This window comes from Indicator indicator, chromosome 13 (genome assembly GCF_027791375.1).
Source record: "Indicator indicator isolate 239-I01 chromosome 13, UM_Iind_1.1, whole genome shotgun sequence".
Classification (NCBI taxonomy): domain Eukaryota; kingdom Metazoa; phylum Chordata; class Aves; order Piciformes; family Indicatoridae; genus Indicator; species Indicator indicator.
In genome coordinates this window covers 14,073,482-14,144,670 of record NC_072022.1, presented here as the reverse complement: position 1 = coordinate 14,144,670, position 71,189 = coordinate 14,073,482, and the positions used below count along the sequence as shown (strand labels likewise).

At 45.8% G+C, this 71,189-nt stretch overlaps 2 protein-coding genes across 2 annotated transcripts; one reads left to right on the top strand and one right to left on the bottom strand.

The window, feature by feature from the left end:
• The first annotated feature begins 18,823 nt into the window (after positions 1-18,823).
• On the top strand, positions 18,824-58,103 carry NGEF (neuronal guanine nucleotide exchange factor). Its single transcript, XM_054386178.1, has 15 exons — positions 18,824-19,082; positions 22,420-22,534; positions 31,529-31,717; positions 31,827-31,936; positions 36,590-36,864; positions 45,432-45,592; positions 45,796-45,948; positions 47,590-47,719; positions 48,486-48,560; positions 50,473-50,562; positions 52,902-53,065; positions 54,008-54,163; positions 56,632-56,711; positions 57,187-57,291; positions 57,931-58,103. The coding sequence occupies exons 1-15, from the start codon at positions 18,824-18,826 to the stop codon at positions 58,101-58,103; spliced, it is 2,235 nt and encodes a 744-aa protein (XP_054242153.1).
• A 3,053-nt stretch (positions 58,104-61,156) lies between these two features.
• SNORC (secondary ossification center associated regulator of chondrocyte maturation) lies at positions 61,157-70,501 on the bottom strand. Its single transcript, XM_054386261.1, has 3 exons — positions 70,417-70,501; positions 61,983-62,171; positions 61,157-61,266 (listed from the first exon to the last, which is right to left on the bottom strand). The coding sequence occupies exons 1-3, from the start codon at positions 70,487-70,489 to the stop codon at positions 61,157-61,159; spliced, it is 372 nt and encodes a 123-aa protein (XP_054242236.1). The 5' UTR covers positions 70,490-70,501.
• Positions 70,502-71,189: the final 688 nt, after the last annotated feature.

Here is a 71,189-nt window from a genome sequence, read left to right as displayed (position 1 = left end):
CAGCAGTATTTTTCTTAGCATATGTTTGGTGGAAGAATAATCAAACTGCACTCCTACTTTAACCTACAAAATGTGGCATTTCCATTTTTAGTTCACTGTTATGAGTAAGTTTGGGTTTTCTTTAAAAAAAAAAAAAAAGAAAAAAAATAAATACCTCTTTCACTCTGTGTCTCCTGGAAGCCACGACAAAGGGTGGGAAAAATAAAACCACCAAAATAAAATACACTCCTGTTGTTGGATTAGGTAAAAAGGAGGCTCTCCACGCTCTTACCAACTAGTCTCCAACCTACAAAATTATTTATATTGGCAGCAACGTCAGCTGTCTTGAATCCACAGGGAAAGCTAGCAGCTGACATGTATATGCTGACACTTAAATAGCAAACCTGCTTTGCCTACAAGGGGAGGTTCCGTGTGAGCCAGACAAGCACTAGAGAAAGACTTTCCAATTATCATAGTAATTAAACAACATATTTCTACCTGCATGAATTGACAGCACTGTGGAGCAGCTATTGTTTCTAATGGTTATAAAGTTCAGTGTGCTGTCTTCTTTCTTGGTCCACTTGTCCCATTGTGCTAAGGAGGAAAATGTTTCTCTGGTCTCAGAATGCAGACTCCCAGTGCTTCCTCTCAGAATGCTCCTGAGCTCTGGGCAAGTCTGCCAAAAGAACCCAAAAATTGGTTATAACCAGCAGGTGACAGTGGTGTGATAACCTGACATAGTCCTCTGCTGGCTCCATGCACCTCCAATCCATTAGCATTCCCTTTCTGGATGAAGAACTGGATTAATGCAAGAGTGACCAGGCAGTGGCACAGGAATGATGTGCTGCTGCATGCAGATGCAGCTCCTGGCAGCCTCTGTGGAGGTTTTATTGGGGCCAAATCATCTCAGAACCGGCAGTCAATGAGCTAATGGGGAGAGTAGAGCAGAGGAACAGAGGGGGAAGTGTGAGCCTAGAGTTCCATCTGAAGAAGGAGAGCATGGCATTTCCCCTTCCCCTAGCCATTCCCTAAGACCTTGGAAGCAGCACCAGCAGCTACTGGGAGGACTCAAAAAACTTATTTCAAGACAACCTTGTGCTGCTGCTGTCAGGGATGACCTCTCTTATCCCATTCCTTGCTGTTTCTCTTGCTTTCTCCTATTTTCTATTGTGTTTCCATTGTTGCTATTATTGTTTCTTGTCTTTGAAGTCATCTGAAAAAATGAAAATAAAAATCTTGCAAACAGACCTTGCTAGTAATGAAGAAGGAGGAAGAAAAGTCTCCTTAATTAACAGCAGTTGTGGTTGATCTCTGCAAGCCAAGCAGGGAGTTGCAAAGGTGTAGATTTACAACCAATAAACCAACCAACTAAATTATGTAAGGCTTCTGTATTAATATCTTTCCTCTTTCTTAAGCAATCCTTCTTGTGCCAGTACTGATGCTCATCTTGCCTTGGCAAGCCATCAGAGGATGTCAGTTTGGCAGAACACTAATCCATGGAAGAAAAAAGAAAGAAAGAAAATTAGGTTTTCTGTTAGGTCATTGTTAGCAAGAGTCAGACAAGCAGCAGGATCAGCAGCAGGAAAGGGAGTAGGAGCATAATGCTGTTGACAGGAGCAGCAGACTCACCTCTCTGGCAGGTAGCCACTAGATCATATTAGCTGTGTGGCAAAACCACACCCCATGTTTATGAACCTTGCCTAACTGCACAAGTAAAGGATTGCCTTAACTGAGACACACAAGAGAAGCCTGAGGGCATTTCTGTCTCACTGCTTACCTGGAATCAAACATAAGTCAGTGTGAGGAAAAGTCCCACCAGAGACAACAGCATTTGTAACCACCAGATAATAAACTTATCAGTGACTTTGGGAGAAAATCCAGAGTCAAGTAAAACAGAAGCAATTAAGTAAGTAAGACACTGTGCTAAGGCACAGTCTTGCCGGAAAGCCAGGCATGAATGACTGTTCTATGGATTTCTTCACCTTCTTTCTACTCCTTGGCTAACAGCATTGTTACTCAGGTGTAACTGAGTCACAGACTTGTCTTCTACAGCCAGACAACCCCTAAATGCTTGTTTGTTTAATAGAAATCACCTTGCCCTGCTTCAGCTTAAGACTGGTTGCCCATTTCTTCCTAGAGTGGGAAGGCCCAGTGTAGCTTGCAGTGGTGGCAGTGCTCCCCTGCTCTGTGTTGGTGGCATGCACATAGCAGAGTGGCCGTGCCTCTGTGACCTCCCATCTCCCCTTATCATCTCTTCCCTCCCAAGCAAGGTCCCACCTTCCTCTGCAACCAGCTGGGGTGCCCTGCCTTTGGCCCAGTCCCAGGGCAGGTATCAGACACAGCTGGGTACGGGATAACAGCCTAGTATGGCTAAAAACCACTCCCCAGATGAAGACTGCACGGCTTAGTCCTGTTGTGAGAGTAACCTGAGTGAACCCCAGTGCCTGTGGCATGTCACAGTCAACATGTGGGCACCTTGCCAGCATCCAGGCCTCCAGCACTGCTCTTCAGACATCAAGTCAGACCGGAGTCCTCTATCAGAAAAAAAGCCTCCTTCCCAGTAAAAGGACAAAGTGCTTTTTCCAAACAGCATATTGTGTGCTGCAACTATTTTACAAAACCATTCCTAGCTACCTGTCAAAAATGGATGTCTCAGTACAGATGTACTAGGTTAGATCCTCCCTCTTTCCTTTTAGTGTAAATCAAAATCAGTGTCACTGGTGAAGTTAAAAATGCTATAGGTGTGAGGAGAATCAAGCTCTACACTTCTATTGTTCCATGCTTACTTCATTGCCCTTATAACTGATTGTTGTGATGAAAACGTTTTTAAAAAAGGTTAAAAAATGCAAATGGAGTGTGTGGGTGCATTAATAAGAGGATACAAAAATAATGCAGAAGAGAATATAATGTCAGAATAATGAACAATGGAGCATTTCCATTTGGACAACCATGTTCAATTTCGGATGCCACCTCTTAGGAAAGACAGAGCAATAGCTGCAAACGAAGGCTAAGAAAAAGAATTCTAAAGCTAATGGGGAAAAAAATTAGCAGGAGAACAAGAGAGGTTTAGTGAGTGATACCTGGTCCATTAAAAATTACCAATGTGTATTTCCCTTGCAAAATGTGCAAATCTGAATCCATTAATTCCTCACACTATGAGAAAGCCAAGACCAGCTCAGGTCATTCAGTATTTTTGCTGTACTATACTCTAGTGCAGCTGTCATTAGGCAGCTATAGTTAAAACCAGGAGGTCTTGATAACAAGACCTCTGTGCCAAGTGCCTCTGTGGCCAAGGTGGCCAGCAATACTCTGGGGTGCATTAAGAATAGTGTAGCCAGCAGGTCAAGGGAGGTTCTCCACCTCTTCTGCTCTGCCCTGATGAGGCTCCACCTGGAGTACTGTGCCCAGTTCTGGGCTCCCCAGTTCAAGACAGACAGGTAGCTACTGGAGAGAGTCTACCACCACAAAGATGGTGAGGGGACCGGAGCATCTCTCTTGTGAGAAGAGGATGAGAGACCTGGGGCTGTTTAGTCTGGAAAAGAGCAAACTGAGAGGGGATCCTATCAATGCTGATCAATAGCGAAAGAGTGGAGGTCATGAGGATGGGGCTGGGCCATTTTCATGTGGCCAGTGACAGGACAGAGAGCAACAGGTACAAACTAGAACACAGGAGGTTCCACCTGAACATAAGGGAAAAAAATCTTTACTTCGAGGGTGCTGGGCACTGCCCAGAGAGGTTGTGGAGTTTCCTTCTCTGGAGACTTTCCAAACCCACCTGGATGCCATTTTTGTGCAACCTGCTCTAGGTGAACCTGCTCTAGCAGGGTAGTCAGACTGGATGATCTCCGGAGGTCCCTTCCAATCCATACCATTCTATGATTCTGTGTCTTCTATGGGATCAGGGCATGTGATACAGCAATTACAGAGCTTTGCAAATTTTCAGTTAAAACATTTTGGGGCACTCTTTAGACATTAGGAAGCACAGTATCATTTGTGCAGAACATAAATCCTATAGACTTGAGGTCTGACTGAAAGTCTGCTCTGTCAGGGTCAAAACCAAAAACCAACAAAACAAAACATAGAAAAAAACCAAAACCAAAACCAACCAACCAACAACAAAACAAAACAAAAAAATGCCACAAACAAACCCAAACATAAGAAAAAGCTAAAGTAGTAATAATAATAATAATAATAATAATAAATGTAACACACAAATACTAATGGCAAAGCTACTCTGGAAACAAGGTTCACAGGACACAGAAACATCTGCCATTTTATTTTAATTCATTTCTAATTAAGGACATGAGCCTTTGTGCACATGCAAAACCAGCACCTCACTATGGTTATCAGCTGTAAGAACAGGTATGAGGAGCAGGTACTCTTTGGGCTTGTACCATTTGACGCTCCATCAACTCCAGTTAACTTTTGATTTTGTGTTACTGGTGTTTCTTTCCCAGTAAATAATAGCCTTTTATGACTTACTTCCTCTCCCTGTGGAAAGAACTGGACAAAATTTAAAAAACAAAAATTCCTTCAATCCAAAGGCCCCATAGTGGACCTGTAAGCCTGACACTCCATGCTGAGTTGTGGGTTTGTCACAGGGAAGCTTCCATACTCCGTCAAAGACAGCACACAACGACCAGTCTGCCTGTGATACATTACACCATTTCCCCATTTACTTTGCCCACTTGGAAGAGAAAAAAATAAATAGTGTTTTGTAACAAAATGAATGACACCATCTATGGGAAGCAAAGGAAGAGGGTGGTGAGATTTATACACAAAAAGGGGATTGTAGAAGCAGGATTTGTTTAGCCTTTCAAAATAGCAACACTGGGAAGGAGTCACTGAAGCAATTTAATGACTGAAAAAATGCAATAAAAACAGAGTCCCTTGCTCCACATATCTGCCAGTGCTGGGACACTCAGATAAACAAGTCTGAAGCTGCCTAGGTTCACCACAGAGGTACTCTTGTGACAGAGAGAAACCCAAGTTCCAGTGCTTGCCTCATTCCCATGTGCACCAGGAGTGCACAGGTCTGATGGCAACCTTGATTAATCATTAAAAGATTAATTGCTGACAGCCCTCTATGCCCAGGCCAGGCCTTCAGCTGATGTAAAGGGACACTGACACTGGTGACCATGAAGCTATCGTGACTGACCTCAGATTTACCAAAGCTTTACTCAATTAATATTTGGCCTTCCACAGAGTAGATTTGGCATACGGCTGTGTTTTAAAAGGAATAGCATAGTGAACAATTGATTGGAGACTTTAAAAACCCTCCTTGACATGTTCCTGTGTGGTTTACTCTAGGAGATGCTGCTCTAGCAGGCAGATTGGACTAGGTGATCTCCAGAGGTTCCTTCTAACCCCCACTGTTCTGTGTCTGTGATTCTGTAATGAAAACATTTTGAGACAAACAAGGCATTTGGCAAGTTCATTAAACTTCAAAAAGAAAAAATAATAGAAGGACAGACTAGCATCAAACTCAGCAGGCAATAGGATACTTTTGGTAAGCTGCAAGCTGAGTTATCCAAAGATAAGGGAAAACTTCTCTCTTAAGCATAGCATGGCACAGGTATCTACAGGAATAACAGTCTTATTGGCATTCCTTTGAAGCATTAGGCCCTAAGCTGCCCACAGAAAAGGGACATTCAAATAATAATCAAGCAAGCCCAGTGGAGAGAACAGTAAATGTGAGCACCACCTGAATGAGAAATCAAAGTATTTCAAGGGAGAAAATTGTATCAGGCATTTAGATGAACAGATCCCAAAAGCCCTAAAATAAAAGCAGGCTGGCTCTGCTATATCCACCCAAGTGCCCAGGTATGTGAGCACACGTGAAATGTAAAAATGATTACCTAAAAATAGTCATAAACATTTAGGTCTTTTCATCTCAAATGGCTGTAAGTAATATAAAGCCAGAGAAGTTTCTCAGCCAGTTGGGCCTTAGAAGTATAAGCAAATACCATTTACTGTTTCCACTTATTTGAGTTTGCAGATTTGGACTGAAGTTTCACTCAGCTGTTAAAGATTTATATGGGAGGTTTAACAATGCCCTGTCATTGAGGCCTTGGCACAAGCAGTGCAAAGGACATTCAGGGCATATTTGTACTAACTTATCTGGGTAAAGGGAAAGCTGTTCCTTTAAATTATGTTTACTGTGACTCTGGAAACTGAGCAAACAAAGTCTGAGAGAAACTTTACTCTTAAGCAGAACTGACAGAAGGTACAAGGACTGAAGGACAGATATCTCCTGTAAGGACATACTTGCCTTTGGATTCACAACTGAATTGCAAATCTCTAACAACTCGGGGGAGTTTAGTCCAGACTTGTTGAGCATACCTCATCTTGATGGCAAATGAGAGACTGGTTCAGCCCCAGATTGTCAGGTGAGTAAAAGCCTATTCCTGGGGGGTGCTGGAAGATGAATGGTCTGAGGAAGAAATCTCAGGCCACAAACAAGGCACAAATCCAGTGCCCAAGAAAGAACTGGCTTGCTCTACAAGCAAAGTCGCACTGAAGGAGTCCTGTTCAACCCCGACAGAGCACAGCCATGACACTGTTGAAATATTGGCTGACAGATGGGGAGAGACACCACTGGCACAGCCTGACAGGCATAAAATCCACCACAGGGAGGAAGCCTAGTCAGAGAAGAGACCCAGCCTGCACAGAACAGGCATTAATGTGCCCAACCAAACAGCAAACATCCCCCAAACCAACCAACCAAACTGTTTTTTCCAGCAACAGGACAAGTTGTGATTTTTTTCCTGGCAAATCTTTATGTGTGAGCTTGCTTTAAAAAAGATATATAAATAAAGACAGGAAATTGAAAACCAGCTTGTTTTCTTCCCAATGCCAGGCTGATCCTTCCCCTTAGCTGATCTTCCCTTTCACTCTCAGGAGACCAATTGCTGTGTATGTAGTGTAGCTGTGAACTCTGTCCCAGCAATTATGTATATTTTTAAACGCACAAAGTAAACAAGGACTCAGATTTCATAAGAATAAGCTAGCTCTTGAGTTTTTAAACTATCTACAGAGTCAGTTCTTATAGTGGAGCTGCCACTTCCAGATCTACTTGAAAGGAGGAAATTGCACTAAAATAGCAAAATGTTTCAAACGTTGGCTGACATGCCATGTAAGACATGGACAGAAATCTCATTCAGGTCTGATTTTTTCTGAACTAAACTGAGACTGATAAATCTAATTCACTTTAAGACCAACTGTAAATATACAAATATGTGTGCAAGACCACAGTAGCTGCCAGAAAAGAAGAGCCCAGAGACAACCCATTGTCCCATACTGCTGTGATTTGGAAAGAACATTTGCAAGACAATGTAAAGTACTTAAATTATATAATTACCATTATCTTTCCCTGAGTATGTGGCCAATGCCTTGGGTTTTCAGTCAGATTCTCTTTTTGGAATTGCCTGTTCTATGTGTTCTAGAGGCAACTTCATTTTTCACACAGTAGTGCCTGGAAGCAGTATTTCATGTTTCCAAGCAGTACCCCATGGAAGCAGCTCCACTAGATCTAAAATAAGAAAAACTGTCAAGACTAAGTAAAATCTAAAACAATCTAGAAACCTCATCTTCTCACTGCCTTGTCTTTCCCAGCTAAAACCATCTTTGACACAGATGTCTATGAAAAAAACAGGTCTAGCAGGTTACTCAATCCGCAAAACTTGGACTTTGCTGTTCCAAAAGGGAGCAATTCCTGAAACAAGGATTCCCTCTCATGAGAAATTGCAGCCAGCTCGAATAAAACTTAAGAAGAGCAACAGGGACACTGAGGAACTAGAAATCTAGACAAAATACCTTCTTTTCACTTGGAGAAAGAAATGTAGGAAATATAAAATGAAAAAATAATTTTAAAAATAGAGAATATCCAAACCGGTTCATTTTTTCTTAACTATGGTATTGTCTAAACCTCTTTTGAACTTCTCAGGCTGTCTCATGCCATGCTTTTGTACTTATACTGCGTTCCTGCTCAAGTAACTCAGAAGAAAAAAGTCTATGCAATAAATATAGGAGTATTCATAAACTATAGTATACCACTCCCAGTCTAAAGATGGGAAACTAAGACCTAGGAAAATTCCTGATGTGCTCAAGATTGGCCAGGGAACTGCAGCAGAGCTGAGAAATTACATCTGCTCTCACAGGACCCAATTCAGTGCCTCAGCCATAAGATTCACTGCATTCATCCCCAACCTTCCTCTTTCTGTGCTTAAAAATAGGATGAAGAGGAGGGTAACAACTGTTAGAAGGAAAGGTACAAAAGGGAAAGGTTTGCCAGTCTTTCACAGCACTTGGGTAATGTGAGCAAGAGTTATGGTTGAGGAGACCAAGCCACTTGTTTGACAATAAAATGGAGACTTACTGCAGATGCAGCCAGAGAGCACTGTGCATGTTCCTGGTTCTCTATGCTCCCTAGTGCTGTAGCCAGCCAACTGGAGACAAGGAGTGGGGACTTACAGATATGATCATCTAAGCCCTGAGCTAGGTCAGAGGATGGAACAGACTACTCTGCACTGGGAGCTGCCGTCCTGCAAGCTTTCCTTGCTGCCAGGGTCCTCACCGGGGACTAAAAAGAGACATTTGCATGACTGCTTGCTGTCCAGTTTACAGAGGTGTCTAACGAGTATTTTTCCTGAGTTACTAAAGACTCCTGCTATGGGAGTAACAGGCTGTAAGAACAGTATGAATTATGTCAGATTTTAAATGAGCTGAAATTTTCTTGATGCAGTTGACAAGGATAGCCTGGCACAGCAGCACTCCAAATCTGACTGGCATTGCAAACCAGCAGAAACCAGTCAGACAAGACTCTGATGTCTTACTCTCTTTTAGCTCGCTTGCAGCTACAAATTTGCAAGGAGATTCACCATACAGGCACTCCTGGGCCCTCCACCCAATAACCACTGAGGGAGGAAAAACTGAGTGCTCTGCTATTCCTTGATCAACAAAACCAGTCGTCTTATTTCCCTGCTTTGGTAGAGAAGATTTCAAATAAAAACCTCTTTGAGTTCTTACCTCTCTGAAGTTCAAATAACCACCCAAGTTCATTTCTTCCATAACAAGTGTCTCATACGCAACCCACAAATATAGAAGTGGGTATCATCCTATTTTTCCTCAAGGGCAGCACAGGTGTTGTCTGCCCTGGGGACACTGAGCCTGCCCGCTTGCTAAGCACTCTGTCTTGAAAAGCTTCAACTAAGACATCTGCTAAACTCCTCTTCTAAGTATCCTGGCATTACTAAACTTCTCTGCTTCCAGCACGGCATTATGCCCAGGACATTATTTCTTGTACCATGTTCCTGACTAAGCTACTCCATAGAATCACAGAATTGTTTTGATTGGAAAAGACCTTTCAGATCATTGAGTCCAACTGTTATCTAACTCTACCAAGACTGGTGCTATATCATGTCCCTCAGCACCACATCTCTGCTTCTCTGAAACACCTCTAGGGTTGGAGATTCAAGCATTTCCCAGGGTAGCCTGTTTCAGTCTTTGAGAATCTTTTCAGGAAAGCAGTTTCTTCTAATATCCAACCCGAATCTCCCTTGGTGCAACCTGAGGCCATTTCCTTTCATCCTATCACTTGTCACTAGGGAGAAGAGACCAACACCCACCTCACTCCAACCTCCTTTCAGGGAGTTGTAGAGAGAAAGAAGGTCTCCCCTCAGCCTCCTCTTCTCCACATTAAACAGCCCCTGTTTCCCCAGATGCTCCGCACAAGACCTGTTCTGCAGCTTTATTGCCCTTCTCTGAGCTCCTTCTAGCACCTCAGTGTCTCATATTGCAGTGCCCAAAACTGAACCCAGTACTCAAGGTGTGGCCTCACCAATGCTGAGTACAGGAGGGCAATCACTTCCCTGGTCCTGCTGGCCACACTATTGCAAATACAGGCCAGGATGCTGTTTGCCGCCTTGGCCATCTGGGTGTGAAATGGCTCGTGTTCAGCCAGCTGTCCACCCACACCCCCAGGTCTTTCTCTGTTGGGCAGCTTTCCAGCCATTCTGTCCCAAACCTGGAGCTTTTCATGGGGTTATGACTCAAGTTCAAGACGCAGCACTTGACCTTGTTGAATCTCATCCCATTGGCCTCAGTCCATTGATCCAGCATGGCCAGGTCTCTGTAGAGCCTTCCTACCCTGAAGCAGATCAACACTCCCTTCCAACTTAGTGTCATCTGCAGACTTACTGAGGATGCCTCAATCCCCTCATCCAGAGCACTGATAAAGACATCAAAGAGAACTGATCCCAGTACTGAGCCCTGGGGAACACCACTTGTGACTGGCTGCCAACTGGTTTAACTCCATCACAGACTAAACTTTCTATATCAGAGTCCTTACATTTTGTGTTAGCTTTATATTGTTGTATATTCTTTCCATGGCTAGAAGGCTTCACATGGTCCAAACAGAAGACAACAAACAAAAATGAACAAGAGCTCACAACTCCCATGTGAAGCCCTGTTAAACAACAGGGATCACCAAGGCAGACTGCTGTGGGCCTTCTTGGGTACCTGTATAGTGGTATTTGGATCTATGCTTTGAGGCTGTGTCCTCTGGTTTGCACCCAGCCCTGAGCTGATAGTCATGTACTTCCCCCAGCCCAAGGAGTTGCAATGATTTGGTTTTTAATATTCACTTACCTTCCAGGGATAAGCCTGGAAAACCTCATGAGTTTCAGACCACAGCTACTTACCAACAGTTTTGCTAGTAAATTCTAAGCAGAAATAAAGACAGGGATGTCATCAGGGCCCATTTCATAATCAGCAGAAAAAAAAGGAAAGAACAAGAAAAAGGAAATTGGAAAGAGTTCCTCTAGAGGCAGGAGTTAAGTATAGAGAGATAAGTCAGTGATGTCAGAGGAATAGGATGAGTTTATACATTTTATTCCTCAAGATTCTCTTATAACCTTCAAGCAAGGATGTACCTTCACCATTGCATATGAACTAATTTAAGGAAAGGAATAAAAATAAGATCATTTTTTCTTTAACTTGTTTTAACAGCTTACAATGAAAATCAGAAGGGCTTGTACATTTCTACTTCTACTCTTCTGTACACTTCAAAAACTTCAAAAATTAGGTTGACTCTCCCTACACAGCTGGAGAGGATGTTTGTGTTTACATAAGCATACTCAGCTCTGATGAGGCCACACCTTGAGTATTGTGTCCAGTTTTGGGCACCTCAATACAGGAGAGATGTGGAGGTGCTGGAGTGAGTGCAGAGGAGGGCAACAAAGCTGGGGAAGGGCCTGGAGAATAAATCTTATGAAGAGCAACTGAAGGAGCTGGGGCTGATTAGTTTGGAAAAGAGGAGGCTGAGGGGAGACCTCATTGCTGTCTACAACTACCTGAAAGGATGTTGTAGAGAGGTTGGTGCTGGTTTCTTCTCACAGGTAATTAGCGATAGAACAAGAGGGAATGGCCTCAAGATACAACTAGGTAGGTTTAGACTGGACATTAGGAAATTTTTTTTCACAGCAAGTAGTGGTGAGGCATTGGAATGTGCTGCCCAGGGAGGTGGTTGAGTCGCCAACCCTGGATGTGTTTAAAGGTCATTTGGATGTGGCGCTTGGGGATATGGTTTAGGGGTGAACTTTGTAGAGTAGGGTTATCAGCTGGACTTGGTCATCCTGAGGGTCTTTCCCAACATGAAGGTTTCTGTGATTCTGTGATATGTGTGCATATACACATATGTAGAATAGCTCCAGAGGGAGCTTTAACATCTTAGCAATAACCCATAGCCTGCTACTCCAAACGCAGAGGAGGAAGCAGAATGGAGGGGGATAGGGCTGAACAACTTTGAGATTTGTGGCTTGAGCAGAGATGACAATTCTCACTGATGCAGAAGAAAGCACTGATTTAGTGTTACTCATTAAGTATATATTGATGCATTAGTTAAATAACACAAAGCAGCTGCTAAAACCACTCCATGTTTGATGCAGAGGAAACTGTGCGAAGGCATGTATCCTTTCTGCTAGATATAAGTAGCCATTTATAGGATGCACTCATTTCGTGTCTGTATTTACACATGTATGCTTACCTCTACCCATAGAAGATCCCACAACATCAGACTTAATTCTAGAAATATTTTTAGACCTAGCAAAGTTTTGGAGTAATTTTTAGCCATTTAATCGTGCTGGTTTTTCTCTCCAAGCCCCATTCACTTGGTGTCTAAAGCACACGGCTCTGGAGGCTATATTAAACAAATCCAATGTATTTATTTTTAGTTTCTGAAATCCTTCTAAAACAGGTTCTCTGTAACATATGTGCAAGACATAAAGGCTTTATTGTCATAAGCCTGTAATGAACTGCAAAGTTCTCTCTTTGCTTGGTATAAATGAGGTACCATCACTAAACCATGGCAATAAAACCATCCTGCTACCTTTCTCACCTGAAAGACTCTCTCAAAACTGGAGCAGTTGCAGTTTGATTCTGTTAGGACTACTGATAGAACTCACTCTTATTTACAAAATAAGTACAAAATGTTTGTTTTCTGGAAACCTGTGGGGTCAAACAATTTGATATTCTTTCAGCCAGTACCTCCAAATGTATTGCCTATTTTTCTCTGGCTTTTGCTGTGAAACTCTTTGGACTGTATCTAACTTTTTGGTCAGTCTGTTCTCATGCTCCTCCTGTTTTTCTCCACCCCTGTGCCTTAATCAAATAACACCTTGCCCTTGCACCTGAATGGTTCAAATTCCTTTGTGAAATGTCACTTACCTTGCTTTGGACAGAGACATGTGCTTAACTGTCTCTTGTCACCACCTAAAAGAAAGGGTCAGGATTGTTGTTAAGGCTTCCACAGAGGGTTATCTCAACCAGTAATATTGAAACACGGATATACATCAGGCAGCTCATGGTCCTGAGTGCTTTAAGGTGTTACTATGCTCAGTTGCTAGTGCATCCTTCTGCTGGAAGTTAGTTCCCCTGTGACAAGGGTGGCCCAACAGGATACAGGAGTGACACTACCTTGAAGTCTGCATCCTAGCTTAAACAACCAATCAGGCTAAATGAATTCATAGCTACATCTGCTGAGAGCTAAATCTGCCAGAGCCTAGGGCTGAGTCTGTGGGTGTTACTATTCCCCTGACTCAGACAGAAATATCTCCCAATGCAAACACAGGCTTGAGCCTGTGCAGAGCCAAGAGCCTTCAGCAGGGCCCACCCATGCGTGGCACTCCTCGAGGGATCGGCACCTGCATGAGCAAGAATAAGCACAAGCAGCTGATGAGTAAAGACTGCTGCTGGATTTTGGACTGTGCCCCATTCCAGCAGGGCTGGTTTCACCTTGTTATGATGCAGAGTGAAATAGTTTAGAGATGACATTCCACTCCGCTTAGGACTGAGAAAGAGGAGGAAAAAATAATCAATGCCTGATATATGAGCAGGGACGTCATGGGGGGCTGATGGCAGCGGGAGGCAGAGGTTTGTTTTCAATTTGCACAAGACCTTGCAAATAATTTAAGCATTTTAGAAAGAAAAAGCAAAGCACAATCAAAATCAGTGATGGCATGTACATTCAGATTGTATTTAAAGAAGTATCAAAGGAGCCATGTTAACTATGGGCTCCTGAAGGCAAAATATCTTAAATGAGCTCCATCTGGTTCATCAAATATACATGAAAGGTACACATTCAGTGTGCAAAACTTACCAGATGAGTCATTAATAGGACTCATATTAGGAACACACACACACACACAAAAGGGAAGAGAAGATTATACGACCTTATACATTTCTACAGCATCAAAATCCTACAGACATCAATTTCTGCATTGAGCCCCAAAAGTTTTCATTGAGATATGTACAATTTAAAGGGGCATCCAGTCATAGATGAATTTAAGGTGATGGAAAAACTAAAACACCACTAGGTGACTCAGGGGAGGAGTTCATTGTCTTCTGTGCTGAAAGCACCTGCCTGCCTTCTTTTGTATTTTGTGTGGCCACTTAAGGCACATCAATACTGTTGTCTTGTCTCTGCTGGTGGTAGGGACACGTTTCACAATCAGACAAGGGCAATTCCTCTCCTGTGACTGCATGTCCCTATATAGAACAACCACATGGTCAGGTCATATTCATACCTGTTACTTTCTGCTTTGAAACATCCCTGAGCTGCCTAGCTGGAGATTTCAGCCTGTCTTTAATATTAAGCAATCTTCATCACCCTTCCACGCTAAGCAACAGCATTGTGTAACATTGGCAAACAGAGCATTTTTCATTTCAAAATCATGAGGCATTTTTAAGTACAGACTTTCTTACTGCAGCACTTGACACTTCATAGGCTAACACGCTTCCCCATTTTAAAGGAGGATTAGGAAGTTAATGAAGCACTGCATCCAGCTGCAAGCAGAGCCACTAATCTCACCCTACCTCACCCCTTCCATTGTGAGGGAGGCTGTGTGCAGGGAGCCATCTAATTCCCAAGGGGGACAATTGTCTTGTGGTGGTGGAGGACAGCATGTGGAAGAAATCCTCCCAGAGACAGAGACTGTTAGCTCAGGGCAGAACAAAACAGCCCAACCAGGTAAATTGTTAGGGGCAGCAAAGCAGCCTGCTCTGCTGTGCTGGAAAACTGTTGCTTGAGAGAGGGGTCAGGGCATGTGAAGCATCAAGTCTGGTGGGGAAAGGAGGTGGCTCTTCCCAGCAGCTAAGGCACCACTTGCACTTCTCCTGTTTCAGTAACAGCTGAGGCAGCCAGCATGATTTTTCAGGGCTGCCAGCTCCCAGCAGCTTCCTCTACTGCCACTGCCCACCAGGGCTCCCACAAGTGCCACACCACACAGTCTGCCTCTGCAGTGGTCCTGCAGCTGTATCCACCTGGCATATCTCAAAATGAGAAGAGAGACATGATCAACTGGTGATAGGATATACCTCCTGCTCCACATCAGACTCTGCCCAGACTAAACCCATTTCAAATACCTGCAGGCCTACATAGCTGCAAACATGGCTTTCAGGCTGTAGCTTCCACTACTAGAAATGTTCTTATCCTTGATTAGATCTAATGAAAAGGAGTTGTTCTCGTGATACACCTCATACCCTCTGAATCCCTATCAGCCCACTCTTTTTGTACAGCAGGGACTGGCAGTTGTTGACATCCACAGCCAGCCCATGCTTTGTGAATACATCCAGTCCCAGCCTCCCAGCAGCGGTTCCTGTTGCCCACACACATCCATATGCCCAGGTCCACACAGCTCTGGGATCCTCAGTCCCTTTTACAGTTTTAATAGCATTTTACCTAATGTCCCTGCATTCAGCTGCTCTTGTACAAATTCATGGCATTTGCTGGTAAATGCCATTTTTTTACATTGGCAAGTAAAATTTCTATACAGCCAAATTCCTGGAGGCTGAATTATGTATGAATCAAAACACGTATCTCTAATGTTGCTGTATGTGCATCATTTGCTGGTTTCACTGTTGTCGTCTTTCTCTTTTTCCCTGCAGACTGCTACTTTGGTCTTCTTGAATGACAGGGAAGTATGTTTGCCTGCAAAGCACATTCAGGTATGTGTGGTGCTGCAGCAAGACATGTCATCTCAAGACGGCCTGTGAATATACTTGGGATGGGTTACTCCTGACGCAAGGCCTGACAGTCACCTACCTCTGACTATAGGAGGTGAACACCTTCTTCAAGAATTTGCTACCAACACTCAGACAGGGTTAGTTATGGTCCACACCTGTCTGAATCATTCATTCTCTGTCACTGAATAGTTTGACTGCTACCAGAATAATGTAATACTGAATTTTAATGTATCCAAGAGTCACGGAATGTTAGAGGTTGGAAGGGACCCCTGGAGATCATCTAGTCCAACCCTCCTGCTAAGAGCAGGTTCACCTAGAGCAGGTTGCACAGGAACGTGTCCAGGTGGCCTTTGACAGTCTCCAGAGAAGGAAACTCCACAATCTCTCTGGGCAGCCTGCTCCAGTGCTGCAGCACCCTCACATGAAAGAAGTTTTTTTTCTTATGCTTAAATGAAACCTCATGCGTTCTACTTTGTGCTTGTTGCCCTTTGTTCTATCACTGGGCCCCACTGGAAAGAGCCCAGCTCCCCCTCAGCATCTTTGTTGTCCTTTGTTGGACTCTCTTCAGTAGTTCCCTGTCTCTCTTGAACTAGGGAGCTCAGAACTGGACACAATACTCTAGGTAAGGCCTCACCAGGGCAGGGTAGAGGGGGAGAAGAACCTCCCTCAACCTACTGACTGCACTCTTCTTAACAAAACCCAGAATACCATTAGCCTCTTGGCCACAAAGGCACATTGCTGGTTCATGGTCAATCCCTCCTCTGTGCTGGTGCAGGGGGTTATTTCTCTCCAGGTGCAGGACTCTATACTTGCTCTTGTTGAACTTTATGAGGTTCTCCTCTGTCCAGTTCTCCAGCCTGTCCAGGTCACACTGAATGGCACCACAGCCTGACAGGGTGTCAGCCAATCCTCCCAGTATCATCAGCAAACTTGTTGAGAGTATGCTCCATCCTTTCATCCAGGACACTGATGAAGATACTGAACAAGACTGGACCCAGTACTGACCCCTGGGGAACACCACTAGCTACTTGTCTCCAACCAGACACTGCACCATTGATCACAACCCTCTGAGCTCTGTATTCTTTAAACTCATCCTTAATTTTTGACACAGCTAAAGCATTTGCAAAAGCCAAGACTATCTGATTGACATATCAGTAAATGGTTTCTCAGTAACAGTCTTCTCCATGCATGCATGCACTCCCCCCACACACACGTGTGTGCATCTATTTGCTTAATAATCCTTTGGAGATTTATGGGGTTTTGAAATTGCTCCTGACTGGTGAGTAGCTCCTGTGGAAACTTTAACTCATTTTTCAAGAAAACACCATCAGCAATCTGCTAAGCATAGCAAACTATGTTGGCATGGCAAAGGCCACCAAAGAGAGGCAGGTCACTACCCCAGTCTGAGTAATATGGACAAAGGGTGGCCACTTGAATCATGTAGGAACTTTGATATAGAGGAGATTGTTACAATTTCATTTCCTCGAGCAGCAAGACATCAAACAGGTTATAGAAGAGAAATAAATATAAAATAAACAATTGTTAGAATTTAGGTTTAGGAAGTCTATAGGTGTAATATTTTGGTCCATCACGATTGCAAGGAGCAAGCCTTTGGGACTTTAGTCATGGGACAGCAAAAAGGGCACAAAAAAAAGAAATAAACTCTTCTTTCCTCTCAAGCTATCTCCAACAGCAGCCGTTTTAATTTCTATGTTCCACTGAGCCACAGAAACAGGCTTACTGAATCTTTACACCTCAGAGTAATTTATAAATCAAACTTAGCACCACAACCAACAAATGGGTCCTTCATACACTTCCAGTAACACTGGAAACAGTCCCAGACCAGCCACTAGTTCCAAACAGTCCAAAAGTCTTGGCAGAACTGAAGTCAGGATCCAAATTTAGCAGCTAAGAGCTGTATTCAGCTGTGTGGTTCAGGTTATGAAAGGAGAAAGCAGACTTGCTCCTCTGTAGAGCCAGGGTGCAGAAATACTCAGGCCCCATGCATGACTTCCCTCTGTAAGGATAAAACACAGGGCCCTCAAAAATTTTCGAAAGCGGAGGATTCACGGAAGATGTCCCAGCTGTCCCTGATTCCCAGGATCAGCTGGAGTGACCCTGGGATCAAGCAGTAAAAATGTTTGTGGGTTCACAGAGATTGCAGAAGACCCAGAACCAAAATTGAGACACCTTCTAGTGTATCTTTTATACTGGATATACTGCAATGTAACAAACCAGCGATACGGAAAACTTCAAACAGTGTCTAGTGACTAATCCACAGCACTATTTTATGCCCTTTTCTCAGCAAGCTGTCAATTTCACATTCACATTTCCCATGCAGCATCTCTTTCTATTCCTCATGATAGCCCCATCAGTCACAAAATCACATTACGTACTTAGAAATTCTCTGACAGCTCCAGAACTCAACAAGACAAAGCTAGCAGTGAGCACTTAAGTCATCAGCCCTTGTTTTATCCAGCCTTGCAAAGGCTGAAGGATCAATTGCTGGTTTGCTGTTGTAGTGATTTGCCTCCTAAAAATGTTTAGGATTACTGCCACAGTCCATCCACAAACATGCAGCATGGTGGGACACCCTGTGCTGCAGTCCCCTGCCACTGAGGGGGCACATTGGCACTTGAGGACAATTCTAGGAAATGAAATCTGCACTCTCCACTGCTAGATACTCTTGTCTCTTACTTTCACTTCTCGATAGTTACAGATTTTTCTTCACTTACCTGCGCTGCAGGAGTGCATGTTTAGTAAGTGTTAGAAGGCACCCAGCCCTGTAAAAGGCATTAACTCTTCTAGTGCAGGGAGAAGTGCGCAGATAACAGACAGATTAACTGCTTTCTCTTCAGCCTTTACTTTCTATTCCATAACATTTCCTCCCTCCAAAACAAGGCCAAGGCCTGTATCCACTCTAATCCAACCAGTAATCTACTAATCAGAAGTGACAGAAAGGAGTGGTCATCAACTGAACAAATACAACATTTATCCAGTAACATCTGTAGCACTAAAATGTGTCATGACAGGACAACCATGAGCAAGTTAAAGTAATATTCAGGATGTCGGAATAAGGCTTGTAAGGTGCTGAATTATCTCAGACAAAAGTCTGGAAAGTCCCCATTATCCTAAACAGATGATGCACTACAGCCTCTGAACTAACCAAAACTTTGTTCTCTCTTTTCCTATTTTGTTGTGTTTTGTTTGTCTGTCTCCAGCTCTAATTCAGATAAAGCTGATGGAGTTGTGGAGGCTATCTGTCTTCTGCTGCTCTGCTACTGATCCATCATCTCAGTTGCCATAGAGACAAAATCTGGAAGCCATGGATGGGCATGGGAGAGAAGATGCCTGCAGGCTCTCTGCTGATGGGCTCCATTCTCAGCAGGTATTGAGAGAGTCAGGTTCAGTCTCTGAAGGTGAGGAAGAGTCAGAAGGTGCTAATCCAGAGACCCACGGGATGGACTCACACGCACAATACATTGCCATTCAAAGAAATTCAAGGTACTACCGGTCAATGAGGCTGCCGAATAGAGGGAAGAGGAAGACTTCAAGAGAGGCAACACATGTGGGGCATGCCACAGGTGAGTGCTGACCACAGCATCATGCTTCCTTTTCCAATGGGACTAGAGGAACCATAGGAGCCAATGAGATTAGAAAAGGGACAGAAAAGGTAGAAAGCAGCTCAGAGGTCAGCACACTAGAGAAGTTCTCTGCCCTATGGCACAACCGGCAGAGGGGTGTCATCCTTGTCTGCTCAGCCTGGAAATGCAAAATGGTTAGATGTTTAAACATGCTTCATGATAGAGAATCTAAACAAATATGGGACTCAGCTCTGCCACCTCCCTGCTTTCTAAGAGAAAAAGAATTTAAACAGGGAAAGCCATGAAGCTGTCAACAAAGTAAGACCTTCTTTAGCATACAGAAAAGACACGTTTAAAAGCAGTGAGATCTATACAAGCAACTGTATGGCAAGATGAACAGTATATAGAGGAAACAGCAAAGCAGAGCAGTACAAATGTATGGACAAAGCCTGTGGAAACTGCAATGGGCCATTATGAGAGGGGAGTAAGACTTCTCTGAAAATGTAGTTCCTGCCACTTTGCATTGACGACAGCTGTAAGAAATACCTATGCTCCCTTTGAACTAGAAATAACAGGTACCCCATCCCCATCCAGAATCTGCACGCCCTCAGCCATGGCTTCAACAGAAATGGAACAAGCTGACTTTCAGCATGAACAGAGCCACACTGCAAGGCCAGACTTTCACTGAGCTGGCACCTTGTCTGAGCAGCTATCTGTGAAAGGTGCAAGAAAAAGACAGGAGAAGCTGAGAAGAGAGCTAGGAAAGGAGGTATAGCAACACACTCAGAAGCACTGGAAATAGAAAAAAAAAAAGGAAGTATTTTTAATCTAAATGCTGATAGGCACCTGAAACTGTGAACGCAGAAAATGCCCTTTGATTCATCTCCCAGGTGCTCAGTAACTTATTTTATAATTTCTTGTAAATAAAAGGAATTGTAGTGAAGATATCTATCCTATCTTCTGATTATAATCTAACAGAAACAGGGCACTGGACTCTGAACTTTGGCTATCTGTGTCTTAAAATGATACTATGCTACTGACGTTTGAGTGCTCTGCAAGTCACTGACAGCCAGTGCTTTGTTACACAGTATTAAGTACACTGCTTCAGTCCCTGAAAGCAGATTCAGTTCTCTAAGAAAACAAAGTGCAGACATGCTCCATCTCAAAATAAGAGATCTGGGAAATGTCCCCAGGAAAATAGGTGTCTCCTGCCTGTCCGGCCAAGGGAGCCATGCTAGTTCAGCAGTATAAAGGCCCATTCAACCTTGTGCCATGGACAGAAGGAAAGTTCCCTCCCTTCTCCAAGTTTCCAAGCAGACAGCAGCAGAGCAAACAGCTCCTGTTTAATATTCTGCTACAGTTGCAGTGAGGTTTGTGGATAAACTGAGCCTCACCCCTGCCAAAGCTGAGCTGCTCTCCACCCTGCCAGTGCAGCAGCAGGACCAGAGCAGAGCCATCCTCTCACCTCCTTCCCAGAGGACTGCTGCAGAGCAAACACGGATGGGACTCGTCCTCTCTCCTGCTCCCAGAGTGTCACTGCATACAGACTGCTGCTGAGGAAGCCCTGTCACCTGCTGGTGCCACTGCAGCAGGAGCAGCAAAGAAGGACGCAGCTTTTTCATACATCTGCAGCATCACAGCATCAGGACAGTGGCACAGGAGGACATCCCTCCTGTCTAGCCAGTGTCATTGAGGAAGGACAAGCTGAAAGAAGGGCTTCTCTCTTAGCATCTCATTAGAGCATCCACAGAAGCTGACCTACACTTCTCTCCCTCTCCTTCCTGTTTGTGTGGCCACTGCTGTGAAACAGGATCTCTTCCAAACAGGGTTTTTTCTTCCATATCTGCAGTTGTTCAGCAGGACACAGTGGGAACGTTTCTTTTCTCCAGTCTGTACAGGAAGATCTTGGGCTAGGAGCAATATCTGTGACTGTAGCAAGTCCACCTCAGTGATACAGCTTTAAAATTCAGCTAGGGCTGTATAAGCAGCTCTTCTATCCTCTCCCTGCACTCCACTGATCCCATCCCCTCTCCCTGAAACTGGACAGCGGGTGCTTCTACACCAGCCTCATTTGTAGCAGGAACTTCTGACAGCATTTGCTGACGTGCATGGAAGCAAGGGATGGGTGAGCTCTTTTATGTTGACTTCAAACCCATTTCAACAGCAGCTATCCAAGAGTCTGACTCAAGCTCAAATAGTAAACTGTTCTTATTTTGCTTAGGGAATGACTCGGGAATGACTCGGGGTGAGGAAAGGGGAAGGAAAGAATAAAGGAAGGGAGAGAAAAATACAGAGGGAAATAGAGAATAGGATCCAAAATGGGAAAAATAAAAAAACCAAGAAATGATAACAAGGAAATAATGTAAAATTATGTAGGTCCAGCAAAGACTTTTATATAGACACCCTTTGCCCAGTTTTGACTCACAGCCTAGGAGCTGTAAAACATAATACATGCTTTCCTTTAACTGGAAAGAGTTATCAGTCTTCTCTGATAGAAGGATAAAATGTTAAAACTATTCAAAAGGGAAAGAGAACAGCTGAGACTAGTATTTCATAAGCTCTTGGCACTATTTTAGGGAGGTTTACAAGTCTAGTTTTCACCCTTTCCCTGTGAAAATCAGTAGCCTTGATTAAAAAGGGTGCATCAGAAACTGGCTTCAGTCCGAGCATTGACCCACCTGTGCTGTCACCAGTTTGAAATGCAAACAGAATTATGACTTAGACCAAAACATTTCTAATAAAAACCAACAAGGCCATTTATCAACAGGCCTCAAACAATAGGAGGTTTCATTTGAAAAGTGAGATGCATTCTCTCCTGCCAAGCACTGCTGCAGTAAGCCATGGACTTAATACAACTTTGGTTCTCTGTGAAAGGATCAGAGGTTCACCTGAGGGAAACTGGAGAAGCAATTAAAAGTAAACTGAACATCTACTGTATGCTTGAAAGCAGAGAGCAATGAAGCCCTGACTTGGGAAACAAGATACTGGCATGCACAGGCACACAGAGCCGAACCTTTTCTCCTTAAAGAATAGTATTGAAAATCACTAATGTTGGGACCCAGATTTCAGTGGTGAGACTACTACACATAAGTAAGGACTGATGTCATATATTCGCCTTCTATGAAATGCATTTACAGCTATGACAAAGGCTGTGCAGATTTGCACTACACAAGCTGGTGGCACTTCAGTCTTGTTTGAAAATCCAAGCTAAACTCCAGCCATCTTTGTGTCTGTGGTCTTCCTGTTGCCTATGGTATGAGCAAGCCACAGTAAAAGGAAAGCTGACCTTCAAAAAACTGAGTGTTTTAACCCCTCCTGGCTTTCTCTTATATCGCAGGTTCACTCAAAAACAATGAGACTGTCAAAGAGCCTCTGAACGTTTTATCTCCTAAGGGATCACCATCTCCAGTAAACTCTGACAAGACAACCTTAGATGAACTATGGATTCAAAGGTAAGGAAGTGCACACACAGGGTGGCATCAGAGCAAGAGTGCTTGCTTTGGGAAGGATAGCTGGACTAAGATATAGCATAGTCTTAATAATATACATTGTATAGTACTAGCATCGCGGTAAAAAGGGTCTTAACGGGGTGAGTTTGGAGAGAACAGTGAAAGCAAAAGGGGGCACAAGATGTGAGTGGGGAAGACAGAAAAAGAGGAACACGATATGGGATCACCCAGTGGTGTAAGCAAACGGGGCAGACTGCCTTAAGCAGCTTGTTGAGAGAGTAAGGAGGGCCTGTGGACATTTCCTTATGGAACATCTCAATGTAAGGGTGATCCCATTTTCAGCCTTCCCTGAGTGGTCATACAACCCCACACCAAAACCAGAATTTTATAGCTGAAGAAGTAGCTACAAAGATGCTTTCTAAAGTATTCTGACTTTCTGATTGATGTTCGCTTTGAAGAACTGATAGGCAGAGGGTTTCAGTGGCATAGCCCTTTTTGGCTTAAATCCATCAACAACCTAGATCTAGCAAAAGGCCCTGATCCCCCAACCCATAAATTTGCATATATCCCATAAATTTAACCTTGCCCCTAATCCCTTGCCACCGCAGCCAGGCAGATTGAGGAGCAGCTACCTAGCCTTACATTTTCAAATATATGCGTGAGGTGTTCTCCCAAACTCCCTCTTCAGCTTCTTATCTTTTGTGTGCACAACTATGAGATAGTTTCTGCTTGTACTGTAGAAGTTCAAACTGAAGGCAATAAGCACTTGCCCTCTAAAAGTACATCAATTATACTGCTGGTCCCAATTGCTGAGCCCAGCTGTGCTGGTGTAATGCATAGTCCCTTTCCAGGCTCCTCCTGTTATGGAGAGGACTCTAGTAGAAAAAAATTTTAGTCAAGCTGGATTTAAATAAATTAATTGCTCTGGCTAAATCTGGAGCATCTCTCTTATGAGGAGAGGCTGAAAGATTTGGGGCTTTTTAGCCTGGAGAAGAGCAGACTGAGAGGGGATCTTCTCAGTGCTGATCAGTATCAAAAGGGTGGAGGTAAAGAGGATGAGGCTGGGCTCTTTTCAGTGGTGCCCAGTGTTATGACAAGGGGCAACAGGCACAAACTAGAACACAGGAGGTTTCACTTAATCATAAGGAAAAGCTTCTTTCCCTTGAGGGTGCTGGAGCAGGCTGCCCAGAGAGGTTGTGCAGCGTCCTTCTCTAAGACTTTCAAAACCCACCTGGACATTGCTTTCCCATACAACCTGCTCTAGATAACACTGATTTAGCAGATGGATTGGACTTGATCTCCAGAGGTCCCTTCCCACTCCTGCCATTCTGTGATTCAAACATATTCCTAGTGTTCCAAAATCTGCCATATGCCTTCCACAAGGTATTTCTCAATAGTGCTTTTATGCCTGACTGTTCTCAAATTACTTTTTTTATCATGGCTTTTCTCAGCTGCCTCTAAGCACTCTAGAATCCTCCATCAGATCCCATGGCTCACTCCCAGTCTTCCGCCTTGTACAAAGATCCAAACCTCTCACATGACAAGTTACTTCCCAAAGAACTCAGCTGGCTTGCCCTGAACATTTCAGGGTTGAGCTTCTAGCACAACTATTTTTCAGAATAACCAGAGTCAAAGACCTGGAAGAAAGTGAACAGAACAAAAGCTGCTCTTTCCCACTGTGATCAGTCCTTCCAGCTCCATAGTGGCAGCAGTTGTGCAGACTGAGATCATAAAAAACCCACCACAGGAAAACATCCATGCAGGGTGTCCATCCACAACTGTCAGCCTCAGCTGAAAGCAGCTCCCACAGAGACTAGAAAATCACTCATTTCAAACCTTAGAAAGGAGATTCACTAATCAGTGACTAACCTACATTACCAGCTAATAGGATGTTGACTTCTCTTCATTTCTAATACAATGGAGATGTTTCAGCAGCATGATCCTATTATTTACCTACAATTACCCAGTGAGTCAGATTCCAAAAATTATATGTCTTTATTATGGGCCACTAGATACAGTGGAAGAGAAACTCAGTGGGAAATTTCTCATTGCAAAGCTCACTGCGAGGTCAGTGCTCTACCAATGTGGAGCAAACTATTTCTTTAGGCTAGCAATGAAACCTCCAACTCATCTAAAAATCACTTAATTATATTTGATCTAAGCTCAAAGGAAAGTACTACAACAGTGAATACAAATAGCCACCTTCAGCAGCGAGAATGAGTCTGCCTTGTTTGAATTCATCCAAATATGCATATTAGAAAAAATAAAAAACAACAGTATGCATGTAAAAGCATCACACTCTGAAAGGTGCCTGGGTGTCTTTGGCTTAGCATCCTGTGGCACAGTACTGTTTGTCCCGGGCAGTAGAGGGCACTGCTTCTATAGCCTGATTTAACCAGAAAAGCAGGGAAAGCCTCTAGAGAGGCTGGAACCTGCATTGAAAAAGCTCTCACGCCATACTTGAGCAGCTTCTTTCTACTTATGAAATAAATTTCTCACAGGCACCTCTTCTCTATGCTGCCAACGGTACTTCTTCACTTTGCAAGCAGTGAAGTCAGAAATAGTTGGTGCAAACACATGTTGACCAGACCTTTATGTTTTATCACACTACAATGTTTTTACTCTTCTAGAAATAGAGAAATATTTTTCTGTATCCCTCTTTCTGTACAATCTGAATCTCAAAAACAGTCTAAAAGGAACAGTATTTGTAGGGAGAAGAATCTTAAAAACTGCTAAGCTTTCAGTAAAATATCCCAACAACAACCAAAACAATAACAACACAACACTGTGGATATTAAAATGTTACTACTGATGAAATCTTGTATGTGACAGGATCACACAGAATAGCAAGCAATAGCATACCCAGTTATAATTAAATATCTTTCCAGCATGCAGCCAGTGGAGCTCCCTATCCCAGTCTGCCTACCTATTTACGCAGCTGCTGCTCCTGAGGTTTTTCAGCCTAGTCATGGCTTGATTACCCAGCAAGTTTTGCCCTCCATCTCTCCAAGTCTGTTTCATCTGGACACACTCTAACCCTCAGGTCTTCCTCTAATCTCTTTGTTTCGCTCCTTTTCTAGCAGCTTCAACTTGTGATTCTTCTCACCCCTTCCTCAGCCTACTGTTTCCCAGGCACGTGATTCCTCCCCCTCTTCCCTCCTGTGGCTCATATCTCACTGTCCTGCCATTTCCAGGCTCTTCACCCTTTGGCATCTCATACAATCTCAGTTTCCCTCCCCTCCTCCTAGCTCCCATCTTTTCCTCAAACACCCAGCTGTGGACAAGTTCCTCTCTTCAGAGCAGTCTCCCAGTTCAGTAGACTTCTTTGCTCTCCGTGCTTGAGTATTGTTGCCTTTGTTTTTCAGTCACACACTTTTCTCACCAAGCTGCCTGGACTCAGCACAGGGAACGCTGAGCATACAGCAGCAATGGTCTTTCTTCACAGTGCCTAGAAATAGGACCAGGCAGTTTGTGTGTATTGCAGAAAGTGGAAAAGGGCCTGTAATTTCCATGGATTTTCTTAAGTATGCCAAAGATGAAGCATTAACAAACCCAAAATATCAACTTCTATTTCAACAGAACCCAAAGCGTTTCAAAGGACAGAATGACATGTTTTCTGTTTTCCTTTCACAGGGATCCAAGAATCTTTTCCCAAGCCTAAAAAAATGCTAATTTAAAAAAATATATATTAAAAATCCTCTCCGTGACAGATAGTCAGTAGTTTAAATTTAACCCTGATAATTATGAGCATCAAAAGGTAAAGGTCTCAATATAGGAAGCTCTGAATATTTTTAGTTATTGGTAAAGCTGCCAGCCCCAACAGTTATAATTAAGGTATTTTGATAAAAACTTAAGGAGGTTCAGGAGAACAGATGTGCTCTTGGCCTTTAGGATCTAAAAATGTTAGGGATAAGGATTTCCATTTATCATTTATCTCCCACTAAAATGTCAAAAAAAAAAAAAAAGCAATAGAAATTGAGCAAACACACTCACTGTCAAAAACAGTGCTAAAACCCACATGTGAACAGAAAGAACCTGAATGAACCTGAAATATGAAAATATGCTTGACTGGGTCTAATATTATTCAAATCTATTACTAACTTCACACTTCTCCACAAAATAAGTTAGCTCAATTGAAACAGTGCTTCTTACCTCATCTTTTGGCCTTTCTTAGTGTAAAACTCCCACTGACAAGAAGGGCTTGGGGAATTTTTCATTAATAAGATCTGCTGGACTGCATCTTCTCTTTTTAGTTTCTGGAACGGTAGGTCTAATTTCTAAAAACTGCTATAAGAGAACATGTCAAAAAAAGCATTTTGTGTCCTTTCAAAACAAGCTCTTTGCATAGCTGTATTCTGAAGATTGCTTTTGAGTTCAGATGTACATAAGAAATCTTAATTCAAACGATTAAACATTTTTAAAATTACTAGTGTCTGAAAATATGAGCCAATATTGGAAATTCACCCCCCAAAACATAATTTAAAATGAGATAATTAAAATAAACTAATTATAAACTCACATCAATTATCACATTTTTAATGCAAGCATGGACCAGATCAACACCAACAATTAAAATCTTTTCTAACAGCTAGGAACAGGCTGCAGGCACAGGAACTCCTCTTTGCAGATCACACGATCAAACTCTCTCCATTGCCCACAGGGAGCTGAACTGTGGTCATGCTCCATGTCACCAGAGCAAGGCCATTGTAGGATGGCCATGAGAATCCTTTCCATCATTTCTAGTGCCTGTGTGCTTGAAGATCCTAAGAATTCCTGAGACAAAACAGGGTTTCAGTCTGTCAGAGCACTGTATGACTTCTGTCACCAACAAGAGCACAGGTTCCTTCACCTATGTTGTTCTAATAGTCAGATGCTTTCTTTCCCCCTACGACTAGACACAGAATTTTAGGATGAAATGCAGGGATTTCAGTCAGGAAACTAATCTGTCATTATGAGATTTTACTTATTTTGATTATATGGGGAAAAGATTTTTGGGCTTTGGATCAAATTCATTATTGATACATTGAGAGGGAAAAGAAAACCTCCTCCAAACTCCCAACCAGATGGTTAAGATTAGATGGAGTGGGAACTTCTGCCTGAATCTTCAGTTCCACAGCAGCATAAAATAACCCAAGATGGCACTGCCAGAGGCCTGCCACCCATCTGCATGTCTGCCACCTCTGTTATGCTGTCATTCACATTGATCTCACCCTGTAGCAAGATACTCCAGACACACACAAAGCTAGTTCTTAAAAAAAATTAAAAAAAAAAGAAAGAATAATTTTGTACTGCTATAGCTGCCCAAACCTGCTCACGAAGGATGAGACAAACGTAAGCGCTGGCATAAAAATGGAGGTAGAAATCTTCCACAGATAGTTGAGTGAAAAGTGGAATTGAGCGTCTAGGTCAGCTTAAACTGCACACAAAGTCCTAGCAGCTGTGGTAGTAGGGAGAAAGAAAGAAGCTATGCCGAAGTTACTCTACTTAGCAGTAATTGTCCAGTACTGACTGACCTAAAGTGGTAAATGGTGAATAAGGTTTTCACCCACTTCAAGCATGTTTCCCAGCGACCAGAAAAAGCAGAGCAATTCAGGGAAGAGAGATGGATCCACCCTGGAACAAGCAGTAACATGTGGAATGTGAGGCAATGACACAGCCACGACTCCAATCTGAATCCCCCACACTCAGCCACCAGACTGCTGAGAAAGAATCACTTGTTTGCCTGCCTTCATTTTTAATGACAAACTTGGAAAGCTTTCTTATTTGTCCCCAAGCAGAAAAGCAAGAATTAGAAAATCCTAACCATTTTTGTAGGACAAAAATATCTTTATCTTGCTAAATATCATTTCTTTACTTTAGTCCCAGAGTGATGGGAACACTCTGTCACTTCACTTGGGAGAAAAAGTATTTCTCAGGCACTTGTTCTGTTTATGAACTTTCTCTGTACATCAACATGCAGTATGAGAATAAGCCTGGAAAGGAGGAAAGAGTAACATTTTTGAAAGACCAAATTGCAGTTAAATTTTTTTTTAAATTTCTAAAGGAAGGAATTATATTAGTCATTGCTACACAGTAGAACAGATCTCTACAAAATATAAACTGTGGCCTCCCACGGTCAGAGAGGGCACTTCACTCTTAGCTGGTGTTCTCACCTCTTCAGAGCTTCTAGCATTTTTATTATCATTATTACTTTCAGTGATGTTTTTGGATTTTCATTTCAGGCCAAAAGTGAAATTCTTTAGGAAAATTTGAAGGGAAAAGGAAGACAGGCAGGATCAAATTACCAAACAGTTACAGGATCCTTAAAAGATGCTTTCTATTTTGCAATGTTTTTTATACCATGACTGAGACACTTATTCTAAAAAGAAATTTGAATTTGTGACAGAGTTTAACCTTTGGGAGTGAAGCAATGTGAGGGGTTAGAATCTGTTAAACTCTTAAAGCATACTTCTGAAAAATTTATTCTGTGTTTTTAAAACATACACCCCAAAGTTCTATTTAGATATATATTCATTCTAGCAGTATCAGTAAGAGCATATGCACTGATTTACCTTTGGGAGAACTCCCCACTGCTTTTGATCCTTCCCTTTAGAAAATAGCAAACAACATCTCTGCTTTTCCAGAATTCAAGATAACGAAGAGGTTCAGTACAGTTAATGTCCTCCCTCCCCTTTTCTAAGAAAGAAGCTTTTCAGCACACCACCCACTTACTAGAACCCTTGACAATATTCTTGCCCTGGCAGCAAGCCACCAAAATGTCAGTCATTAGGTATAGTTTCAGATAGTCTCTGCTGCTTTGTCCCTCCTCCAAGGATAGGACTGCCTCCATGCTCACCTGTTTCCCCAAGCCCCTGAGCCCCAGTGTTTAATGACTGATAACCCACTTTCATCCCACACTGACCATCTACCCTGTGACAATCTGCCTTTGTACATCCATGGCTGCCGTTGTCCTCCTCTTTGTTAAGTGCAAAACAGGCTCCAGCTCTCACCCTCAGCCTAATTTTTCCTATTGCTTGTCTGGTCCTTTTTATCTCCCAGTTGAGGACTGGACTTGGCTAACAGTCTTCTCTGAGTCCTCAACGATATTTCCAGCTGTTTTTCTCTCCATTCTGCCTCTTAATGACTTAAGGACTGAGCTCTCCGGTGTACCAGATTGCAATCTAGTTCATATAAGCTGAAGGAGTTTTTCTGAATGTGCTGACAAGAAGTTGTCCTAATATATCATTTAGCAAATACAATATAAAAATGATAAGCAGGAAACCACTTTAAACATACAGACCAATGCATGGATTTTTTGCTGTTGCATAAATTACATTATGATATACAGAAAAAGAAACCCAAACAACCCATAGTTATTTGTACAACAGAGAGAAAGCGAACGAGGCATTGCTGAGTATTTTCTGACTGTTAGCTCCTCAGGTGCAATGTGGTGCAGATGACAGGGCTGGTTTTCTTTCGGGTTTGGTTTGGTTTTGTTTTTTTTGTTTGTGCGGTGTTGGTTGTGGGGGTTTTGAGTTTTGTTTGTTTGTTTTCTGGGGGTTACTAATGTGTAGGAAAGAGCTGCACCCAACTTGTCCACAAGCATTCAACATCCAAGGTTGTAAATAAACTCTGCTCTGGAGCTCAAGAGGATTTACCCCTGAGATGAAAAAAACAGTTATCTGCAAGAAGACAGATAGAGATCATTGAGTACTGCGATACTGCCTAAACGAGACAATATATCCTTATAGAAGTAGCAACACTAAGGAAGGAAAGGGGAGGGAGATGAGCCAGCGGGCGCAAAGCCCTGCCGGAGGAGGAGAGCGGTGAATTCTGTGGGCTAACCAGGAGTACAGTAACCGGCAGGAAGGATTAAGCTGAGTTTCCCAGTTACATTCCTCCATCTCAGGGTTTCGTTCCGGGAGAAGAAACGCACCATATGCACCAGATCTGGAAGCAGTTCAGGAGAGCCCCTCTTCTCCCTCAAAGCCGACGCCAGCCGCACATAGGCAGAGAGAAGAAAGGGATGGGGGGCAGCGCTGTGCCCTGGGTTTGAGGGAGGAGAGAGAGGTCAGTGCCAGGGCAGGACCCCCTCCCGCTAGGAAGAGGGGGGGTGTGCATGGAGGAGAGGGGCTGTGGGCCAGGCTGCTGCGTGGGATGGGGTGTGAGGGTGCTTGCCGGGGGAGGGTGTCTTGCTGAAGAGGGAGGAAGGAATGGCGAAGGGGCTTCCCTGCACCTGAGAATGGAGCTTCTCTGCAGGAGAGCAGGGGGCATGGAGGTAGGGGTTCCTGTGAAGGTGGGGGGAAGAGGGGCTGGGGCAGGTATTGCTGTCTTTTGAGGGGGCCTTGGGGAGGAGGGAGTCAGCCTCCCGGTGGAGGAGGGACCTGCGCTGGAGCGGAGCTGGGGGACTGAGGAGGTCTTTGCGGGCAGGGGTGCCGGGCACCAGGTGGGCGCTGCAAGGGGTTGGGGACTGCGAGAGGAGAATTTGGGGGGAGGGGAGCTCAGAAAGAATTTTTGAGGCTCTGAGAAGGTCTGTCGGGGGGCTCCACGGGCTGTTGGGTGACACAGGGGTCCGGTGGAAGCTCTAAGAGCTGAGTTTGGGGGTCTCCAAGTGGTTTGGAGGGTGCGGGATTGTGGAACTCAAACGGACTCTGAGGGGTCTCGCGAGGGATTTGGGGAAGGCTGAGGGGGCCCCTGGGGATTTGGATGAGCTTTGTGGGGCCTCGGAGCAGATGTGGGAACACAGAGAGGGGCTGCAAGGAGCCACGGGGCTCTGAGTGGGTTGTGGGTGCTCAAGGAGAAGCTCTGAGGCAATTTGGAGAGGTCTCTGAGACGGGTCTGAGGGAAGGCTTTGAGGGGTTCTCTAGAGATTTGAGGGGAAGAGTGCATGAGGGTGCCTGGGGAATGGGGGGAGCGTGTGTCTGAAGAGAGACTCTTAGGGGGCTTGGGGGCTCAGAGTCTCGGGGGCTGCGAGGGCGCCTCAGGGGCGACCGCAGCTACCCTCTCCCTCCCTCGCAGGCTGCTACCTTCCTACCCCCGTTACCGTGGCAACCGCCCGGGCTCCCCCAACTCCGCGCCGCTGCCGCCGGAGCTGCCGCCGGAGCTGCTCGGCAGCCGCCTGCCGCCGCCGGCCATGGAGCTACTGGCTGCGGCTCTCAGCGCCGCCTGCGCCCTCGACCAAGACGGCTCGGCGGGACATCCCAGCAGGTGAGCGGGGGGACACCGAGGGTGGGTGCGAGGGGCCGTGTCCGGGGCGGAGGGGGCCGGCTCGGCGCCAGCCTTCTACCGCGGCTGAGGGTGCCCCCGCCTCCCACAGGGAGCCCCCGGCTGCTGCTGAGGAGAACCCCACCACCGCCACCACCGAGGCACCGCCGCCAGCCCACCCCATGACAGCTGACTCCTGGAGGAATCTCATCGAGCACATCGGTAAGGAGCCGTGCCCAGCCTCGTTACGTCCTGGCGAGAGGGTCCGCCGGGCTGTCCGGCGGCTGCGGCTCCCCACAACTCCGCTTTGCCACTGCCGGCGCTGGCAGCAGCACGGCAGCTCCCAGGTGTGCGGGACGGGCCCCTCAACCCGGGAGGGGCAGCCGTCTGCCGGCCTCCCAAACTCCCAAACCCGCAGCATTTAGCGAATGAAACCCAGGTCTCAACTAAGCGGTACCTGGCAGGAGAGAGCCTCGGGCAGGGGTAAGGCGGTTGTGCTGTCATTTCTGGGAAAACTTCTCGCTGGCGGTGTAAAACTCCCTGGCCTTAGCGGTGGGGTTTGCTGTCCTTAAGGGCGTCAGGCTTGCACGCTGCCGGGCAGGAGATTTAACGCCGTCAGTGAGCAGCTTTATCTTCATCCATAAAGAACGATTAATCCTTGTAGTTAAAAAGAAATTAACCTTTAAGGCTACAGCAAACTTTCTGCAGAAATCTGATTTTGAATACTCAAAAAGGCGTAAGACTAAAGCACTGGTCTACTCCCCTGTTGGACGTCAGGTGCATGCACCAGAGTCAGCATGTGTGCACGACAACTTGCTTCTCCATTGCAAATGCAACACCAGTGGCTATTTTATCATTTGTGGTCTCTTTGCGAAGGCAGAGTTGAGGTTATCTGGGTGGCTGTAGAGGACAGAGCCTGTTGTGCTTTTGCTCTTGTAGTATTTAATTTTTTAATGTGTGTGGGTGGCATGTGAAGAGGCCTTGGTTTCTTGGTTTCCCCACATCTGAATTGTAACATTCCTCAGAGAGATTTTGGCAACTGCAGAGTTAAATCCTATCCTGAGGTTGTTTTGGGTTTTGGTTGGTTGGTTGGATTTGGTTGGGGTTTTTTTTGGTGGTTTGTTGTTTTTTTTGGGGGGTGGTGGTGAAGAGATAAGCTTACTTTTTCAATAGTTCTGTTCAATTGCAGGAAATGAAACTGCAACGTATTTCAGTCTAGAGAACAGGAATACTGCACTTGGCATGGGAAAAATCAGATAAATAACTCTCAGGAGCAGCAAGGTGAACATCTTACCTGGCAGGAATGAGGAGGCTTCTCATGCTGTCTCTTGGAGAGTGGCTGCAATTTGATGTCAGGTTGTGGCAGGCAGGGCTGATTCTTGGAGCATATGATGACACTGGGACAGCACAGGGGAAAGAGGCCAGTGGGAAACCAGGAGCCTGCCAGCATCTGTCAGACAAAACAGCTGAGTTCAGGGCCTTCTGGAAGAAAGTGGTGAACGACTTGCTTGGATATTGCCAGATCTGCTACTTGCTTTTGGCTGTGTAGGTACTAATCTCCCAAGGCAGATGTGTCAATACATTGTCAGTTAACTGGCATTGCGCTGCTAGGAGGCCTGATAAAAATGCTCAACCATCAGGACTTCAGAGCAACCCAGTGGCTATATTAATATATATTTTTATATGCTGTATATCAGAGGGAAGCCATGCACTAGCTCTGCATGTGTCAGTGCAACTGCAAGAAGGGCTGTTGAACCTTGATGGAAGAGACAGGGTTTTGACAAGCAGAGATGCTTTGCTAATCCTCAACAGAAGAGGTCATTTCAAATGGCTGGAACACACTTTCTCCCTTCCATCCCTTCTGCTGTTGAGGTATTAATGATTTTTTTTGCCTGAAACTGGAGCAGAGAATTTCACGGAAACTGTTTCTGGACCTCCAGAGATTTTAGATAGCTTTCATTGTAATAACATTTGCTTTTAAGGCACTGTGAACTCTCTAAGGCAAGTATTTGCCACAATTAGTAACTAGTTTTTCAATTCTCCTCCTAGCTCTTGAGAGGGAGGGGAGGGGAGAAACACTTGAGCTGGAAAGGAAAACTATGACAGCAAATTAAATGGAATAAACACAAAGGGAAAAATCTATTATGTACTATACAAACAATGTATATACCCCTTAGGAAGATAAGTCTTAACCACTGAAGTCAACATACAACACCAAACCCATACTCTGCCCACACAATTAACCTTTAGCCAGGTCACAGTAAGGATAGTTGGGACATAAAGCAATGAATGGAGCTCATACTTCTCACTTTCTAAATGTTAGCATTTACTAAATCATCATATCTTCTGGGTCACACCTGAATACCGATCTCAGCTTCTTTCTACACATCCAGTCAGTTCCCAGCTGTATCACTCTTCTTTCTCCTGTCAAAACTCTGTCCGCCAACCTTGCATCTGTTACGCTACTTGACCTGCATCATGGCCATATCCTGCCTCAGCTGGAGCAGGCTTTTTCATGGCTTCTCTCCCTCTTTCTCATCCACACCTTTCCTCTACCAACTGTAACCTCGTTACTGACATACGGATGGACCTTATACACCAAGATAGGAAGGTCATCTTTTGTCACTGCTATCACAGCCTTCTCTGTTTTCTCCTGCCCTGCTTCTGCCTAAACATCTACCTGTCTTTTTTCTATCTTCTGATACCAGCTTTCTGCTTCTTCCCCAAACTGCTATCTGTGGTAGAGCTTCAACTGGTCTCTCTTCATCCCACTTCTTCAAAATGAGTTACCTTGTCATTTCGAAGTGAATTCTGATGGTGATACCTTTAGTCAGTCAGACCTCTCCATGTCCATATTTGCCTTTGCGTGTCATGGAAGGCTCCATAGGTTTTGTCTATTTGGTTGAAAACAAAATCTAGTTGCATCACCTGGATTTTATTTCCTTAAACCAAGGGAGAAGCTTGCCCTGAGGACCTTTTTAAAAGGGACGCTCTCCTAATCTGCACAAGGGATGCTAAACCCCCATGCATAAAATACCTTTAACTGCCTCTGATTTGCAGGGCAGACTCACCAGCACAACACAGTTGTACAATCAGACACTGCAAGTATAATTATCTCCAACACAAGTAAAAGAGAGAGGTTATGCTTCAGTTTCCCAGCATGTTTTTCCTCAAGTGCCGTTCATATTGGTGCAGGGTGTTAATTCCCAGTCTGTCCTGCCCGCCAGTGCCCTACTGCACCAGAGCCTTCAGGCACAGGCTGAGCTTTCAGTACCACAGAAAGCAGCTCCCATCTAGCAGGCCCTCTGCACCGTTCCTGAAGAAGTCTTCTCACCCCACTACATCCTCAGCACCCTCACTAATGCTGAAGAACAGCCTGAAATGCTTAGGAAAGCCATGCAAGCCTAGTTGACGCAGAGAGAGGTTATGTAAGTAGCAGCAGCATGTAGAACTTCAAGGGAAGTCTCCTCTCTTTGGTGGTTGTGTAGGAAGCTAACAGGAGACTGTATGGTTTCCTAGGCACAGCTACCCTCATTGCTATTTTAATCTGCTGCTGAACATCTTTCCAGGGAGAACAGGATACACTTGCAGCCTGTGGTAGCACTGTCCTTGTGCCTGCACTTCTCCCCAGCATATTTCTGATACAGTTTTGACAGTGGCTAGTACAGAACCTCATGAAAACTGTAGTGGAGATTTCATAGACAGTAACATCTCCATTTTTGCCCTCCCTAGACAAATGCCTGACCCAGTTGTCTCACCTTATTACACACAGAATATGCTTCTGAGATACAATATAGTGAATGCATGTGACAAGATTTTAACCTCTAATAATTCTGACAAAATAAATTGTGTAGAGGTTTTTTTTAACTTTCAAGACTTTTCATTCATTAATGTTACACTTTACAATTCAAGCACAAACCAAGGGAGATAATGCGAATTGTGCTCCTTCAATTTGAGTAAGTGACTCAGATCAGGCTCATGCTCTCTTGTCTTTTCTAAATTATATTTTACATTCGAGCAATTAATATTCTGGGTCCTACAGATGTTTCAGAAAGAGAAATGGGACAGTTAGAAAGCCCTAGGAGAAAAAAAGAATCTTCTAAAGATTGCCAAAGAATTTCAGGATTCCTGCTTTTTTTGTGTGCTGTCATTTGAAATCAGGGGTGGGGGTAAATCCTATGCAATTTTGCCTGCTCCCAAAGTTAGTGATTAAAACTGGGGAAACAGTTCGTGTGATTGATGTGCTGCAAAATGGTGGGAATTGAGAGCCTTTTCCTGTGGCATTCAGATACCTCTTAAATGTTAATTTTATCTGTTCAGTCATCATAGAAACAGAAGGAAATTAAGCAGTGAGGCTAACCACAAAGTCAATACCAAAACTAGCAACCTCAGGTTGTTGTCCAAGTGCTTCACCTGGCCAGTCAGTGCCTTAATAGCAGCTCACCATTTCCTCCTTCACAATTTTCATGGCCATCAAACTGCAGTTTCAACACTCTTACACATACCTACCAATCTATACATATTAATATTGCAGAGAAAATCAAGGTTTAAACGAAACATTGAAAAGCCTGGCAGATATATCAAACCACTTCTTTTACATCTTCCAATCAATCACAGATTCATCTGACTGTGTTATTAAATGTTTTGTGAGAGCAGATTGTTGACAACACTTGGGATTTAGAAATGGCCTTCCATATATAGTTTCCATTTCTGGTTGAAATAGGAATGCCATAATTAGCTTTTTTGCTCAGCACAAAAGGGATCTCTCTCACCTTTGCTGAGGTAAACCACAGCAAAACAAATATCCTCTCCCACAGTACATTTCTACTTTTTTGGTAAGCTGTAACCTCTCAGACCTGTTGTGTTGCCTCCTAGGGCTCTTGTACCAGGAATATCGAGACAAATCTACACGCCAGGAGATTGAAACCAGACGACTGCAGGATTCACAGACAGACCCTGAAGAGAGCTCACCCAGCGAGGAAACCCCAACTGAAGTAGAACCTACAAGTACACCTGAAAGCAAAGGTCCACCACAGATCAGTTTGCTGAGAAACTCCAACTCCAGGTTCAATTTATGGCAAGATCTTCCTGAGATCCGGAGCAGCGGGGTCCTCAGCATCCTCCAGCCAGATGAGATCAAGCTGCAAGAGGTAAAGCGGGAAAGTGGAATGTTTCTTAACTGAGTTGTTGCTTAAATGAGTGAGAGTGAATTAAGTAAAATTGAAGATTTAAAAATGAAAAGCTTCATAGCAATCATAGCCTTGCTCTGTGAAGTACTTTCGTGTGTTGCACTGGTTAACACCACTCACTTTTTTTTGAAACTACAGATGGTGTTCTATATGCTACAGCTGCTGGACATTTCTGTAGCAGAAAAGAACTTCTTTGCCCTTTTCTGATTCAGTGGTAGGAGTGATTTACAAAGGAACAGGGATGGTGAAGAGGCTCTTGCAGCAGAGCTTTTGGTCCCCAGCGCACATAAACCTCTTCTGCAGTTACTAGCAGGATATATAATTTCTAACAGAAATCTTAGAAGAATTCAGTTGTTGACTGCGATCTGTTTTAAATGTGAGGGGTTTAATGGAAAGAGATGAAGATTGGTAAACTTCCTTATTTTTAATAGTTATTACTTGGAGTCTTATGTAAAACAGTAAAAAATAATCATAGAATCATAGAATTAACCAGGTTGGAAGAGACCTTCAAGATCATCCAGTCCAACCGATCACCCAGCCCAAATGATAGCTATAATTGCATTTTAGCTGTACAGTGCAGTGACATCACTGTTTAAGAGTCACATTCCATTAATTTATAGGGATGTATCAAAGAGCGAAAGGAGTAGGTGGAGACAGCTGCTGCAATTAATGAAAATTTCAGTCACACAACAATTTACAACTTGTTGCTATTCTGGATAGCATGGGGAGCATGAGCACTCTGTCACCAGCCAGCTGTGGAGATGGACAAGCCTTGTTTAGCATGTGGTTTGTGTTGCAATGTGAGCAATGGGGCTTTCAAAGGCTCCAGGCTGTGAATCCTACAATAGTCCTATGCCAGGATTCCTTCAGGTGAGACCTCATGAAGTTCAATAAGGCCAGGTGTAGAGTCCTGCACCTGGGGAGGAATGATTCCACATACAAGTAAAGGTGAGCGGGTGACGTGCTGGAAAGCTCTGTGGAGAAGGACCTGGGAGTGCTCGTGGACAACTTCATCACAAGCCAGCAATGTGCCCTTGTGGCCAAGAAGGCTGACAGTACTCTGAAGTGCATTAAGAAGAATGTGGCCAGCAGGTTCAGGGATCTTCTCCTCGCCTTTGACTCTGCCCTGATGAGGTGGCACCTGGAGTGTGTGGCCAGTTCTGGGCTCCCCAGTTCAAGAGAGGCAGGGAACAACTGAAGACAAAGGGCCACAAAGATGCTGAAGGGACTGGAGAACTGGAGCATCTGTCTTTGAGGAGAGGATGAAAGAACTAGGGCTCTTTAGCCTGGAGAAGAGCAGACTAAGAGGGGATCTTCTCAATGCTGATCAATATCAAAAGGGTGGAAGTAAAGAGGATGAGGCTGGGCTCTTTTCAGTGGTGCACAGTGATAGGACAAGGGGCAACAGGCACAAACTAGAACACAGGAGGCTTCACTTAAACGTAAGGAGAAATGTCTTCCCTTTGGGGGTGCCAGAGCACTGGACTGGGTTGCCCAGAGTAGTTGTGGTATCTCTTTTTCTGGAGGCTTTCAAAACCTGCCTGAATGTGTTCCTGTGCAACCTGCTCTAGGTGACCCTGCTTTAGCAGGGCTCTTGGACTAGGTGATCTCCCAGAGGGCCTTTCCAGCCCCTATCATTCTGCGATTCTGTAAGACCATTGTGGCAATGTATCTGTTGAGCCTGGGCTCATGAGATTGTACCCAAAGTGCTGAAGAACACCTTGGGGTGTGAGCAGCTGCCCCTAAGTTTACCTGGATTTGTACAGTCAACATTGGTGAATCGCAGTGCCAGCTGCATCCTGGTCAAGGCTGTAACTTCTCTGTGACACCAGAAAGGCTCACCTTGTGAACTGCAGGGGTGTGGGGGGTTGTGCTGTGTTCCTTACACCCTGGGTGTTTATACAGGGTGGCTGGGCTGGCAGCACAAATTGGTAGTGTGTCAGGGAAACGGTTGAAGGTGTCCAATGTGATTTGTTGCTTTTCCATGTTTTTCTGCACTGTTTTTTTCCATATCGGTTTTGTTCTGTTTACCTGGCAAAATATGGTCCTTCCAACCTCCAGCGTTACAAACACAATCTGGCATCTGAAAAAACACAAGCTTTTCTTCTTTCTGCTTCAAAATGAGTGTCTTTTACAGAGAAACATTGGCTTAGAAGTTTGCATTGTAGATTTCAAAAGCTGCCATTTCTGTTGTGTTCACTAGCTGTAGGTGTTCTAAGGAAAAAATATCTGTGCTGCTAAACCCCAACATTAAGCATGCTGAATTTTCTTCTCTCTGCTTAAATAGCAACAGAAATTAAGCAGATGGAGATAGGACAGAGCTGCCTTAAAGAAGTGTTGTGCTTTCCCCTGATGTTAGTTTATCAGAGCTGAGATTTTCTTCCTGTTCGTTCTGGGATTAGCAGAATAAGAGATTATAAAATTGCTCAAAGCCAGAAAGCTGTGAAATTGGATGAACATTGAATAGATAAAGTGGAGAATTTGCTTTATGAGGAAAGTCAAGGACAGAAAGCAAGAAGGGTTGGAGAAATCACTGAGGCAATTAAAGGAATGATGTTGAATTCAGCCTTGCTATAAGCAAGTGGTCCCTACCCTGCAGTGCGGGAACTGTGATCACATTGGAAATATGAGCTGTACATAAGAGCTAGATGAAGTGTATGTAAAGCATTCAGCTTCAGGAAGGAGGACTGGATGAATTTACCTGCAGTACAGGGCAGCAGATATTTGGGAGTAAATGTCCTAAGAAAATCATACCATTCTGACTGATTTTATCCTCAAAGCTGCCGTAAGCACAGGGACTAGAGGATCTTGCAGGTCTTCAGCCTGAAAGGAAGATCAGGAGTGTGATTTACACCACAGAAAGGAATTCTAGTACCCAAATGTAAAGAAAGTTGAAGCAACACCCTTGTTCACACCAGAGGAAGGTAATACCACCATAGCTGTGATGGAGCAAGGCTTAACAGCCAGAGGAAAAGTTGCTCATCTGCAGTAATCTGCAGAATGAAAGAGACATGAACAAGAGGAAGAATTTGGTCTTTATTATCGGTGATGACAGATAAGACTAAGAGGGTTGTCAGTACAATATAAAAACCAAGACACTGGTCTTTTCAAGCCTCAAAACAAGAAGCTTGACTGGAAGAGCAATAGATGCTTGACAAGTGTCATGGAAGGCAATTTGTCATTGCCCTCATTGAAGAAATTAGTCAGAGAATAGAATTTCAGGAAGGGGAGAAAGACCAAACCAAAACAACCAACCAACCCCAAGCAAACAAAACAAAGAAACAAACTCACATCCGCTCCCTAGAAACTGCAACCAAAAAATGTTACAGCATGGCCCATTAGCCTCAGGAACCCCAAGAGAATTCAGACTGTGGTGGCCTGAGCTGCAGCAGCCTTTTTTCTTCTGAAATGAATGTGGGAGTAGCAAAGATGTAAAGCAGCAACTGAAAGTGGCGGGTACGTGCAAATGCAGAAAAAGAAAGAACAAAAGGAAAAGCAAAAAGCCATGTTACAGATCACAAAGGTTAAGGAAATATGAAATTTATGTGCTACTGGAATAATGATCAGAAATTACTATGTTATTAATAGGGTAGTTTTAACTATCCAGACATCTGCTGAGTGTCAAACAGAGGAAATCGTGAATCACCAAGGGCTTTCTTTTAACTGCATAGAATGCATAATGATGTAAGAAGAACAAGCCAAGAGAAATGCAGTTTGGGTTTTGACATGGAGTCAGCGTGGAAGAAAGGAGAGGCTGGAGGAATACAGCTGGAGGAACAAGTGACTAGAGAGAAAACACACCCTCTATTACATGTGATTTAGATTAAACCAGATTCTGTCACCTAGGTACTAGGTGCTGAAGAGGAAGTCATCCAGAGATCAGACAAAACAACATTTAATAAGTGAAACTTCTTTCAGTATAAACCTTAGCGTAGGGTATGGGCTTTCTGTGGAGTGACTCCAGTTTATCCCTCATTCCCAAGTTGTGTTCTCTACTTTTCAGTTTGTCCTTGTTTTATTTATTGTATAATTTCTTTGTTTTACAGAATTGTTTGGGTTGGAAAAGACCTTTAAGATCATCAAGTTCAACCGTTTAACCTAGCACTACCAAGTTCACCACTAAGCCATGTTCCTCAGCATCACATCTACATAGTTTAAATGCCCACAATGATGGGGACTTCACTGCTGCCCAGGGCAGCCTATTTCAGGGCTTGACAATCCTTTTGGGGAAGAAATTGTTCCTACTGTCCAAGCTAAACACTCCCTGGCACAAGTTGAGGCCACTTCCTCTTTTCCTGTCACTTGCTAGTTGTGACAAAAGACTGACCTCCACCTCTCTCCAGTCTCCTTTCAGATAGTTGTAGAGAGCAAGGTCTCTGAATCTCTTTTTCCCGAGTTCCCTTAACTGTGAGCATCATAAGAAGTGCTCTCCAGACCTTTCACCAGCTTTGTTGCTCTTCTTTGGACCCACTCCAGCACCTCAATGTCTTTCTTGCCGTCAGGGTTCCAAAACTGAATGCAGTATTTGAGGTGTGGCCTTGCCAGTGCTGACTACAGGGAGCAGTCGCTTCCCTGGTGGCCACACTGTTGCTAATACAAGCCTTTTGCTATTTTCTGCTTGCTAACTGTAGTGATTTTCCTGCACCACGCTCATCTTCCATGTTTTAGGAGATTCCAAACAGAGTAGAACTTGCCAAAACCAATTTACCAATACAAACAGTTTAGCAAAGTATTCTCAGTCTTTGCACTGAACCCTTTTTGCCGAGATGTATGATCCTTGATAAAGTTTGTGCCAGGGATTATTAGGATTTCGGTCACTACGCTGTTAGAAAAAGGGGCAGAGGCTAATCTGCACAGTGGGTCATGGCATGAATTTACATTAGACAGTTGCTGCTCTGAAAATTTTCTTTGCTCAAGCAAAAGAGGGGCTTGAACATGGTCGGTGTGCATTGGTGATGACCTTGCGGTGGAAGAGTGCATTTGACAGGTCTTTCATTTTTGGTCTTTGAGCAGCCCTAAAATTTCAAACCTCTGCATTTGCTGTACAATAGAGCTGCCCTCCTCCCAACAGCTATTGTGCTGGACTGTGGGATTCTAGCAGGTAGGTATCACACTGGTCCTGTGAAGGCAACCATGTCTGAGAGCCAGTCACAGCCAATGCTATGGCGTTCAATCAGAACAACATCCCTTCTAGACTAGACTAGATTAAGACCTGACCTTAGTTCTCTGCCCTCTTACCTCCTGGTTTGCTTGAAGAGCAGGGCCCCTGGGAACAGATACCTCCAATTTGTGCAATAGAACATCATATTGTCTCAGTAGGAATTTAGGCAGTAGGATTATTCTTATCTTTGGTAACTTTTAATTTTTCTTCTTTTTGATCTTCTGTATTCCTTTCTTCCTTCAGCTTCACTTCTCTGTCGTTTTTTCTCAGTCTCTGTGCCAAAACAAGCAATGAAGATGATTAGTATAGCTTTTACATGACTATAAGATTTCAAGAAGTGAATGACCCAGAGGACTCATAGAACAGTGTTGGCCATGTTTGCAAAAGATTTCTTCAGAGTATTTGTAGACTCAAGAAGATAATATTGCATCAGTTGACATTTAATTCAACTTCTTTCCCTGCCCCCCCCCCCAATTCTGAAGCCAGAAGTTAATTGTTTTGTTTTGGTTTTTCCCTACTGACTGCTTAGCACTAGCAAAGTTAGATGATTCCACAGAGATCCCATCATCACACCACATGCTTGGATGTTTGGTGCCCGTTTAGCAGATTTGCAGCTCATACTTATCATTCAAATAGGAAGCAGCAGTCTGGGCTCCTCGGAGTAGGTACTTTAGGTATGCAGATGACCACCTAGATTCACATGCAGTGAACAATTCCAGAAGCTTGTCCGGATCGGTGGAGATGTTGCTTACTTTCCTGGCATTTCCTTTAAATTGGAACCCTGTGCACTGATATTTTCACCATGGATTTAGTTATTTCCTTGGTCTGGCTTGCACTCTGCATATGCCTATGCAGGTCACGCACCCCCTCGCTATAGCGAACAGCAAATGTACACAAATTATTTTATCCAAATGGAGGCAGAGGGACTTCTACGGATCTACAGCCTTCTAGATTGAGCGAGTTTTTTGAGAGTTTAAAGGCTGTGGTAGAATAGGAGATCTCAATCTTGGGTCTTATGGCCATCTTGCAATCAACGACCTGACAGAAAAAAAAAAAATATCCTGCCTTGGGGTGTCCAGAAAGCTGCAGTGCAAAATGACTGGTGATATCAATCCCCAGGATATCGGGGAGGGACAGTCTGTCCCAGCACCTCTTGTCTTATTCTTCATTGTATTTTTTACCTATTTTTCAATTTATCCAATAAAAAGCTACAGCTAAAGCTTTAAGTGCATTTAGGACTACAGTGAGGAGCAGGAGGGAGGGTCTCAGGTTCACTGGTGCCCTAGTGACACTGTTGGGAGAAGCTGAGATAACACTCCTCCACTTTTCTCACTGGGAATCTGGCCTTGAGGAAAAAATAAAATGTCTCTTATTCCTGAAATACCATCTGTTCTGCATACACTGACCCAAGTACATTCATTTCTACCTGCACCCTCTACTCTGTCTCTCTTTTGGGAGCTGTGCAGGCAGAGTCTCCTTCTCTGGTGCAGGAAAGGACCTCCTCTTTGACTTAGCTCACCGACAATTGACATGTCACTTCAGCTGGTGCTTTAGCAGCTCAGAACTGGGTAAGAGACCCTCCTTGCTATGCCAATCCTCCCAGATCTTGGACTGCAGCACAGTGTCAGGAATATAACCCATGTCTCTTATCTCATGTCCTTCTGTGATACATAGTGACACTTTCAGGAAAAGACCAAAACCTGATCAACAGAGATTTCAAAGCATTTATTTAGAAAGAAAAAAACACAACCCACAAAAAAAAGATCAAGTAAGCCACAAGACAAACCCCCCCACCTAATTTGGGGCAGAGTGGCTGAAAAGATGCCCAACAGAGAAAGACCTGGGGTTGTTGATTGACAAACAGCTGAACATGAGCCAGTGTGTGCCCAGGTGGCCATGAAGGTCGATAGCATCCTGGCCTGTATCAGAAAAAAGTGTGACCATCAGGACCAGGGAAGTAATTGTCCCCCTGTAGTCAGCATTGTGAGGCCACACCTTGAGTATTGCATTCAGTTTTGGGGCCCTCACTACTGGAAAAACATTGAGGTGTTGAAGTGGATCCAGAGAAGGGCAACAAAGCTGGTGATGGGTCTAGAGAACAGGTCTTGTGAGGAACAGGTGAGGGAACTGGGATTGTTCAGCCTGGAGAAAAAGAGGCAAAGAGGAGACTTTCTTGTCCTCTAAAACTACTTTAAAGTTCTACTTAGTTACAAGTGATAGGATGAGAAGAAATGGCCTCAAGTTGAACCAGGGAAGGTTTAGGTTGGATATGAGATGAAAATTCTTTCCTGAAAGGGTTTTCAAAGACTGGAACAGGCTCTCCAGAGAGTTGTTTGAATCCCTGTCCCTGGAGCCATTTCAAAGGGGCAGAGATGTGGTGCTGAGGGATATGGTTCAGCCCCAGACTTGTCAGAGTTAGATAACGTCTTTTACAACTAAGCCAATTCTGTGATTCCATGATATTTTCCCATACACAGCACAAAAATTACTGCATGTATCTGCTGTGCTGTTGGATCTCCTTGGCTCTAGGTGAGCCCTTGCAGCCTCTGAGAGCCAATGGAGCTCAGACACTTGTGCTGCCCGGCTACCACCAACCCTCACCAGGGTGCAACAGAGGACCTGTGGGCAGTGGGGAAATTTGAGCTCAAGAGTCAAAGCAGCTTTTGCTTTAAGGAAGCAAGACCTTCACTGAGCTTCCCAAAGGCTCCTCTTTCAGTAGTCCTGGTGCTGGCCCTTGATGCTGCAAGGAGCCCACAATGCACCTTATTCAAGAGATGTCTGAAGAATCTAACAGTTATTCACCATGTTGCACATGGGTAGCACAAAAAGCCACCAAAAATAGAGCAACCAGCTAGAGATGTCACAGTCTGGAGGGGTTTGGAGGGTGTGTGGAAGCTGCCAAGGGGTACTCCATAAAGAGACATGAAAACACAGAATTATGACAAGTGGTCATAAGGGGGAGCAGGGCATGCAGTGACTGGGGAAACCCCAGGGCAAGCCTGAATGACACTAAGGAGGAAGGGAGGAGCCCATGAAGTGCTTTTATGGGTGCATGTGCACAAAATCAGACTGCTTAATTAGAATCAGAAAAGGGGAGAATTCTTTTTGAGAGTTTCAGTGGAAGGAAATGTGGTCAAATGACTTAGGAAAGAGACAGGAGCCTGGGCTGATGGCTGACAAAGGAAATCTTCCACATTCATCACTATCCTGCATAACACATGGCAAATAACATTGTGGCTTACCTCTCCCTCTGCTTTGGACCTGGAAGATGTATGCAAGGTCTGTGGCTGTGTGCAGCACAGATGTTGGAAGCATGCCTCTCCATAGAAGGTACCTGCTGATTTCCTTCTTTGGGATTCTCCCTCAGGCCATGTTTGAGCTGGTTACATCTGAAGCCTCATATTACAAGAGTCTTAATCTGCTGGTGTCCCACTTCATGGAGAATGAACGTCTGAAAAAGATCTTGCACCAGTCTGAGGCACACATCCTCTTCTCCAATGTCCTGGATGTCATGGCTGTTAGCGAGCGGTAAGACAGCTGCTGCTGGGTATTTATCCGGTTGAATGGCATCGGTTTAGCTCATCTCATTTGTAGAGGGATGGTAACTGAGGTTACTGGGGGCAGACCATTACTCACTGACTTTTCAGAGAGCCTGTAGACAGACTCATTGCTTTGAATCCCAAGGGCTCCTTCAAGTCACAATCAATACGAATGCTGGGTTTCTCATCTAGCTTCCTGTTGGACCTCGAGCAGCGGGTGGAGGAGAATATTGTGATCTCCGATGTCTGCGATATTGTCTACCAGCATACAGTTAATCACTTCTCTGTGTACATCACCTACGTCTCCAACCAGACCTACCAGGAGAGAACTTACAAGCAGCTTCTGTGAGTTCCAGTGCTTGATATTAGATTGTTTTGCAAAATTGTACAGGCCATGGGTTTAGCTGTAATTCTGGTATTTTTGAGAAAGGGCCAGATAGCACAGAAACAGAATTTCCCACTTCACTGATTTTTCACTGCACCTGTAAAAAGAAATCACAATTAAAAGGCTTTATGGTAGAGGTGGGGTGATATAGTCTGCAGGTAACGTACCAAGTAAAGTCAGAGGCAGCAGTCTATTTTCTTCACATTTGGGTGTTACACACACATGTATTTTTCAAGTATAGCAAGTCTTTTGGTCTGCTAGGAAATCTCTTATCCAGCTCAAAACAAAGAGTGCCCTAGAAGCTCATCTTTGAGCAGGAGAATTAATTTTTCTCTAGTTACAATGTCCTGGATTCTTTCAGGACAGCCACTGTACAAGCTGCTCTATAGTTCTTTCCCATAGCAGCAGCTAGTTGAGGGGAGTGTAACAAAACCTAATTCTTTCCTTTCTCTGCTCTTCAGCTTTTAAGGAAAAAAAAAAAGGCCTCTGTTGAGCTTGGCCAACTGTTCTTTCCAAAATGAGGGTGCCTCAGGGTTTTCTTTTAGTCAGAGGTGAGCAATATAGCTGCAGAATATAAACAGTTGGGCTAGAGCCAATAGCTAAACCCTCTGAAACGAAGCAGCAATAGGCTAGATTACTTGAGCTTGAAAAGGACCAGTTGGAGATAGAGTATTCCTGGATATCAATTTACAGGGCATTTTATTAATCTGTGGGAGAACATAAAGCAAACTGAAAAGAATAGACTCCCTTCCATGGGCTTCTAGTTAGCATAAGATTGTTGCAGCACTTGGCTGAACTCAAAGCTTGAGATGTGCCACAGTTCCCCCACTTAGGTTGCTCCTCAGATGCAGACAGGTCCTTTCTGCTGTGGCTCTGATGACTCAGACTGTCACACAAGTGCCTGCAGCAGGAAGAAACACTTTGGGTGGCTTCTCTTGGCTGTTGCAAGGTGCACACAGCACAGACAGGCTTTGCACAGTTAACAATCCCTTCTCTTCGAAGCTATTTCTGCTCGCCAGGACTCCAGCAGCTCAAGGCTTCCTCAGGGCCCTGCAGTTGCCAGGAAGCATTGCCTGTGATTATGGCAGCTGGAGCTTGTGAGGCTGCTCTGTGCAGTGGGGTCTGTGGTCTAGCAATGCCCTCAGCTGCTTTGAACAGTTACATCAGCCAGGAGTAGCCAAGCTTGAGCCGTTTTGTAGCTTGTCTTGTTCTTACAGCTGTGGGAGTTTCACCTTGTCATAGAGTTCCAACCGTGTACAGATATATAATTACGCCTCTGACTCATCTACTTGGACACACACCCTATTCACACACACCTACGCACACAGCGTATGCTACAGAGCTAGATGTGCTAACACATGTGAACACTACTATGGCTTCTACATCAAAAACCTATTTTTTGCCCTCCCCCAATACTATAAATAGCTCTGGATTTAAACTAAAATACACCTAGAAGCATTCACCCCCCTCTTCCCCTCTTACTGGGAGAGGCCAGGCAGATGCTGTCTCTGGGACCAAGCTGCTTCTGGTCACCAGCCACATACCAGAGTCTCAGGCAGGGCAGCACTCAAAGCCTTCATCCTCTTTCTCTCTCTTCTCAGCCAGGACAAGCCAGCGTTCCGGGAAGTGATCTCACAGCTGGAGCTGGATCCCAAGTGCAAAGGCCTGTCTTTTTCTTCCTTTCTAATTCTGCCATTTCAAAGGATCACTCGACTCAAGCTGCTGGTGCAGGTAGAATTCTAGTCTTCTCTCTCTCCTGAAGGTCTTCTAGATCATTCCTAGAATTTTCCTTTCCAGTAGTTGTGGATAAAGTTTAGAGACACAATGAAACCTTGAGCTGGATTAAGCTTTTCCACAGAACATTCTCAAGAAAAAAAGATTTCAGTCATTCAGACACAATTCCCAAATTAGCATTGAATTTGCCAGATAGCTTATACTGAGCAAAAAGTTGAGGAAGAACTTTGCTGACCTGCTAGAGGGAGTAACAAGAGTTTATTAACTCAACTGACTGATGGTTAGGATGCTGACACACAGATGCACAGTGCAGAACATCTGCAAGACATGGAAATGCTCCATATATAATAACCTACATCATGGTGACCTGGACCAGACTGTCAGCCATCTTCCTCCTGTGCTTTGCCAGTTTGGCTAAATACAGCTGGAGGACATGCTTCTAGGGATGAGGGAACAGCTCAGTCCCAAATGGTCTTATATCACTGGGATTACCAATACACTGTCTGTTAGTACCAGCTCTGGCTATTTTTATTTATTCATTTATTTTTATAAAATAGGATTCTGCTTGCTATATTTCTTTTAGATATAAGGTCAGATAGAAATGGGTTTTAATGAGAAAGAGGAACTAAGAGGTAAGAATCACTGTACTCTGTCACCTATCCTGTAATTAGGCTGATGGCCAGAAATAACTCAGAGGCTAGCAAAGAATTTCCTGTGCTGTCAGATTGGAATCAGAGTTAACACAGCCTTTTTTCCCCTGCAGAATATTTTGAAGAAAGTGGAAGAGAAGTCTGACAGAGAATCCACTGCCCTGGATGCACATAAAGAACTGGAAACAGTAAGTTTGAATTATGTAAATGAAGGTCATTAAGATTAAACCATTGTGCTCCTTCCCCCTCAGAAAAAGATCTACAAACTACATTCAATTCTGGAGCTGTTACTTTGAATCCTGTCACTGCATTTCAAAAGCAATTAGTTTTTAGTAAGTCTGCCCTTCCTTGCTCTTAAAGATGGACTTACTGAGCAGCACTTAGACATCAGTGACAAAGAATCTCTTGTTAATAACAGATGTGTTTATTTCTGCTGTAGGAAAGGGCAGAGAGAATGTTTTCCCTTAGGGTCTTCAAGGGTACAAATTGTTTTTGCAGATACCTGAAGGGGATGAATCCCTCTGAGAGATGTTATTAGCTGCAACAGGCAGCAGAGCACAACTGTGTCAGGTTTCCTCCAGTACACCACATTTCTTCCTCTGACCTAGCATGACAATTTCTTAATGAAGTACTCAAGCCTGCTTTTAGCCCTCTTCCCTGAGGCTGGTAGGTAGGTGGGGCACTCAGTTGTCCTAGTTACTGCTGTGTACAAAACACCAGGAAAGCACTGGGGATGTTTTCCATGTGAGCTGTTCCTGACACAGTCAGACAGGGTGATCACATCTCCAGACCTCAATGGTCTGCACAGAGCAGGCAGCTATGTGGGCTGGGACAGAATGTTTGAGCCCTTCTCAATCAGAAGTTTGGAACATCTCTTGAATCCTGCAGTTCAGTTTAAGTATTTGAAGCTAAAAACTGCTAAAACATCATCCTGAGAATACAGTTGCAGCTTCTGACTGAAATACCAGATCAAAATGGGCTCTTGGGTTTGCCTTGAACTACTTTAGGAAGCGTAGACTTTGGAGATTGCTAGGGATAGAGACAGAGACTTCAGTGTTGGAGAATGTTTTGCATTAGTTAGTATTTGCAGGATGCCTCATCATGTATCTGGTAGCCAGTTTGTTTCCATTGGTCAAAAGCTTGCATCCTATGGGAACAGCCTTCCTCAGATGACTACAACTGCTAATGGAAAAACACTCTTTATATTCAGCTGTCAGTGTCTTAGATGATTGACTTCATAACTCCCTTGGTATGGTTAATTTCCTGTAAGTATTTAGATGCTTAATGTCCAGCTAGGTACAAGCATCACAACAGAGATCATCCAGTGCTTATTTTCTCCATAGGAATCCTATTTTTGAAAGGCAAGAGGTGATAACAGTTTCAGTTGTTGGTATTCTAGTGGATTTTGAGTAGCATAAACAGAGAACAAAGTAGAGCTTTTTCTCCAGCATAGTTTTTCTACCTTGACAGATCTCCAGAGAGTCGCTTCTCATGAAACAGGCAGTGGCATCTAGCCTAAGGTCCCTGTAATAGGGTAGTGCCTGCACGTTGGTTGTGGGTTTTCAGTTAAAAGTTTGTACTCAGAACAGAGCTGGACTCTGTATAATGAACATCTCTTTCCCTGGGGCATATCATAGCTTTGGCATCTGGTACTGCTTGGCAGGACCACAGTATTTGCATCTTTGAAATGAAGATCTATGGCTTCATTCATTTCTTGAAGATGATAATGCACATGTACTTCAAGTATTGGAGACAAGGAAGATACATGGTGTGTCAGGATATGGAAAATGAGTCGTTCGCTTTGCTGTGCAACTAGGAGTATTGCTACTGTCTGGTTCAGTAACTGAATGCAGCCATCTAACAAGTCCTCTGATAGCTTCTGGCTACGACATCATCTGGGTGCTTGGTAGTTTTTAGTGGGTCATTTCTCTTTCCCCCCATCTCTTTTTCATGTGAAAACAGTGCTGGCAGAAGAGTGTGATTTGGTCAATTCCTGTCACAGCAGAGCACTTACCCTGTTAAAGTCAGGTCTCTCTGTGCTGTTACACATACCTGCTGAAGGCCAATGGAAGCAAATCTTTCTTACTCTCTTTTTCCCAGGTGGTGAAAGCATGTAATGAAGGTGTCAGGAAGATGAGCCGAACAGAGCAGATGATCAGTATCCAGAAAAAACTAGAATTCAAGATCAAGGTATGAGAATAGGCTGGTAATCCTTTGCAGACAGTGAATCAACAGCATCCAGGCATTGTGTGCACATACATAGCAGTGGTAAGCCAGCTGCACTCCTTTTAGTAAGTGTCCAGTGGTATCCTGGTCCATGCTGTCCTCTTCCAAAGCCGTTGAAAGCGTGGCTGCTGCTGCAGGCACTGCTTCTGTGTGTGTGGTCTCTGTGCGTGTCTGCAGCAGAGACCAGGGCAGCAATTGTATGAGATTGAACAAGGCCAAGCGCTGGGTCCTGCACTCGAGTCACAATCCCATGAATGCTCCAGGTTTGGGGCAGAGTGGCTGGAAAGCTGTCCAGCAGAGAAAGACCTGGAGGTGTTGATGGACAGTCAATTGAACATGAGCCAGTGGCACCCAGGTGGGCAAGAAGTCAACAGCATCCTGGCCTGGATCAGCAAGTGGGAGCAGGGAAGTGATTATAACCCCTGTACTATACACTGGTGAGGCCACACCTTGAGTACTGGGTTCAGTTTGGGGCCCTTCATTCCAAGAAAGACACTTAGGTGCTGGAACGGGTCCAGAGAAGGGCAACAAGGCTGGTAAGAGGTTTGGAGAACAGGGCTTGTGAAAATCAGGTAAGGGAACTGGAGTAGTTCAGTCTGGAAAAGAGGAGGCTGAGGGGAGACCACCTTACTCTTTACAACTACCTGAAAGATTGTAGTGAGGTGGTGTTGGTCTCTTCTCCCTAGTAACAAGCGACAGGACAAGAGGGAATGGCCTCAAGTTGCTCCAGGAGAGGTTTACGTTGGACATTAGAAGAAACTTCTTTGAAAGGGTTCTCAAAGACCGGAACAGGCTCTCCAGGAAAGTGGTTGAATCCCTATTCCTGGAGGCATTTCAAAGAAGCAGAGATGCTGTGCTGAGGGACATGTTTAGCACCAGACTTGTAGAGTTAGATACTGGTTGGACTCAATGATCGTGATCTTTTCCAACCCAAACGATTCTATGATTCTCTGCCGTGTCTGTACACAGATGTGACACACTGGTGTCAGACTGCCTGTGCGCAGTGGGTGGCTCCTCTCTCTCACCTCTCTTCAGAATGCAGGTCAGCTTTCAGCTTCTACTTTACATTACAAGTGATGCTAAAGGAAGATGAAAGCTACAAATTAAAACACATTAAAGCTGAAAAATAACAAAAAGAAGGCTGCCCTGCCATTTTAATTCATGCCTGCACTTACACATTAGGTACAGTCTCTAATTACCTTCTGATGATCCATTTTGGCTCCACTCAAGAAAGGACTGAGTCGATATTTAGGGACGTCTAATAAGGTCTCATTTAATATATGCCATGAAACTTCAATGCTGAGTATAAAGTTGCCAATTCTTTTCTTCAGTGCTATGGAGATGCTTCTCAGATCTGCCTCTTTCACAAACTTGAAGGAGCATGTTTAACTTCCCAGCAGTCTTTTTTGTGTACCTGAGCAACCAAAGCAAACAATACTTGAGACCACTTGTTTGGAAAGCTACACTAGGTGCCCAAGAATTTGATTTTTCCAGAGCACTTTACCAGTGTGTCAGGATTAGGCCACAGGCCAGCACTAGACTGGGGTACCTACAAAGCTGCTTTCATCTCTTGTGAAGCTTAGCCTGCAGTGACAGGCAGGAGCTGGTTCATCACTGAGCAGGGCACTGGCACAGGCAGGGCTCCTGTAGTGAAAAGAGTGCAAGAGCATGGAAAGAAACTCTGTACCACCATGCTTGTCACAGACACAGGGAGGGAATGAAGGGGGAAGGAGTAGCACTTACACAGATAGTTTCCAGTATTTCAATCATTTGACTGGAAGCGGTGTTCTTGGTTTAACACTATGTGTGATAAAACTCACTGTTGTGGCTGCATGGATAGTATCTCCTCAGGCGGGAAAAGACCCATCCAGATATAACCATTTAATATGGGGGGGGGGTTGTAGCCAAAAGTCCAAATACACTTTTTTTTTTTTTTTTAAAGTTAGTCTCACAAGCCAGAAAGGCTCAGCCCAAGTAACAAGACATGGGAGCTCCTACAGACAGATCAATCTGTGTAGGGCATAACCTGGTGTTTAAACCCAGCCTTTGGCATCGCCATCCTTGAGTGTTGGTTCATTCTCAGGCCCCTGCTGTGTCCATCTGAGCTCTGTACACTGTGCTGTAGATGGCAGAGCACACTGCCCTCTGTGTCCAGCTCTGCTCCATCCTCTGTAGTGCAAGATGTGCTGATGGGAGTTCACTTACCCTTCCTCCACATCTCCTGTTACTTTCAGCATCTTGACTGCATAAGCCCATGTGTTTTGCTGCTCTCCTGATCTTTGCCATCTTTCCCTCACTTCTAGTCTGTGCCCATCATCTCTCACTCCCGCTGGCTGCTAAAGCAGGGAGAATTGCAGCAAATGAATGGTCCAAAGACATCACGGACACTTCGCACCAAGAAACTCTTCAGAGAAATCTACTTGTTCCTTTTCAATGATCTGCTGGTAATTTGCCGGCAAATCCCTGGGTGAGTGCAATGTTTGGGTAGCACATGGGGCACCTGATTAGTCCCATATGCCCCTGGGCTTAACCAAGCTGTGACACTGTGCCCCTGTCCTGTCTCCTAGGCATTGGGAGGGCATCCTGGGCTGACCTTTATGCCCCCCACCAGTCGCCTTGCCTTTGAGTGCAGTTGACTCCTCATGGGTGGCACAGCTTTCTTCAGCTGAAAACTGATGGCAAATAGGACTTTAACAGATTCCAGGCCAGGTCTCCCAGCAGGATAAGCAAGCATTCATTCACCAGTTGCTCCAGATTGGCAGTGAGATACGTCAACTGGTGGGCTGAACCAGAAGGCCTGTCTTTCTGGGGAAAGAGTGATTTTTGACTCATTGCTGCAAGAAGAACAGCTCAGATTTAGTCAGTTAACCTTAGGCTAGAAAATTTGAGCAGCAGGGAGCAGTATGCATTTAGTCTACCAGTTATTTTGACATGGTGTAACCTGCCTCAGGAGAAGGAGAACAGCATCATGCTTAGGACTAGTGCCCGTGCAACTAGAAATTAGTGAAATACAGCAGCACAAACAGACAGGTCCCAGACAACAGCGCAGTCTTTGTAGCATTAACTGGGCTCACCGGTAGGGAGCATCTTGCCAGTCCGGCGTTTCCAATAAACATGTCGTCGCAGTGTCTGTGTGCCTGGAAATATTTTGCTTCTATGGCAGCCTGTATCCAGAAAACACAGAGGCATTTCACAAATAGGAATGAATTAAGCCTCACATTTGAGCCATTTGAGCAAGCAACTTGTTTTGGGTCATGTGGGATACCTAAGGCAGAGCAAGGACTTCTCTTTACTTCCTGCCATGCAGCAGTTCCTGGTCTGTGTCCTCAGTACAGTTCTGGGTGGTTGAAAGCCAAAGTCTCCTGGGATAACTGCAGCTTTTCCTAATCTCTTCTCTAACCTCTCCCAGGGACAAGTACCAAGTGTTTGACTCAGCTCCCCGGGGGCTTCTTCGGGTAGAGGAGTTAGAAGACCAGGGGCAGAGTTTGGCCAACGTCTTCATCTTGAGGCTGCTGGAGAATGCGGATGACCGGGAGGCCAGCTACATGCTGAAAGCATCATCCCAGTAAGTACAAGTGTCACCCCACTGACACCCAGAACTGCACTCTCTCTATGCACATGCAAGGCAGCACCCTGCCTGCATGGGGGCCAGCTAAGCTTTAGCACCAGACTTGGTAGTTAGGTAAAACGATTCTATGATTTACATGTTCAGAACATAAAATCAAGGAGGATGAATGCTGTGCACCCTCCAGCACTCACTGAGTCACTCACAAAGATAAAGGCTGTGTCTGACCAGTCCTGTGAAGCAAAGCAGCTCATGCTTGTATACAAAGGTGGAGGCCTGTTCCTCAGCATCTTCCACAGCCAATGTCGATCTTGCACAACTCTTCTGCTGCTTGGGTCTGCCTTGCTTCCCTGGATACAGGTTTGTTTGGCTCACTAATTTTTCACTTGAGGCTCCAACAGGCTCAGACTGGGCAAATGATTCAGGTGTGCTAACACAGACCTGATTGTTTTGGAACTCAGGGCACAGATTTCTCATTGACCCAAGCCTTCCCAGGCCCACATTTTCTAGGTACAGCATCTATGCTATTACAGTTTTATGTATTCCATCATATAAAAAGCTGCTAGAGATAATGTGCACCCTCAGCTTGATGGGACTTTGCTTTCAGTAGGCCAGCATTCCACATTCATATCCCTTAATGGACACCAGCCCCACTTGGGACCTTGTCCTACCTGCAGTCAGGAGGGCCTGCATCCTGACCCTCCAGCACAGTGCAGCATCAAGAAGATGAGTCCCAAGCATAGCAAGCATCTGCATCTTCTCCCCAGACATGTGACTGCAGCTTACCTCTACTGAAAATAGAGATGTCAGTCACGTTATGCAGGGCAAACGCACGTCTGACGTCTGTGAGACTTTGCTGGGCAGAGAATGATAAACCAGGCCAGAGCTTGCCTCAGCTCAGGGGAGGCAATTTTAGTTCTGTGATTCCTTATCCTGTCCCACCTTCTAGATGGCCACAGTGAGCATATGATGCATCACATGGCTTGTCAACAGATCTTGTGTGCTGAAATGTGATGTAACAATTGCTGAAGGCTGCTGTTTCAGAGTTGCAGGGATGATTGGGGCAGTACTGGACACAAACTGGAAAACTGAAGAATTAGAAGAGTTAAGTGAGTGTCAAATGGAGACTACATCTGTTCCACAGCTCTTGCAACAATGCCCAGCTCTGACCCATATGGCAGTGATGACCTGCTTGGCGGCAGCTTGGGTGGCTCTGCCAGGAGCTGGCAGTACATATGGACACAGCTGGTCCTAGGCACAGGACCTGTGCAGGTGGGCACCTTGCAGGCTGAGAGGAGCTAGGGACAGGACTGGAGTGAGGAGCTGTGTGCAAGGCTCGTTTGCAGGCAGAGCTACAAGCACAGCAAGACCCTTGGTTTGATCTCCTTCTACCAAGCCTTAGTGCACAGGGTCCTCATCCTGCACATCTTCATAGTATGAGGGGCTGTATTCATCCTGCAGCTGCGGGTGTTTTCACTGGTCCTTGGCATTATGCTTTATCCCCGAAGCAGAAGGTATTCCCAGCCCTGCAGATCAGCCTGCCAGCACTTGTCCTTCATATCTCCCTTTTAGGCCTCTCTGCTCCCAGAAGACATTCCAGTGGCTTTAGATGTGTGTCAAGTTCAGGCTTTAAAACCACCATCTAAGCAGGTGGAAAGTTCTGGCTCCCTCAGGGCCAGGAGCACAGCTGGTCCTCCAGGCAAGAGCTGGAGCTTGTGAAGATGAGCTGCCCCCTTCCAAAGCAGGTCTGAGGGAGCACCAGGCCTGGGGCTTTTGTAGCACCTGAGAAATCTTCACCCTCCTGCTGTAGACTCACATTTTGCATAGCAGCGTGCTGGATGCGGTGCTGTGTTCACACAGGTCTCTCATCTCACCAGCTGCCAAGCAAGCAGGACTCTTGGAATGTCACAGCATTCCTCTGCAAAGGAATTCATCAGCTCTGCCCTTTAAATGTTTCCGCACAGCAGCTGTGGGAAATAAAAGGTTCCCCTAACTGCTTTTCTCCAAGAAAAATTACTGCCATTGACCCACCAGGAGCTGCCTTTGCTGGTCAGGGCTCTGAGGATGCCAGGCCCCCCGCCCTGCTGCTGGTGCTCCGCAGCCATGCTGCTCACCGAAAAGGGATCCTGCTCTTCATAAGAACTGCCAGCCTTGTGGCCTTGCAGCAAGCCAGGCCTGTGCAGTGGGGCCCAGGGACTGTGCCATGTGTGACCTCTCAACTAGTGTGTACAAGAGGGAAGCACAGCATCACCGGTGAGTTTGGGACCCTGAGGGGCAGGCAGGGAAGAGGTTGTGAGAGGAGCAATTAGGAGCCCAGGACTGGCTCAGTAGGATAACTGGACTGACACCAGCACACCCTCTACACGCTCGCTGACACCAGTGCACCCTATATACACTCACCTATGGTAGTGGAGCCTACGTACCTGACAGTCTCACACTCACAGCCTTGGTTGGTCTTCCCTATACAGGAGTGAAATGAAGCGCTGGATGATTTCACTGGCCCCGAACCGGAGAACCAAGTTTGTCTCATTTACATCCAGGCTTGTTGGTAAGAGACACGGCACCTGAACCAGGAGCTCTTCACCACTACTCCAGGGCATCTTATTCTGCCCTGGTCTCATTCCAACCCCAAGGCGAGAGGGAACCTTCTCTCTGGGCTCCCTTTATGCCTTATTTTGCTCTGTTTTCATTCCAGCCCCAAGCTGAAAGGGAACCCTCTCCCTGGGCTCCCTTTATGTTTACCCCATCAAAATCCCCTTGTCTCTGGGCCTGGCCCTGGCCTTGCTCCCCTCCAGCGTGGGCTGGGCTGTACCAGCACTCTCCCTTCCTGCTCATGGGTGGCACTACAGTAGGCTTTCCCATGTTGATATTTTCTAGCTCACACCTATGCCTGGGGCACCCCTTGGCCTCTGAGAGGTTTCTTACCAGATGAGACCATTTGCAGAGCTCACGGGCTGTGTCATGCTGTACTACAGCAAGGTCTGTCCCAGTCCTTCTCTCACTCTCGCCCTGTTCCCTGGCAGACTGCCCGCAGATCCAGTGTGTCCACCCTTACTTGGCCCAGGAGCCAGATGAGCTGTCCTTAGAACTAGCGGACGTCCTCAACATCCTGGACAAGACAGATGATGGTACAGGGGATGGGATGGGGCTGGGCGTTTCTTTGCTTTTTGGGAGGGCTTTGCTCTAGGCAGGTGGCTGCTGAGCAGACAAGGGTGGGCCCTCTGGCCAGGGAGAGAGACCCTTGCATTAGCATCACAGCCGAGAAACCTCACAGCAGGATATAAGTGCCTCCTAGCACTTAGCAAATCCAGGCTGCTCTGCGTGGTGGCAGAGTCAGCACAGCCACCCTGGCAGCAGCTGTGGGCTATGGCAGGGCTGGCACAGCCACCCGGGGAGTAACCCAGGGCTGTGCTTACCTTGATGATGCTTTGCAGCCATCTGGTCCTGGTCTCCAGGTCATGCTAGTAGGTTTGGTCACGTTGGGTCTTTGCTAGGGACCACTCCTGTGGCACCAGGGGCAGCGGAGGGCACAGTGGCAGCAGCAACTGCTTTCTGCTGGCAGCCTTTGAGCCAGTTGTCTGAACACAGTACTGTGAAGGCGAGCAAGCCTCCTTGGCTAGATTTACAAACTGGGTCCACTCCAACACAGGCCTGAGCAGCTTCTCAAAAGCACTGCCAGCTCTGTAGGCTCTTTTTAGCACAATTGTCGCAGCACAGGAGCAAGGGCAAGTCCTTCCCCATTTACGCCTGTCTCTGTCTCTGCTCAGGCTGGATATTTGGGGAGCGTCTTCACGACCAGGAGAGGGGCTGGTTCCCCAGTTCTATGGGGGAGGAGATCCTGAACCCCAAAATCCGAGCTCAGAACTTGAAGGAGTGCTTCCGGGTGCACAAGTCAGATGACAGCCAGCGGAGGAAACTGGGCAGTAGAAACCGCCAGTGACCACTAACATCCCTGAGTGTCTTGAGTGCCTCTGGGAGAGGACAGAGACCGCCAGCTGGGAGAATATGCCAGTGGTGCCGTGGGTCATGGTGCAGGACCTAGTGTGCTGGACCAGGCACATGCACCCCTGAACAGACTTCCTGGCTCCCTGCCATGCTTCCTGGAGCACCGATCCTTTCCTGGAGATCAGCACTCTGAACCAGCTAAAACAACCCCTTTCCAGGTATTCTGTAAAGTCCCAAAGAGCATGAGCCAAATGGACACAGCCTGAAGGCCACCAGGCTGGCCAGCTGATCCTTTTCCCTGCACATGTGCTAGCTGGGGCTGGCTCAGGCCGCTTAGAAAAGGCATGCAGCCAATAATGTAACTAAGCAATTAATGCCACCCAGTTTGAGCACCTCCAGTTCATCGCTACCTTTTGAGTTTGGGGCCCTCCTAAAGCGACACCTCACAGGGGTAGAAACTGAAGCAGAGGAGCTGTCTTGCCACCTCTCTCACAACCCCTTGGAACCAGGCTGGGATGAGCCCCAGGAATTCCATCTCCCCAGCCCTACTGTGAGGCTGCTGGGCCCATTCTTAGGGGCAGACCCTCCCATCCGCTTCCAGTCAAATGCTCCATAGCCAGCACTGCTCCACCAACAGCCCAACCTCGCCAGTCCTGAACAACATCTCTGCCCTCCTGAACGCCTTGGAGCACATCTGGGTCCTGACCCATGTCTCACCCCTTCTTCCACAGACAGCATCCCCCTGCAGAAGCCTGGCATCACAGCCTTTCCCAGTTCTATGGCATTGTCTTTGCTGCTGCTGAGGCAAAGAGCAGGGCAGCCATGCCAGCACTTCCCCACACACCACCATGTACCATGGGAGCACCAGCAGACCCAGGCTGCCACACAGCATACAAGTGACAATACTCTAGAAGCTGTTGTCCCACAGGCTGTGGGAGACCCAGTGATTCCTGCCTGCATGCTTGTAACCCACAGCACCCAGCCACGTGCACAGCCTGCACGCATGAGCTCCCTCAAAGGCTCACCTCCGTGTACATACACCAACCCCCTGTGGAACCGGATCATCGCTCCTTCCAGCTGTGGCTCTGAGCATCGCATGGAGCCCAGGGCACAGCACCAAGACTAGTCAGGGGATGGACCCACGGCAGCTACCTGTTGTTCATGAGCCTTGCTCTGAACAGTGCCACACATGGTCACAGCCCCTTTGCTACAAGCTGGTGCCAAGCTGTGGCCAGCATCCAACAGGGAAATGAATTCTTCCACATCTCTCTGTAACACTGCAAAGGAGTCTTCCAGGCACTGTGGCCTGCACTGATCTATGCTCCAGTGGTGCCATGGTTGTACTCAAGGGGATGGAGAGCAGGTGCCTGCTGATGGCACCAGGTACCAGCCACAGAGTGGAAGAGTATAACCATGGTGATGGTGGCATGGGGAGAAAGCAGGACACTGGAAGCTCCTGGAGCAAGGCTCTGGAGCACTGCACTAGAGCTGGTCTTTGGGCCCAGGTTACATGTAGGGTGTGCAGTGTGAGGCTGAGGCTGGGGCTGGCACAGCCAGCCAAAAGTCACCCTGAACTGGGAGGGAGCTACAGCCAGGCCCCAGGTTCAAACTGGTGGGAGCCACAGCAGTGAAGGGACAGCAAGGGGGTTCACCTTCAGGTCTAGTTCAGTACCACTACATCAGGCTATGACAACAGCCAGCAGGGCTGTACCTACCCTGGCCACTAGTAGCACTCCAAGAGAGGGCCCTAGACAGCTCACACCAGCCAAAGGCTCCTGGCCACCTGCCAGCACCCAGCCCAGAGCTGGGGGTCAGGAACGGACTACAGCACCCAGTTTGGTACTTTATCTGTGGAGACCCGAAGTCAGATCCCCCAGCAGCATCCCACAATTACCTGAGTACAACCACAGCTCTGGCTCAGGGTGCAGATCTTGCAGCAGCCAGAAATTCCCTAGCCAAACTGCATCTAGCAATTCCTTAAAGCTCCAATAAATCATCACCACCCAGGTCCTCCATCTTTACAGCCCAGCAACCAGCCGAGTCCAGGCACAACAGCCCTACAGGCAACCCGGGATGTTTTTTGCATCACAGAAATGCTCCTTTACCAGTCGGAAACAGCTCCGTTGGTAGTGGAGGGGCAGACCCAGGTTCCCCAGTACCAGAACACTGGTTCTTCACTGCTTTTTTTCATGAGGTAGGAGAAGGAGATCCCAGAGCTGCTGTGCACTGTCCCAAGACCCACCAAGCTCTGTTACTCGCCTCAGACCCTCTTGCTCTGTTGTGATGTTTTAGGACTCCAGGCCCTAGGCACAGACTGTGCCATTTTCAGGCACCAAGTGTCATCCAGTGTTACTTCCTCAGACCCAGCCCCGCACGCCTCCGTTTCAGTGGTCTCAAGTGTTGTACAGGGCCAGGCCTGGGGCCCACAAGCTGGGGCCAGAGGCCCCCCAGCCCCCACCAGTCTGCCTCAGTGAACTGAGAGGAGCTTCTTGTCTCGTTTTTCTGTGTAATGAAATATAGCTGAGAAACCCAGCACCAAAGCAACACGCCTCCATCTTCTTCCTCCTCCTGAGTTCCCTCCAGTGTGATGGGGGGGGGGGGAGGTTTGCAGGGAGGTGGCAATTGGCCCAGACACAGAGGGTGGAAGTGGGGCTGCACATGGAACACGGGGTGAAGTGAGGCCAGGGAAGTATTGGGGTGGTTCACACCAACTGGACAACTCTTCCAAGGAAAGCAGTGCATGGGGATGCCCAACACTGATACTGCCACCCAGGCTAGACCAAGAGAGCTGTTGCCAACTGCAGGTTCCTCCTGACTGGAGGGGTGTGTGATTTTGGCTGCCATGGTCGAGCTTGCTGGGTCCACCTGCATCCAGGAGATCTGCACACTGAGAGCAAAGAGCCCTTTGCGATGCTGTGGCTTTGCCTCTAAGTGCAGAGGCTGGAGCACCCTTTGCTGCATCCACAGCAACATTTTTCCCCAGGGGGCCTGGACAGGTGGGGAGCAGGAGGCAGGTGAGTTGTGTTACAGAAAAATCTTTTATTGAGTTTAAGAAGCCGAGAACTTTCTCAGTGTGATGACAACCAAGGCCACAAGCACAGATGTACCCAGCAGGGAGGCGATGACAATGGCACCAATGGCTCCGGGCCCCAGCGAGCCTGCAGGGACAGAGAATAAGGTAGCTTGAAGTCAACAGAACTGGTGAGTCCCAGACAGGCAGGGTTATGGGGATCACCTCACACCCAGCATTTCCCAGTCATCAAGTAACACTCTTGCCCTGGAACTACTTGCACTAGTGGTCCTGTTCTCATGTCCCTACACAGCTGAGGTAGGTGTCTGTGTCCCAGCAGCACTGAACCCTTGGGTAGGAGCTGGAGCCAGCCACTGCTTCCTTAGCCAGCTCCTGGTTACAAGCACAGCTGGCACAAAGCAGGTCTTTGGTACTCAGCTGTCCTGCTAACACCTGCAACCAAAAGTCATTTTGCTTGTTGCAGAACCACATCACAACAGGAACCTGCTGTATTTCAGGGCTGTCAAGGCACTTACGCTCCCCTCTTAAAGAGCTCTTACCCTGGAGACCCATGCCCATGCTCAGAACACTTTGTGCAGGTACCTACTGTGATGAGTCAGAGCTGGGGTAAGAAGAAAGGCCTTGGCAGCTGCTCTACGGCTAGCAAGCACTCCACAGCAGAGGCTTTACTGCAGGGAAGTTTCCCTGAGCAGGTGATAGAGGTTCCTTTCCCCCTCCAGCAGCATGGCTGGGGATAAGCCACCTCTGGGGAGATGACAGGCCCACAAAAAAGCAAACCTGCAATGAGGACTTCCCAAGCTGCTGTGGAATGACCTGCGGGCAGCCCTTCGTGCAGCCACTTACCGTCCCCAGCATCCATCCGGTGCAGGTGCGTGGTGTCCTCGGGCTCCAGCTTGGAGGTGTACAGGGGGAAAGCAGTGGCATCCGAGACTCGGGCTGTGGTGGTGGTGGCAGCATCGAAGGGGCCAGCTCCAGAGGGCAGCTCGGGTGGCTCGTTCCAAAAGGTGGGGACAGGGTCCTGAGGGTACTCTGCTGGGAGACAAGCATCGACAGTCACTCATGGGCATGGGTAGCCCTGTCTAGGCTGCTGGTGACTGCAGTCACTCAGAAGAGCCACAGGTCAGCAGGTTCCTGGACTCCAGCTGCCAGATGAGTGCCCAGCCTTGGGTGGAGGATGACTTGAGGGATGAGGAAGCCAGTGGGACAGAGCTCTTGTCAGGGACGACACCAGCTCTGCAGAACACCAACACCCAGGGCAGCCAAAGGCAGTGCCTGTGCCCTGGGGTGAAACCAGGTTGTCACAGGCTTTCATGGGAACTTGGTGTATACACAGCACACACGGGACAACAGATTGCTCCTCCCAACTGTAGGACCTCTGCTTGTGTGCATGAACTTGCATGAACATTCACAGCCAGTTTGCTCATGGGTGCCCATGAGACTGGACCAGGAGCAGCTGTCACATGCCTGCGACAGAGGCGACCCAGCCACCTGCACTGGCCAAATTCACAGCATCTCAGATCCTTTCTGTCCAGCACCAACAGCCTCCACAGTGTAGGAAGCCAGAGGCGCTGGCAACATGATCCCCTAGATCACAGTCTCAGAACCTCAGCTTCCCTCTGCCCCACCTCCAGGGATAAAAGCCGACATCTGTTTGATGTTACTATTCACCTCCTGTTATTTCTTCCCACTGTGGGGTCAGGGACTAAACCAGAGCCTGTCTTCGTGTGGCTGAGCCCAGTGCTCCCTCTCAATGCATGGCTTGTTCAGTTGGACCCCAGCAGGAGCAGGAGACATTCCACAGCTCCCTGAGGAAACCGCTGGGAATGTTGCACTGGGATGGGGAAAAAAAAGCTGAAGGAAGGAGAAAAAAGAACAGCATCCAGTTCCAGAGCCCACTTCAATTGCCTCGATGGTTATGAGTGCTGAGAAAGATGGCTCAAGGGAGCTGGAGCAAGCAGCCTGGGCTCCCTGGGGTAACAACACCCCAGCTTTGGCACAGTATTTCTAGGTATACCAGGGGCACTCAAAAGACTTGTTCCAGGTTCTCCCTGGCCCAGCAAGAGGTAGCTGCATCTTGGCAATGCCAGTCCCAGCTTTAAATACGTGGAATCCTTCTTGCCTCTGGACAGGCAGCTAGCACTTTGTGTGAGAAGAATGAGCTGAAGAACCCCACTAATGGGCTCCACCATGCTTTGGTCTCCTCATGCTTTGCCTTCCTTTGTAGAAGCCCTGCAAGGAACAGGAGGATCCACACCAAAACACTCACCTTTGCTGCCTGTACAAAGACGCTAACAGGACTTACTGCAGGGCTCACATTGAAGAGTAGCTCCCACTGTCGCTGGAGCTATTTGAGGCTGCTTGCAGACTCAGGAACACAATGAGGTTCTAGGCTAGTTCTGCAAAGTTCTTGCTACAGCTATAAAAGCTACAGGATTTTCAGCAAAGACAGCTGACAGGTTTAACTCTGGCCCAATAAGCAGTAACAGAGACAAGAAAGTCCCCAGTGTGAGGTCTGTGCCAGTGAAGCCAGGCAGCAACACCAGCTCACTTTGGCTGGCTGATCTACCCTGGTGAGAAATTGGGAGCAGCAGTGGATACCTTGTCCTCACACATGTGGTGTATTTGCGGTCACTGAATCAGAGGCCAGCACCAACACTGCAGTCCTTCCCATGTGGCAGAAGAACAGCATACTGGGAGGACCTCCTTGTTGCATTTGCCAATCCTCTTTTCCCCTCCAAAGCCAGACATGCTGGGTGTACCCTCACACCTGACCAAGGGATCTCTATCAGGGACAGCCTCTTCCTGACACCCAGTTCTCAAAGAGATGAGAAGGGAGTACCACCCCTTCCAGTTGTAGAGCACAGGCTTTTTCTAACCAGACTCTGAAAAGTTCTCTCCTGTCCCCAGTGAATCCAATTCCTGCAGGGCAGGGGGGAAGTAGTTCTCTAAGCAGGGCACAGAGCTGATTTCTGATGGCCAAGTCAAAGGGAAACAGTTTAATTTGTTTATGATGATCAGGCATTGGAGTAAGTTGCCCAGGGAGGTGGAGTCACCGTCCCTGAAAAGTGTTCCAAGAAACATGTGGACATGGCACTTTGGGACATGGTTTAACAGCCATCATGGTGTCAGGTCGATGGTTTGACTCAATGATCTTACAGGTCTTATCCAGTCAAAATAATTCAGTGATTTTATGATCGAAATGACAAGACCTGAATACAGTCCTGAATGGCTTCTGGATATGTATTTAATTAACCCTCCTCATCTGATGAAAATCTGCTTTTAGTTCACTGTCACAGAAAGACCAGAGTGCGCTAAACATGCGTTTGCAGTGTAACTGTAATGGGGCTTCAACAAAGGGAGACACAACTCCTCCTGGACAGGTCTAGTGCCATGCCAACAGGAGATGCCAGCTCTCAAGCAGAAGTCATGCACGCTGCTTTGGAACCAGCACTTTTCTTTCCAAGAGAAGCCTTTAAGCTTCCCTCCTAAACTAACACTTTGTGTCCTCAGATGCCTACGTTCCTGCCCACTTGAGAAGACCAACTACCCATCCACCTCTGCCCACACATCACCATGTTTCTTTCACAACCCAAGAAGTGGCAGCTGCTTCCCCTGCAAGTACCCTGATAGTCCCAGTGAGCTGTTGCTGGCTGAGGGTGGTGGATCTCCAAAGGAGCAGCATTAAGTGCCACAGTTCCATTTCAGTCCTTTGGTAAAACCAAAAAAATTGAGGGGGATGAACAGAGCATGTGTTAGGTGCCAAAAAGCTTCTGACTGCAGAAAGGGGGACATGTTCCATGTACCTGAACAGATTCTTCAAGTGACAGCTCCAGACCTGGCAGCAGCCTTTCATGGGGAAAGGCCAAGTTGCACAGGATTTCTACTGCCTTGGGACAGGTCATGGCATTTTTCACTTGTGCAAGACCCAAACATGTCACAAGCTCAAGTGGGGGTGCAACTGAGGGTTGTAAACCAAATACCAAAGTAACACATGGTTTTTCTGTTTGCCCAAGAATTTTGTAGAAATTAAAAACTACCAAGAAACATGCTCAAAACATATCCATCACAACGTCAGGTGCTTAACATCTAGGTGACAGCCAGGCAGTAGCTGTGCTGACAGCAGTCTTAGGACCAGTCCCATCTCTGAGAAAACCCACCTGGTGCATTCATGTGGTTTGTTTGCCCTGGAGTGACTCAGGAGGGGCAGCAGGTGGGCACATGGAGAGACTACCAGGCTGCTGACATAACCCCACCACTGTCGAGCTGTCATGCCTCAGTACTTGATGCTATGAAGGCAGAGAAAGTTCACGTGCCCATGGCACAAACAAGGTCTTCCCCAGCACTAACCGTGCCTTGGCACTAGAGCACAGACGAAAGGCTACTGCTGCTCCACAGACTACCACTAAAATCCACTTGGTAAAATCACAGTTTGAGAGCACTAAAGAGAAAGACACGGAAAAATCTCAGTTATTGGGAGTTTTCCAGTGCAAAGACGGAACCTAGAAAAAACGGATATCAAATATTTATTTCAGTGTTTTGCAACAGGCCAGGAGGAAGATGGCTCCTCTTCCTTCCCGGACTGACACTACAAATTCCCTTATTTCAGGGAAACAGCTACACTGCACCATGTATGCTCCCTCTCTCTGGCACAAGTTAGTTACAACTGAGGCCAGGAAAAGGGGAAAAAAACCCACCAGAGTTACCACAGGATGAAAACACACACCACCAGCTTTCTGAACAATGCAGCAGCCCACTAGGACTTCAGCAAGCTCTAGAAGAGATGACACCAAATGCAACTTGATGAAACTGCTGCTGCAATGCTGTAATGGTTTTAATTTTTCTTTAATTTTTCTTCACAACTTCAAGCAGAGAAAGCAAAAGAATGTAAATAAGTCACTACTGGGTGTAAGAAAGCAAAATAATGATTATTCTAAGCACTTCCATTGGAGAGGTAGAAATGTTTAAGAATCTCTCCCAAAACAAAGTTGGGGCAGTCTGAGTCGGGGACTTGGCTTGCTCGCTCGGTTTTTCTGTCTGTCTGCTGCTTCTTTTCTGGCTGAAGATAACTCTGACCTTGGCAAGCTAAGTCTAACAGCCTCTCTGATTCTTGACTCTCTGCCTTCTTCCAGGGCGGGCTCAGGGGAGGCCCCTTGGGGGAAGCAAAGGGAGCTTGGCTGTGCTTTTCTATTGATCATACATATTTGTAAATGTTGTGAATAGTGTATACTTGTACCTATTCATTGCATTTCATCGTAGATTGTAGATCTTCTTGTAAATACAGCTTTCATTTGCTTCCAGACTGAGCTAGCCTGGTTATTGTCGGTGTGGGGGTATTTCAGCTCTGACACTGTTACAGTGCAAAGGAGGTGGGGTGAGCTGCCAGTACACTGACATGGTAGCCACACCCCAGATGCTCACTGGCTGAAAGACTGGAAAGGTCTCTGTAAGTGATAGATCTCAAAGAAACCAATCATATCTGAAGGATCCTTCAAGTCACCCCCCAGAAATTAGAACCTCCTCAAAGGCAGACTCTGCAAGATCTCAAGGTTGGCAGATGTGGCTGCCTAGCATCTTCATTCATGGAGATCAGCCACCAGGGACTAATACTCTTCCTCACACAAGCTGCTTTCAGCTTCTCATCATCCTTACAACTTGTCACTAGGAGATGACAGGCTCAGGCAGGAGGGTTGGACTTGAAGATCTCCAGAGGTCCCTTCGAAGCCCTAATATCCTGTGATCCTGTGACTTTCCTCCTCCACTGAGTCACACCTTTATGCTTACAGTGACGGAAGTGAGCACCTCAATAGCACAGAGATGCTCAGTAGCCCTGGTAAATAGGGAAAGGCACCCACTGTAACCTGATCATTGCACACAGCTTCTTCAGTCAGAACAATTCACAGGTCAACTTCATGGCATCCAGCGCCACTTGCTCACACCCTTTTCAGAACCTGCTTTTATTCTTACAAATGTTTATGTCTTCACATTACATCCACTATGATGAGAGGGAAAAGGTCGCTTTCTGGAGCACACCCTCTACCTCTAAGCCAGAACCCTTAGCTGGCAGTTGTAATTTATAGTAGTAATTTATAAGGAGCACTGGTACAGAGCAGTGGTCTACAAACACCTGCTGTAAGTCTGGACAGACCTGTTGGAACAACTGCCTCTTTTTCAGAGATTCACCTGACAAAACCTATTGACTACCTCTAACATTCTAGTATCTGAACTTTAAAAGCTTCATAATCATCTTTGTTTCTCCTGTGGAGAATGAACATGTACGAGTTGCTACAGAAAGATGTCCTAGGACAAGGTCTTGTCCTGTATGTTTTCCTTTAACACATCTCTTGCTCTGCTGCTGTTTCTCCTTTAGGCATTCTGATGTGCTACTGCAATTCCCACATTAGCTCAAAACAAAGAAGCCCTCATCACAAACACAGATATCAAATATATACGATCCACAAAGGAAGGCCTTGTAAAAGCTTTTTACTTGGAGCTCTGAATTCATCACATGACTTGAAACAGTTTTTTATGATAGAACAAAATAAAATCCAACTCTTCACAATGTTTCTGCACTCTAGGCCTACGTGCCACTTGGGTTGAGAGAACAAAAGCAGGGAAGATTTGGGTGTGCAAAAAATTCCTTTGATCTGGCTCTGCTTCCTTGGTACCTCAAGTCAATTGTTTCCCCACCTTTGACAGTCAGGATATGGGGGGTTGGGTGGTGTGTGTGTGGAATAAAAGAAAAGAAAATCAATAACTAAGAAATTCCTGATTTCTCCAGTCACAGAGCCCTCACCAGGAAACTAGACTGGCTGGGGAACCCACCAGTGCCCCAACATGTTCTGACTGCAACACTCAGACAGGAATCTTGGTTGCCAGGAAGACTCTTCATGTCTTGCTGACCTCCTAAGCCCTTACCTGAGCCTTTCAGTACCAGGTAGCCCTGAGTCCCCCACTCTGATAAAATTATATCCAGCAAGGAAGAGAAGACTCATTCTGGACCCTGGGTCTGCACGGCCAGCATCAACTGCAGCCCTCTTTTTCTGCTGACTGTGGAGGGATTTGGTATGAGGTTCTGAAATGAGAGGGCAGGAGCTGGGTGAACTTTGAGGCCAGCAACAGGCTGTCCAGCTCCAGGTAGCCACAGCAGGCACAGGGCCAGGGCAGGGATGAAAAGAGGCCTTCATGGGGAGCACAAAGGGCAGCCTGTGATGTGCGAGCATCGGGAGTGTGAGCGTAGAGCAGCATGGAGCGCTGTGGTTCTGATGAATGTTAAATAAACTTGTTTACAGGAAGGTAGGGCTGCATGTGTATGCATGAAGAGCAGAGGCCTGTCTGTGCCCTTCCCTTCTTTATCTGCACAAGGCAGGAAATTTCCTTTTCTAACAGTGTGAAAAGCAGGAAAAAAAAAATCCACTGTGCACTAGAAACCCCTGTACTGGGGTAGGCAATTCTGCAAACACAGCAGAAAATCGTTCTGCTCCTCAGATGGCTTACCACATCAGCTTGTCCCGCTTTGAAGTCAGATTTCTTAGAGGCCTTCAGCTTCTAAAATGCCACGAGGTATGGAGTTTCTCCTACAACCAGGATCCACATGCTGCATTCACCACTACAAAGTTCTTCAAGAGCTATGGGCCTCACTGCACTAGCAAGACTCACCCACTAAGGAATCAAGTGAACTTGGGAGTATTTCACAGGAGCAAAGTGACACAGGGAGGCAGCAACAGGTACAAACCACGGCAGCAACACCAAGACAAGAACAAGGACACAGGAAAGCAGGCAAGAGGGGGGCAGAGCAAACAATCACCAAATATCGGAAACTTACAACAGCATAAAAGAAATCTAGGCTCAGAGAGGAAGCAGGTGATTTTTTCACTGGAAATTAATCCTCTTACCCAGAGTGAAAGACTGTTACTAGTTAAGAAAAGACCTTACCTGGTTTGGGGAAAGAGTGCTGCCACTGCTTCTGGGAGCATGAGCAAGATAAACTGAAATTGTGTTTACGTTATTAACGTTCCACTATACACAAATCACAGCTTAGGGTTCAAGAAGGAAAACAATCACTTTTTAGTGCTTTTTCTTAGTTATTTTAAGGCTTTCCAGCAAGGAGGTGTCCTACAAGAGGATCTGTGGGGAAAATACCAGCTACAGTAATTCTGTTATTGCAGCCACATATGTGCCAGTTAGGTGCAGCAATTCTCCTACCCATATGAAAGCTCCTTTAAAAAAAAATAACTTCACCTAGACAGCCAGACAGCTTGTCAGGGTCTCTGCTAGGCAAGATGCTCAGAACAAACTGGAAAAAAACTGTGATTCAGCTTTGACTCCAGGTCTTGGAAAGCAGGACATGGAAAGCAAGCACTGTGCTCTTGCCTGTTATCTTGGCCTGAGCAATCCCTTCATCTTCACCTCCACTTAGAGAGATGCTTTAAGGGAAACAGTTCCTCACAGGAGCCTCTTTCCACTCATATGCTCAGAGCCCAACTATAGTGTCAGTTTGGAAGTCAGTTTTCCCTCACTTTTTGCAGCTCCTCTCAGTCCAACCAGCATCTGAAGCTGGCTGTGACCTTGGCTAAAGGCAGGAGCAGTTTATGCTGAAGTTGCTGACCACCATCTCCTAACCAAACAGTGCCAAACAGAACAGGTGTTTCTCACCTACTCCCATTCCCACATTCTCACTGAACTCCAGTCAGAGTCACATACCTTCCCAGTGCTGCTGCCTGCCTCAGTACACCCAGCTCCAGACAAAATCCTGCTTAGTTCCACACCTCAGCTTCTGAACAGCCTAAATGTTTTCATAGACACCCCCACATTTCTCCTTACAGTAGGTGCTGAAGTGCTCTTCTGGAGTAGAAAGCATAGAAGAAACCAGAAAATACATGCTTTAGCCAAAGAAAAATGTTTCTTTTTTTTTGATTGTATCTTCTTGCTATTAAAAGCTGACAGAGCCTGGCCAATGAGCTGCCGAGAGCACTCCATCTCCCATTGACTGACCTGTCTACAGATCGACTGCCACCAATACTCACATAAGTGCTGCTGCTGCTCTGCTAAGGATAAATTACAAAGGATGATCTTCTTTTTCACCAACAGAAGCTTTATCTTGGGATACAGAATATTCTCCTAATCACCATCAGCCATCAATACCAAAACTAGTCTCTAATAATCAATTACAATTCAGTAAATACTTATGGACCTTTATAGGAGAAGAAGAGGATACAGAGGCAGTTTAGGAAAAAATCTGCCATGCTTTCAGTCTTCAAATGCAAACATAGCTCCTTACCTGCCAGGGCAGCAGGGACCAGGATGCCGCACAGCGTTAGAAGGACCAGGCAAAGGGCTCTGTGATAGGGCATGGCTTCCCTCTGGAAAAGCGTCAGCAGGAATTCTTAACACTCTTCAAAAGTGCACAACAACTTGGAAGCGTCACTGGGATAATAAAAATTTTCACCTGACTGGACAAAAATAAAAATTTCCTTCACAACAGCAAGTGGATAGAATGTACAAAGCCCAGCAGAGACTCACTCTCTGACTTCTAGAGCACACCTCCTTCTGAAGGCAGCTCCACCCTCTAAAATCCATGCCTAAAACCCCATAGGCAGCCGAGCCGTTAGGCATCCATCACACTGCCAGGCCAGTGCACACATGAGCAGTTGTTGGGTAGCCCTTCCCAGAGGACAGGGGGATGCTTCTGGAAGCCTTCCCTCCGGCCAGTGATCCCACGGCATGAGAAATAACACAGGAGCCATTGGGGCAGCTAACCTCGAAACCAAGCAGACCAACCAACCAGAGAGGTTTTGCTCTCTCCTCAGTGTGCAGGGTGGCAGTGGCCTTACCCAGGTGGGTGCAGCAAAGAACAAGGGCCTCAATTTTTTGAGGCTAAAACGTTCTGAAACAGAGCCAGAGCAAGCTCCATGGCATCCTCATTTTCTGGGTGTAATACTTACAGAGGCAGACAAGGAGCTGTGTGTGGTCTCTTCTGGCAGAATTACCTTTGAAGTCTATTAAGTTTTTCAGAAGAGTCATCTTTGTCAAGCAAAGTCAGCATCCCTCTTG

Coding starts and splice junctions, on each gene's coding strand:
- NGEF (XM_054386178.1), top strand. CDS start 18,824: ATGGATGGGCATGGGAGAGAAGATGCCTGCAGGCTCTCTGCTGATGGG. Junction 45,593..45,795: donor GTCATGGCTGTTAGCGAGCG/GTAAGACAGCTG, acceptor TTTCTCATCTAG/CTTCCTGTTGGACCTCGAGC. Junction 54,164..56,631: donor ATGCTGAAAGCATCATCCCA/GTAAGTACAAGT, acceptor TTCCCTATACAG/GAGTGAAATGAAGCGCTGGA.
- SNORC (XM_054386261.1), bottom strand. CDS start 70,489: ATGCCCTATCACAGAGCCCTTTGCCTGGTCCTTCTAACGCTGTGCGGC. Junction 62,172..70,416: donor GGTCCCTGCTGCCCTGGCAG/GTAAGGAGCTAT, acceptor CTTGTCTCCCAG/CAGAGTACCCTCAGGACCCT. Junction 61,267..61,982: donor CCGGATGGATGCTGGGGACG/GTAAGTGGCTGC, acceptor CTGTCCCTGCAG/GCTCGCTGGGGCCCGGAGCC.